Consider the following 72,089-nt stretch of genomic DNA (forward strand, 5'->3'; position numbering starts at 1 on the left):
TATATATCATGTTTATACGCATTAGAATAAATTAAAAATTATATAAAATATTAGACTATTTTACATTTAGGTAATAAGCTGTTTCAAATACGCATACAGATGGATACAAGATAATAACATCACATAATATTTATTAGGCTTTAAATCGAAAAAGCAGATATAGCCATTTCAAATCACATACTAGTGGCGGCATGGCCGAGTAGTTAACGCGTCGGACTAGTAATCTAATGATCGCTAGCCGTATGGGTTCAAACCCCGTCAGGGCAAGTCGTTGTTTCCTTGAGTAAGAAACTTTACACTCATTGCTCAGTACTGGTTGGTTCCAGGAACGGATTTAAAAGTGTTTATAAGCTTATAGCTTCCTACACAACTAAACTATCGAACTAAAATAAATTCTGTATAAACCAAATCACATACTATACAAACATATACAAGGCAATTACTAATTCTTAAAGAATTATAAGTATTTCATGAAAATATCTGTATTTTTTCAATAAGATTTCTTCATAATTCCAAGTCTGAAGTTTACTTTACATATGAATTTACTAACAAAATGATTAATAGTAGTTTGAACAGAGTCTAAAGGTATAACTGTCATGAACTTGCTAATTACAAAAGCACTTTAATATGTTTTTCGTAAATCAATGTTGTTATAACATCTTTATTACCGATATATTTAATCTATACTTTCCTCCGTTCGAAACTTTCCATCTACATTTAACAAAGATACTATTCTTTTAATATTCTCACGTGCTGAGTAACCTCGGACAATTTGTTGTTCGTCCAAGCGAACTTACTTAAAAAAACATTTGGAGAAAAAACTTGTACTGGAGAAAAAACAACTTGTACTGTATCCATTACACCACTGTAGTGCAAATATCGATATTTTACTCAAGCAAAACGCCATAAATAACAAAACGCAGTACTGTTTTTTAATGTGAGCAATCAGATTTATTGTTGCGAATTGCAGCAAAGGGCAGTTTGGCTCACAGTGAGTACAAGTTGCTGACGATATTGCCTGAATGAAATGAATGTGACCCGAGCTCTTCATATATGGCGAATTCATAATTATGCAATTTTTTTCTTATCGACAAGTTAATCAAATAATGCTACTATGAAGTTATGATATATAATTATTGATCAGTAAGCTATTAAATATCATGGCAGAATGTCACCTATCATTGTATACGTTCATCTTCAACGGCAACGCGAACATTGTAGAACAAGAATATTCCCAAGTATATACTTAGCAACATTTTACGACCCAGGATAAACCTTGTTTTTCTTGTTCTTCACGATTTATTCGGTACAGTATCCAACACGTGTTACCAAATTGAAAATCGAGAAATTTATTTGCATAATTATAATTGAGTTATATAGTTTAATCTTACTGAAAACGCTCCAAAAATATGTCAATGGTTGGCTTAAAATAAAATCTGTTAACTTACTAGGATGTTATGAAACGAAGCCAATTTCAGAAGCTTTCCTTTGACGAACGCTTTTTAATTGAATACGTGGCAGTATGAATAATCCAAAATAATAACAAATATTTCATAAGATCTTTGAAAGACACTTGAATGTTATATTGGTATTTAATTGTGCTACTCATCGTGAAACACAAATGTTTAGATAGATACACTGCCTCTTTCGTATTTTTACATGTGACTTCGGACGTTTGAATAAAAGAAAAGGGATATTTAAAGGTTAGACAGATTTAAAAAAAAAATGCTGCAATGGTCCCATTATTTTTGATTTCATTTTTATTATCCGTAATCTTCGGCTTTAAATCATATCTAATTCAGTAATAGTAGTAATATACATATATATTTAGCATATTTGATTAATTGTCTTTATACTAGAAACTCAATTATTAATCACTGATGTTGCTGAAATCGCAGGAACGGAAATTGCATTAATAATCGTATACCAAACATTTTATTTTTAGAAATAATTTATGGTGATAACAACGCATTTCGCCGTACACAAATATATGTTCATTATTAATTCCTTTTAATGTAGATATTCATAGTTGTGTAGAGCATGTATAATTCCTGCCATGTACTTGACTGTTTATTTTATTTGACTTTTCATGAACCTGAAAGTTATTAACAATAAAGATATATTTATATTTCGTTTGATTTGAGCTTTTCAATACATGATGTTGATATATCGAAATCCCACAAGTGTTTGTGTAAAAATTAAATTTTTCAAATCAAAATCTGGTTCAAATATAATAAGTATTTCATGTATTTAAAAGTGCATTTCGAAAAGTATATCTATAAGAGAATCCGGCGTATATCGTCCTTTTTCTGTGTCAATGTATTTAATTTCTGTGTCAATGTATTCAACTGTTCTTGTTTTTCAGACTCAAATTACTTTCCATGATAGAATTATAGACTATCGCATTCAATCAAATACATAGTCAAACATTTTCGCGCGATTTTGTTTATTCCGATACACCGGCGTCATATGATTTATTACCATTGTCTACAATTTCCTTTTTTATTCTTAGACACTATAAAATGACACATCTAAACATAATATTTGCGTATCATGTCGTATCAATCGTTTAGCCCTATCAATATATATTTTATTTCAAGTAGTTTCCAGGTTGACTGAATATGATTTTTGTGTAAAAGAACTATAAAGATAAGTGTTTTGTTTAAAATTTATTACAAATTTGTGTATTTTGACCCTTACCATAAAATATTTATATGTGCATGTATCTAAGATATCATTGTCTACAATATATATGTAAAACAACAAATTTAATAACATGGAAAAAGTGAAACACGCCCCTAACATATGTTTAATAATTTCAAAAATTATGTTTCACATAAGCTTGCCAGTTTTCAAATAAGTGCATAGTTTTTCTTTCATTTACTTATTTCCGAATGAGTCTGCAATGCAGCAATTTGCTCGACCTCTTAAGTTTTAACGTATATTTAACGTATAAGATATCTCAAGATCTGAATAATCATGGTAAACGGACGTATAATTTGGTTAAAATAGAATTATATTAGTTTGACTAAAGTCATGCGACAAGTTACCGCGTTAAATTAACCTGGTAATCAAATGTTATCTGTAGATTGTCTGACGACAAAGAGATAGACAATGTAAAATATGCATAAAAATGGGTAAATCAGTGTTGAGATGACGTTAACGTTCACTATAACAAATAATCTTATTTTTTATGAGTACCAGTTGTACGATTTTTTTTTAGTTGCACTATTCTTGGAAAATAACTAACTAGACGACTGGATATCCTCCTCACATTGAGTATTCAAGTGTTCCTGAAGAGATTTGAATCTACATTGATGAGAGACCAGCACACTAGACTATTTGACTACGGGGCCCCCAAACGTATGTACAGGTCATTTTCTTATTTTATATCTTTTTTACTATGAAAATCTTTCTAATACTCCATTCACAGTACATTTTAGTAGACATGGCATTAATTATCTTCTCTTATCTCGGAATCTCAATATGACTTTAGCAGCTTGCAGTAAAATGCAAGGTGAGATTCTTATGTCACTCAGCATGAATATACGATGCAGTAAGGAATTGATGTTCATTAAATACTGATAAAATTTATTTTTGCATTTTTGATTTATTGCTTTCAATTGGCATGAAATACAAATCTTTAATAGGATCTTCTTTCGAAATACAAATGTTCAGGTAAGTTGGTAATAGTGTCAGAAAAGTGTTGAATATCAAGATGGTGACTATTTGTTCTTTAGCTAAATTTTTGCCGACACATTGTTTTGCTGATTTTTTTATACATTTTACAAGTTATAACGTAAATAACATCTGAAGATATACATGTACATAAAAAAAATCACGTTTTATAGGAATTTTGTTAGGTTTAAAATATTAGATTTAACAATAATACTACAGTAAGTACAGCAAGGTCGGTGGCATGATGTTTCCGTGTAAATCACGGATTTAACATTTAAATCAGAGTGAACAAGTCTGTTTTGTAAATTTCCTGTCTCTTATTAGAAACAATTGTTTTGTATACATGTTCGTTTGGAGAAACTTCAAACAGATAATTTACCTAAATTAGGTAAAAATGGGTAATATGTCCAAAAAAAAAAGGGGTAGTATTGTCAAGTGGTTCTGATTTGTCTTTTGATTTAAATGTATTATCCCTATATAAAGCTGAAACCCTGGCAATTGTGCAACTGATAATAGGTTTGATAATATTTGGCACGGAAATTAATTTGTAGTTTATCAAAGCCTTTTTCATATGTTGATCATTATTTTATATGATTTGTCAGTACCGTTTAACCTGGAATACTTTACCTTACAAAATATAAAATGAGAAAAAATTAATGTATCAATGTATGAAGTTCAATTTAAAAAGTTGCAAAAGTAAATTCAACAGCGTTGAAAGATTTTGAACCTTATATTTACGTGTATGTCTCACAATTGCATTGCAAAATAAATAAGTTTATATTTATATTATACCTTTTCTGTTCTAATTGGATTCATGAAATTAAAAACACGGTCTTGAATTTAAATTCTTAAAATACAACTGAATGTTTAAAATGTGAATTAGGCGTTCTATGATGATTATTCTTAATTATATCTAAATACTTTGAATACGATTGTAAGTACTGATCCCGCGGCCTTTGTTTAAACATTGGCATTGGTATCAAGGCCAAGAGCATTCCTTAAATAACTTTGTCCAAGCTATCTAACTGACATTTAATAAACGATGACTAAGTAGACATGACGTTATTATATAACAAAATATATTGTTGCAAAGAAAAATTGTATGCACTAGTGATCTATAAGTTTTCATTTACGGTAACCAGTAGTTCAAAGCACGCTCTTTACAAATAAAAGATAAAGACAAGCGACCAAGCTCTTCAAGATCATCAGCATTGGTAGTCTGAGGACAAACACCAGGGACCATTTTAGAAAACAAGAGATGTAATATCTCAATGTTATCAAAGTTATTCCCCCTAGATCCGTTTATAAGTATTGGGGCTACAAAAAAGTAAAATGGAGGCCATTTTGTCTTAATGTCTAGTACTAGTTCCACTAAACGAAACAAAAAATTTTTATATGTTTTAAGATTAAAAATTTCTAAACATTTCATATAACCAGAAAAAAAGGAAATTTACAAAAAGATAAAGAAAAAAAACAATAATTCAATATCTCACCCAAAAACCCATAAAATAATTTGTCAAATTTTTTTCTCTTTAAAATATACTATTTATTTTTTTTACATTTTTTTTAAAACCCCTTTCGTGAATAACAAATGCATAATTAAGCTGGCGTAGACAATGTGATCTAAAGCACTTACATCTAGTATTGATGACAATATTAATCAACTTAAGCCTTTCAAAACATATTGTTTGAAAATAATATTAGTTTCTATTTTGAATACGAAATCATTACTTGCAAGCATATGTTCAATGCTTTATTTGCTTTATTAGAAACAACAAATTAAAGTAAAAAGATGAAATTTGCAGTTTCTCTTGTACTTTTGTTGTGATTAATGCTTCCGAGGGATCACTTTGTTTCCAGATTTTGGTATTTGCTAGTCTTTTCATAACACATAATAGAATCAACATCTCTTTCTTAGCCTAACATATTTATCAGTAGAAAAACACCAGTAAGCATTGGCATCATTGATCCTGCAAAAAAACCAAAAACCCTAACCGCGAGAAATTACGGTGCAAGTTTGTACAGCTGCCAGGCATCATTAAACAATTAAGTTTGTAAGTAAATAATTCTAGGAAAGGGAAGATCCCTGGAGAGCATTAGAAACAAAACATGCTTTAAATATTTCAATACCTATAGCACAACAGAAATACTAAATTTTTACCCTGAAACACAACTCAAGAAAATCTTAACAAAGGTGATATGGAAGGACTAATTTAAAATAAGTTGTGAAAGCTTCACATGAATAGGGGAGATACATAGATGACTGTCCCAACCTTAAATCTTACCAATAGGATTTATTATTAGTTAAATGTGTTTAAATGTGTTGTAACTGAAAGGGAATAGCTTTAATTTGCTTCCAGTATAGAACCAAGCAAGCCGCCGGAATTTCCGTCCAGTCTGACAAGGCTCTAAACTGTGCCTTAAGTAAATTACAATCTCATTTTGATATCTCCGAAACGAATAATAGTCAGTTGATCAATAGATGAAAAATATTATCTAACCAATTTCGTGTGATATCCAACGGGTAGAACGCTATCTGTTGCGACAGTCGTTCTTAATCTGAATACATATTTCCTTATCATGCGACTAAGCGTATATATTGTCATAATTCTGTGTCAATGTATATAACTGGTATATGAAAACTCAAATTACTTTCAAAGATGGATCTGTTGACTACTGCATACACGCAAAACATAGTCAACATTATCGCTGATTTAATTTATTCCGATAAACCGGCGTCATGAGATTTATCACCATTTTCTACAATTTTCTTTTATGCTCCAAGACATTATAAACTCTTAAATGATACATCTAAAACTTACGCATATGCATTATGTCACATCAATCATTTTATTCTGTCAATAAACATTTCTGTTCATTCAATTAGTTTAGAGTTGTAAGTCAAAAAACGTTATAAGGGACATTTCATTTTATATAGAGATCACGAATTCGTACAGTGCGACTCCTATATTTCGATTAATCTCAGGTTAATTTGTATAATTAGGGTAAATGTAATTTTGACCATTTCATATATTAAACATTAAGTTTTGCTGATTAGTATCGCATTTATGTGTTGTTTGATTTTTTTCCAAACATTTCCATATATTTGTGACTTTTGCAAAATGAGACATTTGATAATTCTTGTGAAGTATTGTACATTTTGTTTTCATTATAGAAGAAGGGCAATAGAACCAATGCGTATGTGCAATCATTTTTAATTTTTTACAAAGTAATTTTATCATTCCATTTACTTTGATTTTTGTAGTAAAAGAAAAGTTTTTACGTTAATTTTTGTCTAAAAAGATCAAAAGTGTTAAGTTTCAAAAGTAAAATATTTGCAGAAAGGAATTTATTAAACAATTGTGTATTTCCGTGTTAAAGTTCATGTAACACGGTGCTCATTTAAACCATACAACAAGATTTAATGTAAAATCATGCGTATGTAATGTTATCTATAGATAGACAATATATTAATTATGCATGAAAATTTATTAGTCAATTTAGATATGACGTCAATATAAATAAAAAATAAGCTACCATTCCCCCGAGAATACATTAACCGAAAAAGCTTTTTCTTTTTTTCTTTTTTATGTCAATTTCATCAAATATCAATGCCTGTTTATTTGATAAAATCAAGAGCGTTATCGAAAATGCACTCTTGAATTTATTAATTGATGTACTTATTTAAAAGTACATGTACACTAGTACTTTTGAAGGTATGAGCAGTCATATGCTTCTGAAAACTTTTGAACCAAGTACAACATTTAAGCACCGTATAGAAATGTTTGAGATCATATTATATACCTTATATACATGTAGAATGATGCAACCAAAATTAAATGACATTCAGTTATTATACCCCCACAAACAAAGTTCATGTGGTATATATATAGGAGTCAGCTTGTCGGTCGATCAGTCCGAATCATGGTTTCCGGACAACAACAAGAGTTTGGCATGAGGTATTGTAACCAAACTTGGTATATAGCAACCTTATGTTGATATTTCATTTGGTCCCCCTGAGGCCAAGGTCAATGCCACTGTTACTAAAAGTAGACAAAAAAACCGTTTACGGACGATAACTAGAGTTAGGAATGAGATATTGTAATCAAACTTGGTGTATACCAAGCTTATATGATGATTCCATTTGGTATTGCATTTGGACCTTCTCGGATCAAGGTCACCGTAACTTAAAATAAAAAAAAGGTTTCAGAAATGAGATATTATAATCAAACTTGATGTATAGCGAGCTTATATGAAGACCCCGGTTGGTTTTGCATTCCGACCCCCTAAGGTCAAGGTCACCGTTCTTTAAAAAGGAAAAAATATTTTCAGGCACAGTTTATACTTCATTTACTATAGGATGAGTCCAAATATTTTCCACACCTCTTATTTTTTAAAATGTCAAAGTTGCTGTAGGGGGTATTAATCATCTTCAGTAACAGCTCTATTTATACTAAATAAGACTGTTAAAATTTAAATAGTTATAGGAGCACATCTTCATAACGGTCTGGGCTTTTTCTTGTTTAGGCATATAACATCATTGTAGACAACACATGAACATATTATGGGTGAACATTTTAGAAACGTAAAACAATTAATAGAAGATTAAAAATATTATTTAAAATTAAGTTAATCGTTTTCTTAAGCACAAAACCACTGCATTTTGAGAATGTTTTAATTCTAAAACGAAACAAATTATTTAAACTTTCTAATATTTTAAAGATCATTTTTTAAGAAGTACAAAATCAATTACTATTGAACCAGCCAAAAATTAATATAAGAGAAGTAAAAGGTAAGAAATAATCAGAACGTTTTCCTTTGATAGCATCGATCATAATATGCTACAAAGATAGTAATTAGGACTAATTTTATGTGGAGTTAGAAATATCATGTACCGTTGACCGTTTTGATTCTTTAACACTTTAGCAAATTGTATGTTCTGAATTCCTCATTGCCCGCTTTACTTAATATGGTGAGCAACGAATTCGTTAGACAGGGGTTGTTGCTTTGTTCCTCGGGCGAGGCAAACATACAGACAATCAAAATTCTCATGGTTAACTACATATATCAATTTAAATTAATTTGCTTGATTTAATCATTCTTAACCTGTTTCCATTTATTTATTTACTTATTAATTAACTTATTTATTCATTTTTTGTTGTTCATTTTTATTGCTCTCTTATGTGTTGAATATCCATGCTTACAAATTTATACAACTACATAAATTTGCACATTGTTTATCAAAATATATCGAGATACATCATGTTGAAATTTGAAATAATTCCTGGCAAAGCTACTAGTAATCTTTGAAAGAAACACCATATGTATAGTTTATAAACTTTAACATAATGCTATAAAATTCTGGAAACAAAGTGATCCCTCGGAAGCATTAATGACAACAAAATAACATAAGAATTGCAGACTCGGTTTGATTGAGTCTGTACATGAGGGATAATGAATAATTGCAACATCTCTCACGCCCCCTAGCACCGGCTTGAGCGGTACTCAATTCTCAACACTTTATAGTGTTGGCATCAATGATCCCGAAGGACCAGAAAATATAACAACATAAACCTGGATGTAGAGTACATTTATTTCTCGAGTAATTTTGATTAGAACCAATGATCTAAACTTCCGGAATCACCGGGACCTGCTACTTGACAATATTTATTGACTACATTTTCATATTATTATTAAGTTATCAAACATAAATGTTGGTTATTATTCAGATATTCTTTCATGTTTGATTCCAATACTTACACAAAATAAATGCATTTAATTATTTATTGCCCTTTTATTAATATCCATTCTATTTTTGGATCTTTTCAAACATAAACTCTTTAAAATGGTGCCAATTTTGAACTTCTTCAATTCTGTCTTTATAATAAGTATATGTTTTTTTATCAAAACTACGCAAAAAGACACTTTAAAATATCACAAAGTATATCAAATATCTTATTTGGATTACGTGAGACAAAAGACTACGTTGAAACCGTAGTGATATTTTCGGATTAATGAACTTCTTGCTTTCTATAAAATAATGTCAGTAAAACGTCCAATTGAATAGTGAATGAAAGTTTTTAAAGGGTAAATGAACAGGATTTTAAGAATCCGAATAGATTTTGATTACATGACTAGATGCTCAAAATTGATGGTTTGCCAGTCTGACATGAGAGCTATGGATGTTATGATATGATGGCAATTTCTAAAGCTTTCCTTTGATGAACGCTTTTATTTTAATTTAAAACGTGACAGCTTGAGTAACCCAAAGTAATAACAAATATTTCATTAATTCTTTGATAGACACTCGAATGCCATATTGGTATCTAATAATGCTAGTTATCATGAAACAGAAATGTTTATATAGACACGTGGCCTTTTTGTATTTTGACATGTGACTCTGGTAAGACAGAATCTTTTAAAAAGAAATGCTACAATGATCCCATTATTTCTGATTTCGTTTTTGTTAAGCGTACTCTTTGACTTTTAATTATATATATACTTAAGTTATAGTAATAATATACATTTACCATCAGCATATTTGATTTATTGTCTTTATACTAAGAACTCTTTTAATCATGACCCATGTTGTTAAAGTCGTATGAACTGAAATTGCAGTTATAATCGTATATCACATATTTTATTTTCAGAAATCATTCATGATGATTACGACGTTTTTTTGCCGAACACAAGTATGTGTTCATTATTGATTTCATCTTAATGTAGATGTTCGTGCTGAGCATGTTAAATTTCTGCAGTGTATCTCACTGTTTCTGTTATTTGAAATTTTTATTAACCTGAAAGCAATAAACACTGCAAATATATCATATTCCGTTTGATGTGGGCTTGACAATATATGATGATGTTGATATATCGAGATCCCACAAGTGTGTGTGTGTGTGTAAAAAAAATTCTACAAATCTATATTTGGTCCGAATATTATAAGCATTTCATGTAAAATTACATTTCTAAAAGTATATCTATTACAAAGAATCTTGTTTAAAATGTCGAAATAATTCGCCTTGAATAATTTAAACCGCTTTATACTTGATGTCGTTTTTCTGCGTAATTGTCATGATTTTCTTCTTCTATTGAAAATTAATTCTGCAAAACGGCTTTATTGAAACATGACATTAATCACAGATCTTAGATACAGGAAATTCTTGTTGAGATCGTTTTGAAAATTATGTTTGTGCATTTTTCTGAAAAGTCTTATGAAATGTTGCATATTGATGTTGTTGAACGCATTTTCTTTGATATTTCTTTTTTTTTTAAAAAGCCCCACAGTAGTTTCGTATTTTCACCATGAAACCTTCGAGCGTTATACATAGTAGTTTGTCTGTTAAGCATGCACACCGAATGACAACGCACAATGTATTAACTTAATGCTAACATCACAAACCAAAGCCATTCACATTGTGATTGTAGCATTGGTAAAGTATTTTCTTTTATCGTCATCCATTGTTATGATCACTGGGCGCATGCCAGACAGTAAGGCGAAACAACGATGTGATGGTGTAGAGTCGAATCAACGATGATAAAAAGTCGAAAGTGTAATGGTGAAAATTCGAAATAATGAAACAATGATGGTGTAAAGACATATTATGATAAAAGGTCAAAAGTGTAATGGCGAAAATCGGAAAAAAATAAAACAACGCAACCAAGATGGTGAAAGGACGAAAAAACGATGGTGGAAACAAGATATTATATCGAGTTTTCACCATCGTGGTTTCTTTGTTTCGGCTTAATGGGGGCTTAATGAGTCATCGCAATTTTCAATGTCGGTAATCGATATCAGTGCGTTACGTTTCTAAATTCGGAACAAATAAACTGTAATTTGCACAAACTGTAGGACAATGTACAGATGAGGCAACTTGAATGTAACTAACAATCTTTGGAGGAACTATAAATTTCTATAGGCATTTCATTGTTCAAAGTGACAAATTCTGAAGAAAGAAATAACATTGTCAACTGCCTGCCTTATTTGGATTGAATTTTCGTTCATGTAAGTGATTATATTATTTTATTTTGTATTACACAAAGTTATCAACTTTTTAAGTATGCACAACATACTCGTATAACCCTTTATTTTTTAACAAACTTAGAAGTAGTCATATCTATAAAAAGGGAGCTATATCGACAGCAATAACTTCATAAGTACAAACCTTAAGATGAAAAAATTCAGACTCGGTCGGGTTGAATATTGTTATGACAGATAATGGAAATTTTTTGACAGAAAAGGAACAATTTTAACACCCCCTTTTACACCGACATCACCCGGGGCTTTGGGTCATGAGAAACCCCTCAATTTTTGGAAAAGGGGACCATTTGGCCAATAAAAAGGAAAAATAAGAAAAAAAAAAACTAATTTTAAATTCAAATTTTAAGAAAAGGGGTTTTCATAAATTTTTAAGGACGTATTCGTCTTTAGACCCCCTTTTTGGGTTCCCCTTTTTTAAATTTTGCAGGGCAATTTTAATTTTTTCAAGAAATGATCCACCGTATTTTTTTCCTTTTTAAACTGTGTCAATGAAATTTAAATTTGGGGAAATATTTAGCAAAAAAATTCCCTTTTCCCCAAAAGTTTAAAAATTTTATTGACTACTGCTTTAAACGCAAAAGCACGAGTAAATAAATTTTTCCGAGCGAAAATTTTAATTTCCGGGGAAAAACCGGCGCATTTTTTAATCACCGTTAAAAATTTCCCTTTCCTCTAAAGACCCAAAACCCCCGGAAAAATTGCAAACTGAAAAAGGGGTTAAAGAAACCATTCGCTTTCACAAAATTTTAAATTTAATTTTTTCCCCGAGCAAAAAATTAATTTTTATTTCAAGTATTTTTCCCTTTTGAATGAATTGAAAAAAAATTTGGGGTAAAAATTTCCAAAGTAGGTTTTTGGGTCCCCCAAATTTTTTTTACCATCAATTTTAATAGTTTCACAAATTTTTAAATAACCCAGGGTAAACAGACGAGTTTTCCCTTTGGGTTAAAATAAAATTTTTTTTAGTATGAACTATTAAGGTCACAAAAGCGAGGGGGGAAAACCCAGGGCCAAAATTAAACAGGTTTTTGGGGAAACCCCAAATTTCTTAAAATTTTTGGGCTGACTTTTGAAGTTAAAAAATTAAAATTGGGGCCAAATCAATGATTAGATGAACGCTAAATTTTTTAAAACAAGTCACCGAAATTTTTTTAAATAAAGTAAAAATGTAAATAAAAAAAAAAACGGGGCCCTTTCCCTGAAACGTTTTTTGGTTTTTTTGGGCGTCCTCAAAAATTTTCAAATAAAACACAATCGAAAGAAAAATTTTTAAACGGGCATTGGAAATTAAAATTAAATTTGCTATTTTGTAAAATTGGGATAGTTGAAACATTTCAGGGGAGAATTTTTAAACCCCAAACTCGCCGCTAGCTTACATTTCCCCTCCTAAACATGAATAATCCAATTTCCGAAAAGGGATTCAAACTACTTCGATAAAGGAACAAAAAAACCCCTTGCCCAAATTTTCCCCTACGGATCCCAAAAAATCAGGGCAAAGGGCCTTTTTCCCTTACAAATGGAAATTTTCCCCTAATATTTCCTTACGGGTACATTTTTTAAGTAGAACATGGTGTTTAATTTCTTCTGGTTTCTCGGCATTTCAGTATGACTAAAGCGGCTTGCAGCAAAATTACAAGGGTAGATTCTTATGTCACTCAGTATGTAGTAAGGAATTTATGCTCATTAAATTTCGATAAAAATTTAATATACGATTGGTGATTCATTGCATTCTATTGGCATGAAATACAAACCTTTGATAGGATCCCCTTTCGGAATACAATTCAAATGTTCAGGTAAGTTGGTAATAGTGTCATTTACAAGTTTATGACTATTTGTTCTTTAACTTCATTTTTACCGATCTTGGTGACATATTGTTTTGTTGTTGTTTTTTTTTAATATATTATTACAGGTTATAACGTAAATAACATCTGAAGATATACATGAACATGACAAAATCACTTTTTATACGAATTTTGTTAGGTTTAAAATTTTAGATTTAACAATATTACGTCAGTGAGTACAACAAGGTCGGTGTCATTAAGGTTCTGTATCAATCAAGGATTTAATATCTTAATCAGAATGAACAAAACTCTTTTGTAAATTTCCTGTCTCTGATAAAAAACATTTTTTTTTTGTATCGGGAAAATTAAATTTCCCCGGGACATTTTTTTTTTGGGAAAAATTTTTAAAAAAGATATTTTAACCTCCCTTTTAGAAAAAAAATTTTTCCCCAAACAAAGTGGGGTAGAAAATTGTAAAGTGGTTCTGTTTTTTTTTTGGGAATTTAAAAATTATTACCCCTATTTTAAAGCGGGAAAACCCCGGGGGCAATTTTTTGAAACTGAAAAAAGGTTACGGATAATTTTTTGGCACGGAAAAAAATTTTGTAGTTTTAAAAAAAGCTTTTTTTCATTTTTAAAATCATTTTTGATATGATTCGTCAGTCCCTTTTAAGGGAAAATTTTTTTCTTACAGAATTAAAAGAAAAAATTTTAAAGGAAAAATTTCAATGTTTTGGGTAAACATTAGTTTTTTTTATGAAAAAAAGTTTTAAATTTTTAAAAAGAAATTTTTTTTGGAAGGTTTAAATTAAACCAGTTCGAAAAGGGGTTGGGAAAAATTTCAAAAAAAAACCCTTCTTAAAATGTGGTCCCAAAAAACAAAATAATAATAAAGAAATGCCCACCCCTATAGAGTTTTTTTTGGTAAAAATTGTTTTGGGGAAAATCCTTTTTAAATTTTTTTTTCCAAAGGGAAGAAAAATTTTTAAAAAGGTGCCATAATCTGTCCTCAAAGCTTTTTATTAGATTTTAAAAACTTGAAATTAAATTTAAAAAACGTGTTTTTTCCCCCAAAAAAATTCCCATAATTTTAAAATTTTTAAAATTTAATTTTTTTTCCCAAATTGGATTCAAGAAAATTTGAAAAATTGGGCCCAATTTAAATTTTTAAACTACATTTGAATTTTAAAATGTAACAAAGGGGCCGTGACAATTTTTTTAAATGTTTAAATTTTATTTTTTGTCATTTTAGTTATGGGTTTAATTTTAAATTTATATAAAATTTACTTGAAAAAATAAATTTGTAAATCGGGGATCTTTGCAAAACCTTTTTGGCCTTATAATTAAATTTTAAAGGGCCCAAAAGGTGAAATTCAATAAAAAAATTTTAAATCCGGTTTTCCCAAAGGTGACGTTCAAAAAAAACGACAAACCAAAGTGGATTAAAACCGTTTATTTTACCCCAAAAACAAACTTTTAGAGGGCCACAGGGGATCCATTATTTTTCATTTTATGAAAACCAGAAATTTTAAAAACACTTTTTTTTCAAAAAAAAAGGGTAAAGAAAAAGCGACCGGGGCCTCTTTCAAAAAAAATTAGCATTGGAAAGTTCTGGGGGCAAACACCAGGGAGCTTTTTTAAAAAACAAGAGATGTAGTTTTTTAAATTTGCCCTTCAAAGTCATACCCCAAGACTTAAAAGTTTCCTTTAATATTTAAGCGGGGACGACTACAAGAAAGAGAAAAGGATAAAAATTTTATATTTTCCTAAAGCCCACCAAATTTTTAAAGAGTTTCAATTTTCTAAATTAACCATAAAAAAACCAGTAAAAATTTTTCCACCCCCAAAATATTTTAATTGAACAATATTTTAAAAATATGTTATAAAATTCCAAACCATAAATTTAAATTTGTCAATTTTTATTTTTTCAAATATAAAATAATTTCAAGTTATTTACATTTTTTTTTCAAACCAAGAGTTTGTAGAATATTCAAAGGAGCTGAAAATGGGTTTAGACAAAGGGGAGTTCTCTAAGCACCAAATCTGGTATTATGGACAAATTAATTAAAATATTTAACCCTTTTTAAAAATTTTTTCTTAAAAAAAATTTATTAAAATTTTTTTTTAAATAAAAAATTTAAAAACTTAAAAAATTTATATATTAAAACGCTTATTTACTTTTTTGGGAAACAAAAAAAAAAAAAATAAAAAAGCTTAATTTGATAAAAAATTTAAAAAAAAAATCAACTAAAACTTTTTAAAAATTACCCTATAAAAGGGTATTTTTTTTTGGTAGAAAATGTTCAAACACCGGGAAAGGGCTTGGGGGAAAATTTTGGTTTCCTCAAAAAGAAGAAACACAAAAACCCCGAAAAATTTTTCGGGGGGGGGTTTTCGAATGGGTCAAAACCAAAATTAAAAGGTTTTGAAAAGAAAACTGGGGAAAGGGGGGAACCCCCGGAAAATTGAAAAACAAAACTTTGCTTTAAATTTTTTTTTTTTCAATAACCCCTATAGCAAAAAGAAAACAAAAAATTTTTTAACCCCTAAAAACCCCCAAACTCAAGAAAAATTTTAACCCAAAGGGGGAAAATTGGGGGAAAAACAAATTTTTAAAAATGAGTTGTAAAAACGTTCATACTGTTTTTGGGAACCCCTGGCCAAAAATTTTCCCCAATTTTTTAAAATTTTGAACTGAAAACTGAAGGGGAAATTACTTTTTGGCTTTCAGTATAAAAACAACCGCGGGCCCCATTTTTTTGGTCCAGTCTGACCAGGCTCAAAACCCGGGTCCCTTAAGTAACAAACCAATCTCATTTTGAAAAATCTCCGAAACGAAAAAATAGTCAGCAAATTAATGGGGGGAAAAATTTTAAACCCAAATTTTTCTTGGGGTTTAATCCAACTTTAAAATGGGCTAAAAAGGGCTATCGGGTTGGGCGACAGTCCGTTTTTAAAAACCCTGAATCCCAATTTTTCCCCTTATCATGCGCAAAGCGAATATATTGCCCAAAAAATTCTGGGGTCAATTTTATAAAACTGGTTTTAATTAAAAACTAAAATTTACTTTAAAAGAAAGATCTTTTGGGAACTACTGCAAACAAAAAAAATTAGTCCCCCCAATTAAAAATCGCTGTTAAATTTTTTTTCCGAAAAAGGGGGCGTAAATTAAAGATTTTTCACAAAATTTTTCAAAATTTTTTAATTTTTTTATGTTTCCAAGACTTTAAAAATTTTAAAAAATGATCCATTTAAAATTACGTATATGAAATTAATGTCACATCAACCCATTTTTTTTTCTGCAATAAAACTTTTTCTGTTCTTCAATTAGTATAGGGGTTTCAAGTCAAAAAAGGGTGAAAAATAGAAAATTTTATTTTAACATAAAATAAAAATTCACTTTCGACCCCAATTTTACGTTTTTATTCTAAAAGTGAATTTTTAAAAATTTTGGAAAAACGTAATTTGTGCCCAATTTCCCAATAAAATTTTAAAAATTTCAATTTTGGGGCCGGGTTTAGTATCACCAGTTATTATTCTTATTTATGTGGGGGTTTTTTTTTTTTAAAAACAACCAAAAATATTTGTCCCTTTTGGGCCAAATGAAAACATTTGTTTAATTTCCCTTGTAAATATTGTAAAATTAAAATTTACGACACAAATTGTTTTCATTATAGAAGAAGGGCAGCAGAACAATTGCATATTGGAATATCATTTCACATCATTTACAAAGTAATTATATCTCATTCCATTCGGCTTCGATTTATTGTAGTAAATTAATGTTGTTATGCTTTAACCCCCTTTTTCAAAGATCAATTGGGGGTTTTTTGTTCTCAAAAGGGAAAAAATTTTCAAAAAAGCAGATTAGTTTAAAAAAAGTTTCATTTCCCTTTTAAGACTTTTTGGTTTAAAACTGTGCTCAAATTTTAAAACCCAAAAAAACAATATTTAATGTAATAATACGTAAACTAATGTTTTAATATAGGTTGTTTTACGACAAAATAGCAGGGTAAACAAAAATTAAAGGCCCTGGAAATTAGGGTTTATCAATAACGATATGACGTAATAAAAAACAAATGAAGCCCCAAAATTCCCCCGACATTTAAACCCAAAAAAACTTTTTTTAAAATTTTCCTTATTTATATCAAAAATTTCATCAAAAATCAAAGCCTAATTTTTTTTTATTTTAAAAACCCGAAGCGTTATCGAAAAAAAGCACTACTGAATTTTCGAAAATTTAAAGTTTTCTTTTTTTAAAATTTTACTTTAATTCTTTTGAATGGTTTTTAACCCGTCTTAAAACTTTTTCAGACTTTTAAAACCCAAAAAAAAATTCACGCACCCGGGACAGGAAAAAATTTTGGAGATCTTATTTAATGTTTGTTAAATCATGTGAATGATGTAAACCAAAAAAATAAAAGAAAAATAAAAATTGGGGAAAAAGAAATATTTTAATTTTAAAAATTGCCCCCAAATTTCAAAGGGAAGCACAAAGTCATAAAGGCCTAAGTCCCGGGGTTTTTTTTTTTAAAGGATATAACGTCATTTTAAACCAGACCATGAAACATTTATTGGTGGGAAAATTTTTAAAAATCTAAAAAAAATTAAATAGAAGAGTAAAGATAAAAACCCAAAAATTAAGGTAATTGTTTATTTTTGCATAAATTTTGCTGCAAATTTTTAAATGTTTTTTAAATTTTAAAACCCAAAGGGGAGATACATTTTAAAACCCAAACATTTAAATTCCCTTTGATTAATTTTTAACTTGATGGGTAAATTTTTTAAAAAAGTACAAAAACATTTTTTAAAAATTTGGGCTAGCCAAAAAATTTAAATTTTAAAGAAAAAATAGTTTTGAAAATTTAAACAGAAACTTTTCTTTTGATAGATCGAAAAATAAAATGCTAAAAAAGAAATTTAATTATGAACTAAAAATTTTTGTGGACGGAGAAACTAAACCCTGTACCCTTGAAAGTTTTCCTTTTTTTCTTTTTGAATTTAAACAAAAAGCACAAATTTTTATATTCTGAAAAATTCCCTTTATTGGCCCCTTTTTTGGGTTAATAAAGCCCAAGCAACGTCGGGGAAGGGGGGTAAAAACAAAAGGGGGTTTGGTTTTTAAACCTATGGGGGGAAAGGGGAATGGGCAGGGCAGGGAAAAAACTCAAAAGGTTTCAAAAAAATTTCCAAATTTAACGCCCATTTCCCCTTTTTGAAAACTTGTTTAAAAGATAAATTTTACTACATAAAAAAACTACATAATTTTGTCAAATTTTTTTTAATTTGGGTTGATTTAATCATTCTTTTTGTATGTAAAATTTTTTTAAAGGGGTGGCTTTTAAAACACTTCCCCTTTTTTCTCAAAATTTTGTTGAAAAAATTCCCTTTTTTAGAAATTAATAAAAAGTCAAAAAAAATTTGAAAATTTTTTTTTTAATCCAAATTTTTTCAAATAAAACCATGTTAAAAAATTTTAAAAAAATATGGCAAAGCTAAAAGTAAATTTTTGGAAAAAATAATTATAAACATTAAGGAACCCTCAGATGAAAAGATAAAAACCTTTGGGTAAGAGTAAAATTTTTTTAAACCCAAATCTTTTTGATTAAGCCAGTGACCCTTAATCCGGAACCAACCCGGGGCCTTTCCCCCTAGAACCTTCCAAAAAGCTTTAAATTTTGTGTTTGATATCTGATCCCAAATAACTAAATTTATTTACTGATTTCCAAAAAACTAACACAAACTAAAAACCCGGGAAATTTTTTATCCAATCCCCTGAAAATAAACCCCTTTTAAAAAAAGGCGGGAAAGTTTTTAAAATCCTTTTCTGTTCGTTTAAAATTTAAATTTTGTGTTTTTTATTAAAATGAGGGAAAGAAACATCTAAAAAATTTCCCAAAAATTTTAAAAGAATTCCCATTGGACGAAAGCCTTTTTTGATATTGTAGTGAAATTTTTTGGGGTTAAAGAATTTTTTACTTTCCCATCAAATAAAGCCCGTGGAAGTTCCCAAATTTTAAAAGTAACAAAGGGTTTTTTTAGGGTATTGAACAGTTTTTGATTAAAAGAACAAAAATTTTAATAAAGGCTAAAAAATTTAATTTTTTTGCCAGTTTTGCATGGGAAAAAAAAATTAATTTTTTAATATATTTTTATTGTAGCTTATATTCCCGGCAAAAAATTTTAATACAGGTTGTTTGAAAAAAAATAATGAAACCCCTTTTTACCCGAGCATTAAATTAAACCTAAAAAATTTTAAAATTTGAAAAAATTTCGTCTTTTGTGTCCCTTTCTTAAAAAGTGTCCCTTCAGTTCCCCTGTGGCGAAAAAATAACCATGAGCTACATAAGTAGAACAGAAACTCACCCATTATGCGGCTTATTTTCCAAATTTTAAAATTTTTAAATTTTATAATCGCTATTGGGAATAAGGAAATATCAAATTTCCCGGAAAATAAATGGGGGTTTTACACCTTTATTAAAAAATAGACATGGGGATTCCCTTTAAAAAAATTTGGTGGGTTAATTTTGTACATTTTTCACAAAAGTCATATATTGGGTGTCGAGGAAATTTAAATTTTACAAGAAAATGGAAACAATGACCCGCAAAATGTCAAAAGCACAGGAAAAGTCTTTTCCTTTCATCCCTACATTTTTCTCAAAATTGTTTTTGGGAAAAATTTTAAATATGGCTTTAAAAAATATCTAAAATTTATTTAAATTTTCATTCCCCGGTCAGGGCGTTTAAAAATTTTAAAAAACCTTACCCCAGGAAATTTTTTCTGATCAAAATTTTGTTGAAAATTTTGGGGTTTGGGAAATTTTTTAATCTTTTTCTCAAATATTTTTAATAAATTTTGGTTTAAAATTTTTTGGGTTCCCATCCGTGGTGATTTTTAAACTTTCCGGGGGGTTTATTTAAAGAAAACCAAACGTGGAAAAGATTTTTTTTTTAAAATTAAACGTGGGTTTAATGAAAATTGGGGGAAAAAATTTTTTCAAGAAAACTACAAATCATCTAAATACAAATACTTTGGGGTTTATAAGATAACGAATAATGGTCCCTTTTTTTATTGAGACACCTCATATGTTGTAAAACTTAAAAATTTTTATAATTTTCCCTTAAAAATGGAAAATTTCAAAAAAGATAGATAAGACCCTTGGGAAATGTTATTAAAAACATATTTAAGTAAAATTCTAAGAAAAAGGGTGGAAGGCCGGGTTTTCAAAATTAAAAACAAAAATTGAGAAAGAAGAAAAGATTTAAAAGATAGAAAAAAAAATAAAAAAAAAAGAAAAAAAACGTAAAAGTTCGATTATTTTCTGAAATAAGAACATACTAAGACGTTATATTAAAATTTTGGGTTTAATTTATGGTCATTAAAGGTTTTTTTTTTATATATTTTTTCTGTATAAAAGGGAAAACTTGTGATTTTTGCAGGGGAGGTAAAAAACTTGGTTTTTGGGAAAGAATTTTCTTGTTTTCATTTTAAAAAATTTCCCAAAACAAGAAAAAAAAGATTGCCTCCCGGGGTAAAGATTTTTTTTTTTTTTTTTTTGCAATTGGGAAAAAACATTCTTTTCAAAAAAAACATTTTAAAAAAGAAATTTAGGGTAGATTACCCGTGTAAATTTGTTTTTAATTTATTCTGTAAAAAATATGAAAGAAAGGGTTTAAAACAAGTTTTTAAAAAAAAGAAACTTTTTGTAAAAAATTTCCAAATGATTAAATTTGTCTCCAAATTTTGGGGGTCAACCGGGGTTAAAAACAAATTTAAAGTTTTTTTCCTTTTTAATTTGGAACGAAAAAAAACTACAGTTCTGTGAACAAACCATAGGGACATTTACCCTAAAATAAAGCTAATAATGAGAGATGGGCTGTACATTTCTAGAGAGATATCGTACTGAAAAGTGACAAGTAACAACAGAAGAAATTGAAATTGTCTCAAAATGAACAATAGAACGTCAAAACGCCTGTCCTATTGGGAATAAATTGTGTTTTTTTTATTCTGTTGTTGTTTTTGTTGATTTTCTTTTTAATATTTGAACTCTGTTATCACATTTGTATTTATTTTTTCTTAATTTAAGACAACTAATCATGAAATGAAATATCTTACATAAAATGACATAATTCGTTGGTCAAGCAAATGAAGTTATTTTTACCAACATATGTAAATATTTATATATTCAACGGCATGCAATTATAATCGTTTATATTTTAATATAAATAACACAGTAACAAGTGGTAAAAATATAATCCATCTCATGAATGAAAACAAAAGTAAAAAGGAGATGATTGCAGACTCGGGTTTTATTGAAGCATTTTATGGTTCAATGTCTCTCATGCCCCTTTGCAAATATTAGAATACTGAGTTTACGAACAACTGCCACAAGAAGACTACACTTTCTGAGCTGCAAATGCAGATATACTTTTCGAGACTGAATTCAAAAGTAACCTTGCGTGGCATCCCATAGCATGAGACTTACCATTTTTGTACATTCATGTTGACAAATTTTTATAAAAGAAATCTCTGCCCAAGTTTAAAAAAAGTATTTCACAGAACTATCAATACGTCACAATTGACTCTAAATGCAAACATGATAAGTCCATTTAAATTCAAACAAAAATTGCAGATTAACAATTGAATTAAGTGTTATCGAAACATTACAATTGTAATTATAATTGAAAATAAAAAACAAACTTAAATTTTAAAGATAAATATATATTTCAATTTTTTACCAGATAACTATTTTTAACCAACACAAAAACGTCATTGTTATACAATAACATACTCTACTCATGTATTGGTTTGCATTTATTAATTGTTAAATTTTTCGTTATACGTAAATGATCAATGAGATTATTACCATTCACAAACTTCAGTTTCATAACCCTGACTATCCATTAATCAAATGAATTTAAAAGAAACTGTCTTGAACTGAGATAGAAATAAATACGTGGTATAAAATGGAAATATAAAATGTCTCATTTATTAATTAAGTTATATCATATTCTGGTATTAGTTCATTGTACGTGAACGGTTGTAGAGCATATCAGTTTATATCATTCCTCGGTTCATTTGAATTTCGATAAACTATATGATTAAGGTAATTGTCTTTCCTCTGATGTCTAATCTCGAAAATGAACATTTTTGTACGAAGTTTGTATCACGTTGCTCAATGATATTTTTCAAATAAACGCTGCAGAACAAGGAAACAAAAAATATAACGCTAGATTGCATTAGTGCCCTGTTTACCTTTGCTTTTTTAAAGTTAATTATTTGTAAAATATTATAGACTTTTAAGACACACCAATGTTATCATTATTTGCTGATGTTGTAATTGTTACTTATTAAAATAATAGATATCTATAATATTATATTCCTTTGAAAACTAGCCATGTTTTGACTTGTATTAAGTAGTTTTGTAACACATGTTATCAAGATGGTTAGAACTGGTTGAAGAAAATTCCATTTTAAAGTTTAATCGATAGATAATTTGTGTGCCAATTTGACTTTAAATTAGATCTAGAAAATAAATTGTTTCCGGCAAAGATTAGTTAAATTTGCAGAAAATGTCCCAAGTCTCATAACTTCTGCACTTATGCCAGAATAAAATGCATTATATGCGTGTGTAAAAATAATAGACGTAAGACTCCCTGTCACGCTTCCGACAGATAGAATTATAAAAGTGTGAACTTTGAATTAGTTTGTAATCCGAGTGTTCATACATTATTTCATTTCATTAAATGTTTTTTCAACATGCATTTCTCCAACACAGGTTTTATTCTTTTCCAAGAATTCAGCTTAACGTCAGAACACTGTGTTGAATGTTATACATTCTTATCTCTAATACAAAACATAAAGGAAGATAGAGTATGCTAAAATTCTTGATGCTCTTTAATAAAATGTTATCGAATTGTTTAATGTACGAGTAAACAATTTATTTTATAAAAAGACATAAAAACACGTATGCGTTTGCATCAATAAAATCAATATCATTATACACGGAAAAAGTGCAAATATAAAATATTAAAGGAACATTGCAAATGATGTTTGATTGAATCTGCTCATAAGATATTATTTAAAAGTGCAACATTTCTCAAGCCTCCTAGCAGCGTCAAATTTCAAATTTTTAAACATCTGGAACGGAATAATGAAACATAAATTTAACAAAAGGTATACCAACATTGCAGAATCGATTACGTTATGTCTGATCCCGGAACAGAACAAATCATATCAAACTTCTTGACGGTCGTTTTTCGTGTTTTCTTGTTTTGTTTTGTTGTTGTTTTTGTTTGTTTTTGTTTTTGTATTGTTTTTATTTATTTCCACTTATGCTAAGTTAATCTTCTAATCATTTCTTGTACTCACCTATATAAAACAACTTCCTATACTTTTGTGGTGAAGAAATCTGTTTTCATGTTTTTTAGCATCCTCCCTGTTTATTTGTCTTAAGCCATTTTAAGAACACGAAACCTTACATTACTATAACTATGTCTATGAAATATATTTCCCCAGTGGATAACAACTCACATAAAGTCGTCTATAGACTTCGTTCGTTCATACATTTCCATCTTATAAATATATTTATTTCACATTTAAAATTGATGCCAAACATCAGGTATTTTAAATTATACTACATGTACCTATATCTCCGTAAAAGGATGTTTACAGAACCACACTTCCTTCGTCAAAATTCATTAAACATGATATTGTTGTCAAATAATAAATGTCAGGCGTCTAAGAGCTTACATCAAACAATAATGATTGAATACGGTATCGGAAGAGCAAATGCGGAATACTTTTCCGGTTAGGTACCAGTAAATAATTAACCTGCAGTCTGAAACATATACAAGAAATTGTTGACTTCGACCGGAAACAATATTTTGGTACAATTGGCACGGATTACTTTTATCTTGTTTATCATTACTTCTAAAAATGTTGTAATAAATGTACAGTATTTTGTTTCACATTTTACGTGCATTCTTGTAAACCTACGCACACGTAATATGTTACGAATACAAGAAGATATGCTTCATGTGTATATTGAAAAATAACAACATATCCTAAATATACTACGTAAAAGATAATTCATTGTTTATGTCTGTTAATTTTCCATAAATGTTGTGTCTTTCAGTGTTTTTAGAGCAAATGATCGCAGTAGATTTTATCGTAAAAAATGAATTCATCAATTCAGCTTTAAACGATACGATAAACGATAGATGACGCAAATGATCGCTGTGGATTTTTCTATTGATGGCCATCAATGCATAAATTCAGCTAAAGACATTTTTTCTTTGGCAAAATGGCGTCATTTGATTTATTTTAACAATATTTGTCTTTAAACATTCTAAGATAATACAAACATATTACTGGCATGTCATCATACTTAAACTTGTATTGTGTGGGTCAATGAACCCGTTTTGAAAATATTCAATGATGTCAGAAGACAATGGGATTCGTTTCCATGATCAGTAGATTATGATAGTTACATCAAATAATCTGAAATAACATCAGTGTTTACACCTCTAAAAAACATTCTGTCGATATATACGCCCCGTGCAAATCTAAATAAAGCGGAAACGGAACATTTTAATATAGATATGAGCAAAATAAATGTTTCTCTCAACACATCATTTGTAGTTATTTGCATTTCAACTTATGCTGTCAAGTCCTGTTAAACTTTGATGATAATAAGTTTTAACCTCATTTAGAAGCCTGCACTCATTTTTTTGACATGATGGGGTTGAAAATTTTTGCGATTGTCATATTTGATGTCAATTAAGTGTTAAGTATTTTTCTGTTTTAAATCTTTCATGCTTTCATTTTTAACATCAGCTGAGCTCCTTTGAGACAATCCGAATCGCGTTTGTTTTTTCGTTCTATGCAACCATTAAGTTTAAATATTGAACAGATCTTGTCGATAGGATAGTGCAGCGATATGGACCGACGAAACGCGAAACGAATCGCCAAATTAGTACACCATAATAATAATTAACATTTTGATGTAAATTGTATGTATTACTTAATAAATGACCTGAACACATACAGGTGTGTAATTACTTTAACGCTTTTTCATTTTTTCAGACTTTGATTTTCAAGTTTGGTGTCCCATGTTTTTCCTGATTCAATTAATAATTAATGACTAAAATGTGTGCACCTCTGTCCTTCTACCTTCTTTTTGTTTCATGCCCTGCTGGATGCTTTACCGATGGTCTTGTGTGACTGGGTAGTGCGTTTAATGAATGTTGCATATCCTTATTGATCTTTCATATTCTATAAAATAAATGAAAATAAATGAAGTCATTGTCACCATGTTATGATCTGCGGAAATGAAGCATGCATGAAAACAGAAGTAAGGCTGGGCAAATAGGCACACATCAAGAAAGTCGGGTGTTCTTCCCAATATTTGAAAGGGATAGCATTCAAATGTAGCTGCTTATTCTTCATGTAAGTATCAATTCCAACACCCTTTGTTCAAGTGATTTTACAGGCCCTCTTTGGCCACTTGTACATGATACAAACATTCTAGTGCAGTCTTCTGTCTCTGTTCTTTCATCCTGTGTTGACTCTTGTCCCCTCTGCTGATGTCAAAGTTGAAACAGACGGCAATTAGGGCAAAAGGAGCTTATTAATAGCAAGACTAATTAAAAGGCAACTTATATTTCGTTATCTTGTTAACATGTAGCAGCTTACAAATAGTCTTTTCTATATTATGCCTCTGGTTTCTTCATCCACTCAAGACTTGGCTCTTATTTACTGCCCTCTTACAGGAACAGCGTATGTTGGCCAACTAAATTTTACGCCTTCAATTCGACAATGGCTTACGCGGGATCACTTTGTTTCCATATTGTTTTTTTACCATGATTGAGTTTTACTGTAAAGCGCTTTACGGTTTTATATAAGTGACGGAGTGAGCCTAACAGTCGATAAATTTTAAACTTGCGCCTTTCAGTACCGTCAATGACATCATACCGAGCCTGCAACATTTTCAAATTTATTGTTTGAGGCGTTCGTTAGGTACTCCGTTTTCTCTATTTTTATACGTTAGGATTGCAATTACCATTATCTCCATGATCTAATTGGAAGACGCACATTTAAGCATTGATTTAATCATTTTAACGATTTGTTAAAATCTTTGCCTTAGCAGTCACATTTTTGATATTTTTTCATAATGAAATGCAGCAAAAATGGCAGATCTTGTTTTTTTTATTTAAGAAGCATATTAAATGTTGAATCCAAATGTGTCAAACAATCCATAACCAGTGTATGATAAATTCTGTTTGAAAAACTCTGTTCCAAAACAAATGTTTTGAAAAATGTAACCACAAACGTATTTTCCCTAGTACTTTAAAAAAAAAAACAGAAACATTAAGGGCTTTGCGTAAAGCAAGATTTAAAGTTTTGGCAAATCTCCAAGCTCTATGTCACCACCAGAAACGATGATTGCTACAGTCTTGCTGGATGCATTATCAGCAATGATAATTACATGTTACCGATAACATGACAACACTTTAAGAGAGCTTAGTTAGAAGGAAAATTGGAACCATCCACAGTAAAAAAAGAATAATATAGAAGGGTCTACAAACATCACAGTCATGAACACAGCTAAAATGCTGAGCTATCTTTAAGGATAGAAAATATAACATCTTTTTAGTGGGTTAGGCTTATAACATTCCAATATAAGTTGGTTTTTTATGTTTTTTTGTTTGTTTTTTTATTTGTTGAGAATAATGCTTGTGATTATTGCTTCCGAGTGATCACACTTTTCAAGATATTTACAAAGCTTCATACATGTAAAATGCAATTCAAAACACTTCTGACAAAATGATAGGGGGCGTGAACGGTAACTTGCACTTCCAAGTACCGTCCATGAACAGGCTCAATTAAACCGGGCACGCAACATTTTACCATTTTGCCGTGTTAGGCTTTCTTTAGGGATTTTGTTTTCTTTTTTTCACGATGACATTTCATTACATACGTAAGCAACTTTTTGTGAAGGTAAAGGTATTTTTTGTTATCCCAGCTGATGTTAGTAAGTCCTAAAACAATATTTTACGTACTTTATAAAGTTATATTAACATATTAAATAGATCATCATACTCACATCAGCATTAGCCTTTAGATACTTTTCTCTTTTAAACTCATATCCTGTTTTGCCTTGATATACGTCAGAAACTTAGCAGTCTTAAAGTCTGTTTAATGCTGATAAGAAAAATATGTCTCGACAATCTTTGAACAAAATGAAAACAAATGTCAAAACATTGTTGATGTAGAGGAATCCCAGTTGAGGTTATTTAACATTCTTCTTCGTTTATTTGTCTAAATATAACATTTCATATTAATATTACTGTGTCTACCAAATATATTTCCCCTGTGGTATATGCAAACGCATATAAATTCGTCTATAGTCCACGCTCGTACATATATTGTCATCTCATAAATATATTTCTTTCACTTGCAGAACTTGTGTCTTGCATCAATTATTTTAAGCTTTCTAGTACCTTCTATTTAGAATCTTTATGACCAGTCTATTGACAAATGGCAAAAGCTTTCGAACACCTAAATTTCATTTGCTAACATTATTTTGTTTGTTCTTTTTATAACAATAATACATCTTTTTAATTATAAAAATGCCCCCGTAAACACCTTATGTTTAAGCGATGTCCAGTGTTTTTTCGAAATACTGTCAAATATAATTCGGTACAAGAGAAATAAATTTTAGCAACTCTGTAAAACATTAAGCTGTACTGCAAACGGAACAGATAACTTTAAAATACTTAGCAAAAAGTACAGCATGTCTTTTTTCTATTAAAAAAGGTTAAAGAAAAAATGACATTGTATTTGTTCGCACGATTTAAGTATCTTTACATATAAAACCTACACATACATTCTGACATATATTTCATTCAAAGAATTTGATCACATATCCTGACATACTATAGTTAATATCACTCATTGTTTAAAACGTATATTTTCCTCACATGGTGTAACGTGCTGTTTTATTTAATACAAATTAACTGTACGGACAGCTAAACAAGCAGAACACATTCAGGCGCGTTTGTTGATTGAAATAGATTTCCGATGCGAATTATCGTAATTGTTTGTTTTTTTGTTTAAGTACAATTTCACGAGGATATACTTTTTGGTCGTTGAGTCCAGCATTTTTAAGTGTTAAAAATTGTGTAATGTACAGACTCAAACAAACGAGTTTACAATTTTTTATGTAATTTTGCTGTTTTTAATGCTTCCAAGGGATAACCTTTCCAAGATAGATATCCATAAGGAAAGGATAGGGTCATTTGAAAATAATTTCATAAGAAAATAAAATAAATTAGTACTTTTGTGCATTTTCCATTTTCTGTTTTGTCTCTAAAGTACTCAAAAATTCATTTTTTAAAAGAAGAAAATAAACAAATTATGCTTAGTGCGAATCCTAATCAAACGTAAGCGAAACATTTTCTTGAAATATAATGAGTAAATCCTGGGTTAAAATCTTTGTTGTATCCGTCTGCTCCTCCTCATTTGCTTGCCATTCTAGGTTTATGAAACGCATTTTTTCAAGTTATCGTATTTACAGATTAATAATCACGTGGAACATAAAGGGTGTGATTTGATTTAGATTGTATGTAACTCGGCTTAATTGATTAGAATGGACAGCAAGTCAAATCGGTCCCATGTCAATCTGACCTCTGTCCCTAATTTATGGATATGGCTCATACCTATCTTTTTTAGATTTACTATGTCCATTTTTTTTAAATATTTCTGTCTTCAATTTCAGGATGGACATACCATATCTTCATCTTCGCAGCAGACCAATTTCGATTTTCTCCAGTAAATATAGTTTTGTGTCGTCTACACTAACGTATTGTTAAGTTGAGTAAGTTCAAATAACATACATATATCAAATTTTTTAAAATATACTAATCGGAAAATATTATCTTCGACCAATTTCTTATACGTTTGTTTGAAAACAGGGCCGTATTATAGATTCCACCAACACCCCCTACCCGGCGGACGGGCAGTCGGCGTCCAATTTTTGTCCGGAGCATATCTCCTACACTCATAGAGGAATATTAATGAAACTTCATAGAAATGTTCACCACTATAAGAAGCCGCATGAACCAGGCCTCTAGGTCAAAGGTCAAGGTCACACTTAGAGGTCATTGAAAAAGGCTTGTCCGGTGCAAAACTTTTACATACATAGAAGGATTTCAATTACACTTGGCACAAATGTTCACTATTATGAGGTGAAAAATTAAGGTCCCTGCGGTCAAGGTCAAGGTCACATATAGGGTCAAAGTTCAGATAAAAATATGAAAATGTGTATTGGGACCACTTAGTAATCATTTATTAAGGGATTGAAACACAAATCGTCATTACCCGTTTGCAAAACGGGTCGTTTTATAGTTTCCCCCCTTGATGGGCGTCTGGGCGGACGGTCGGCTGGGCGGGAGTCGTCCAATTATTGTCCGGAGAATATCTCCTACACCCATGGAGGAACTTTAATGAAACTTCATAGAAATGTTCAACACTATAAGAAGCCGTGTCGCGCGCATAAACCAGGCCTCTAGGTCAAGGTCACACTTTTGAGAAAGGCTTGTCCGGAGCAAAATTTCTACATTCATAGAGGGATTTCAATATAACTTGGCACAAATGTTCACTATTGTAAGGCGGAGCGTCGCGTGCAAAATTTAGGTCCCTGCGGCCAAGGTCAATGTCATTTGTAGGGGTCAAAATTCAGATAAAAATATGAAAATGTGTATTTGGACCACTAAGTCATCATTTATTGAGGGATTGAAACACAAATCGTCATTATCATGACTACTGGTGTGAAACATGTAATTTAGATTAATATATGCAAGGTCAAGGTCATTAAAGATGATTTCAGAAGTCACAAAAGGTGATAAAATATAGACATTTTGTCCAGAGCATATATCTTACACATATGAAACTTCATAAAAATGTTTACCACTATGAGAAGATTTAATGTCAAGGTCACACTTAGAGGTCATAGAAAAATGCTTGCCTGGAGCAAAATTGCTACATGCATAGATTGATTTCAATATAACTTAGCACAAATGTCCATTATTGTGAGGCGGAGTGTCGCGTGCAAAATTTAGGCCCAAGCGGCTAAGGTCAAGGTCACACATAAGGGTTAAAGTTCAGATAAAAGAATCACTAGAGATCATAATATATCCAGATATTGCCCAAAGTATATCTCCTATATACATATCTATAATGCCCACATCTCTGTCAAAAGCTTCTGCGGTGGGCGTATATTGCGACAATGTTGCCCTTCTTGTTTTTATTTCTTTTTCCTTTGTTTTAAATGCTTAAAAGTATATTTCTTACACGACTAATTTACGAAATTTACTGTGAAAACAATTCATTACAACATAGTTTGCATTATCCAAAAAACCGCAAACAGTCAACAAGAAACTGAATATTTCAACGTTTAAATGGAAATGACAAGAAAAGATATAAAGAATGGATAGCAGATGATTATATATCAATTAAAGAAAACAAGTGCGTATGACATTAAGACGGTATTATTGTGAATCATGAATTGTATGACATATTTCTGTTTGTTTTTAAGTGTTGTAACATGTGTATATTAATGCTGTGCCACTAATTATGTCTACTCTTGTAACATAAAAGAGGGAAACAACGGAATCCCTAGCCTGGGATTCAGGCGTTGATATTTTTTTATTTATTCATAACTTACGCGCTATTTCATACTCGATCGTCATAGATAACACAACATCTCTGGTTTTGATAGCATCAACGCCTGGGGAAACCTGCGGGGTTTCCCATGTAATTATCGACTAAAGATAATCCTATTAATAGACCGATTAGCACGTGACCAACAAATAACATGATTAAATCGAAATCGAGGCGAAGATGATAAATGTTGAAAATTTGACGCAATTTACCATTATAAATTGAGTCCAGCACAATTATCTGATGCTCACACACTTTATCTTCTTTAATTAATCACACCTGTTGATCAAATTCACTTATCATGCAATAAACTTTGTCAATGAGTGTTAGTTTTTAATCGGAAATGGTGTTTTGAAAGCGAGGCTGCGTAACTGTTCGTTGAGCTTCGGATCACTTCGTGGAAATTCCGTTTCTATTTTTAGAAACTAGTTTGTTGTTGCATGAATTATCGTTCTTTAATAACACCCGTAATTTTCGGGGTGTATACTAGGTGGCGCTTCGATCGAAAATTGTATTTCCCCAGGCTGTCGATTTGCCGAACAGAAGCACATCGACAGACTGGAACCCAGGCTACGGAATCCCTTAAGAATGCCCAAAACGACAATATTGAAAACGTTGCAGAAGCGGTTTGATTGCGCCTGTTCATGGACGGTACTCAAAAGTGCAATACTGAAAAGTGCAAGATACTGACCATCCCTAGCTACGACTTAAGCATAAAATATAATAAACAAGATCAACAAGGAAAGTCGGCGTTCAATGAACGCAAAATTCAACATTTAAGCACGGAAATGGTAAAATTTTGAATTTAGAAGCATCCACTGCAAGTAAAAAGAAAGCGTGTGCCCTGTACGAAATCCAGTGTAGCTGACTTTTATATACATCACATCTGAGGCAATTCTTTAATTATTTTTGAAATATATATGTATAAAAGATCAGCATGTAAGGGCGGCATTTAATGAACTCATCCGCAAACACAAGACTATCGGCAAGTAGCCCAGCAAGACACCACACAAGGTAGGGCACTGGACGATAAGACACATTATCGTGACAGAATTTGAATTAAACTTACAATTTTCAAATATTTCTTAGAAAAATCCGTGTGTGCTATTTTCGTTTGTTAATTGGAATTAAAAATGTATAAGCAGTTGCATGTAGGTATACAGGAAAATAACTTTTCTGTGTGTTTATAAACTATATGTCTTTATCTCTGAAACGAACATCAATCAGTCTAGTATGTAACAATTGTCTTGCAATGAAATCGTACATGCACACTGCAGTATCATTAGTCAGAAGTCTAACAGAATCTTTAATCTAATTTGCCAATTAACTTTATCTCTTACACTATTTCGTGACGCTTTTCGTGTGTCACTGAAGAAGGATATTGATTATTGTTTTGCACGTAATATGTTTCGTCTCTGGTGTATTAACAGCAATCTGAAATAAAATGAAGAGTGAATTCATATAAAATGAAATGACATTCTTAACCAAAACTCTTGCGTAGTAATACATGTAATAATTTCAAAATGTCAGAAAGATACGTAACGTTGTTAAATATCAACAATTTGATCAACGGATGTTCCGGCTGATCTGGAATAGTATCTGTTGCCGACAGCTGGAAAGAAGAATTTCCATATTTCATTCTATGATTTTAAACTTAATAATATAAGTCTCATGGGCTATTCTTAAAATTTTGAAACTTTAATGAAATGTTTTCAGGAAAGAGCACAATAAAAGTGTCAACTTAAATTAAGGAGTTTTCAACAAACGTTAGCTTAGAGATTGATATCTTCTAAAAGGGATAAGTATGGGTAAGATTCCTGCGTATTTTACACATAATATAAATGAGAACGCAATGATCGTGTAAAAAGTGTCCTTTAGACCGCAAAGAGATTAGATATACTAAAATAAGCGAAAAAAATAGCTAAAGGAGCATACAAACGTCAAAATTGGAGATTTTGTAGAATCGGGCTGAGCTTAATGCACTGATAAAATAGATAAAAACAGAATCCCTAAAAGTCATTAAACTTTGCCGAAATATCTGAAGTTTGCTATTTGTTAATAAATTTCATTTTTAATTCATAAAATGAATGTTATGAACTTGACTAATTAATATTCCTGATTTTCATAAAATGTTTCAATTTATACTTATAAATAACTGTTTTCATTTATTCTCATTTACAAACTTTAAGTCTTAGCAAAGTAAAAAATCAATACATGTGTTTTAAGAATTATGAAATTCTCTACATTATTTGGCGACATTCAATTTAATGCTTTGCTGTAGAATTTTTAAAAAAACATTATTGAGAAAAATGTTATTTGTTTCGATTAGATTGACTGTAAAGTCTAAATGATCTTAACGTTTGTTTTGTACCTTTATGAGTTTTAGCCTTGACAGGCACTAAACATAATATAAACAAACGTCAAACTTTCAGATAATACTGAGATGGAGACAGCCTCTCTTGAGCTTTTCACAATTCACATTCGCCTGTTAATTATGCTTAACATAACATTTCTGAACCAACTGGCTGCATGGAAATTTATTCTTGGAAAATATCATTTTTAATACACGACTGTACGAGCATTTTTTACAATTTCCAGTAAACCATATCCAGTAAAGAGAAACTAAATATTCACAAGTTAAAACGATTAAATACAGCGGGAAAACCTATAGGTATTATTAAGTTTGGTGCGTTCTGAGTGCCCTACTTGTGTGACTGGATTGTGTCAGGGGTTGCTTTGTTGATCTTTATTCTCAGTTTGTACAACATGATGTTTATAACATATGAATACAATCGGAATGATCGGCTATTATGACAGACGAAAGAAGTTGCAATTGCATGACATGATGTTTTTAACATATGAATACAATACGATGTCATGTAAATTAAAACCTAATATTATGGCATGAGACATCCTTGCATCGTGACTGACGGGTTACCTTTAAGGTTTGACGCATCAGAGTTGCAGCCACCGTTTATCCCAACACGAACCAGCAACAAGAATGAGTGGCAAGGAGCCCAGGCGGACCCCAAACAATAAACTGGACAGGGCACAAGGCAGAGCTCTGATGGCTTATCACTAAATTGATGTTTAATTTGTAACTGATAAGGAATTCAAAGAAACCAAATAATTAATAAATGATTGAATAATAAGCCCACAAAATTAGAGGGCACAGGGGAAGGAGACAGGAGAGCCGAGGAAGGGGGGGGGGGGTAAATGTGTGTACTTCACATTTTATGTAAATGACGAATAGACAGGTCTCTAGTTAGAAACAGGTAAATAAAATTTTTAATATATCACATAACAAGATATATGAGACGATTGAGTTTATGAAAAAGCACTATGTCCACAAAATTGATCACAAATTGATCACAACTCTGTTATAGATATCACAGCTGCCAGTGAACAACCAAGTCTAATGTGTACAGAGAAACGTGCGTCCGTAACATGCAAAATTACAGAGGTTTAAGTATATTCCAATGGATAAATGAATCACGGGATACATCCGGGCATGCCACTATAAACATACTATTACCAAATGTACAATATTGCATTATGAATTGTATCACGCTATTCATTTAGTAACCAATACAATGTTATCATTGATATATTCATTACAACAAGGTAATTACTAAATATCTTTTAAGCTAAACAGCATGCTGAAACTATTAAGGAAATAAAACAAGTATTTTGTACTTGAAGGAAAAAGTTGGAAACAACCAGATAAAAATTGTAACACATTATACATGTAAAGGTTGCGGCTATTTTCAATTCGAATGCATAACGACATCTGTAAAAATGGTAGGATGAGAGATAAACTTTTATAATCTACATAGATTTATATTTCTACAAACGTAAGTAGTACATGTATAATAAATATATGTGACTTGCACAATTTTATAAACTTTAATTTTATTCAGTTTCGCACATTGTTTTGTCGTTTAGGGTACACATGTACTTTTACTTGGGGTCCATATGTAGCTTTTCATGGAAAGACACTGACGTGTCACATTAATAACTGCCAGACGAACACATCTGCCTTGTTTCAAAATTCAAAATTTCACCAGTTCATAATAAATGTTGAATTCCGCTTTTGCAGGTGCTAGGGGTCTCGGACGATAGCTTGTAATTACCACTACCGTCCATGAACACGAGTTTACAATATATTCAATTTTGCTGTGTTGTGCTTTCTTGTTCTCTATTCTTAAGTTTATTATGAAAGTTAAACTCAACTATAAAAGATTTTTGCACCGGTGATATGGTTATTTGCATATATAACACGGGTCGCGACGCCTCACATAACTATACATTAAGAATCAATATTGTGCACAGATATATAACAATGGTAGGATACTACGTCATCGCGCACCTGCTGAATGCTCCCACTTGGACCATTTTTTCGTCGATTCGAAGGTAAAATACAATTTTATTATAAGAAAACGTATGAGTATTAAAAAATCATGTAGCGCACCAAAGAATGGCTATAGTACTTGAGATAATTGTAAAAAAAGTTTCTAGATTTATTGCCTGGTTTAGGCCTGAAAACGGGATAAGTGTTTTTTCTCTGAATGCTCCCACTCGGACTTTTCCCACAACCTTTAAGATATCAGGTTGAAAACCTTCTTAAAATCATTTTTAACGTACAGGAGCATAAACCGAGTCATGTTTACATTTTTCTAGATTGGTTGTAAATATTTCTATTCAAAAATCAGTTTTTCTTATTTACTTTTATAAAAATGTAAAATGCTCCCACTCGGACTCGATTTCAGAAATGCTCCCACTCGGACCCAAATATATATAAATTTTCAAAGCACAATTCTGTGATAAACTTTTTATCTTTTGTTTCAATATATTTATATATTTCAAGCTCATATATTCATTTAGTCTGTTAGAATTAAATGAAACATTTTTTGTGGAAAATTAGATAACTAATTTTTAAATATCTATAGTTGTGACATATTGTTTCGTTAACAATCTTATAGGTAAATCATCATGAAGGATCAATATGAAGGATCAATGATCGACCTAAAATTATAAACAAACTAGGTTCTGTTGAAAGCAATTCATCGTCAAATTGAATCGTCAAAATTATAAACAAACTGATTATATATTTTAAGAATCAATTAACGTTCTTGTTTTGCAGATATTTAGTTATGTTTGTTTGCGACCAGTGCGGAAAAAGATACAAAACACCTGGCGGTGTAAGGAAGCACGTTGCAGGTCACCTGGAACAGCCACTTACACTTGTGGAGAATGTGGAAGGTTATTTCATTGCCGGAAAGACCATGAACAACATATGCTGCGCCATGGCGAAGCAAAAACCTTTGTTTGTCAAACATGTGGTACGTCATAATTCTTATTATCTATTTAAAAGTTTTATTTTGCTTAAGAAATTAGTATTTGTATACATATGTATTATAGTCTCTCTTTATTCGTAGAAAACGCTAAATATGAATAAAACAATATTCTTTAGCATTTAATAATTAAAATTCTTCCACACAAAAACAACAAACGCGCACTTTTTAACATGGATTTTAAAAATTACAATATTGGTTTGTTTATTCAGGAAAAATCGTTCAAAACCAAGAATGACTTGGATAGCCACAGGAGGCGGGAACGTACTGGGCAGACCCATGAATGCGATGTTTGTGGGAAACGATTCACATCTTCACGTGATCTAGAGGAGCATTCACGGAAACACAGTGGTGACTTCCCTGAAATATGTAGTGTATGTAGCAAGAGATACCGCCATAGGGCTAGTCTAAGGAGACATTTGAAAACACATTCAAATTAATAAGCACGTTGTTATTTTATGATGATGTCTCCAAGCGATACTGTTGAAAGGGGTATATTGAAATGTCGTTGTCCGTCCGTATCATGCATATTTTCTCTTTTCTTTAAAATTGTCAGGAGTTCTCACGTGTATTTGAATTAGGGAATGAAAATAATGACCAACCATTTTTTGTGCCCCCACTTTAAAGTCATGAAACTTTACAGGAATGTTGATCAGCATGTGTAGTTGTGCACCTGGGTATTTGCGTCTGGATATTTTTAGTATTTTCAGAGTTATTGCCCTTGACTTAGTAAAATTTTGCAATTTTCAACTTGTGTCGCATGTAACTCAAAAAGTATTTGACCTAGGTTCATGAAACTTTACAGGAATGTTGATCAGCATGTGTAGTTGTGCACCTGGGTATTTTCGTCTTGATATTTTTAGTATTTTCAGAGTTATTGCCCTTGACTTAGTAAATTTTGCAATTTTCAACTTGTGTCGCATGTAACTCAAAAAGTATTTGACCTAGAGTCATGAAACTTTACAGGAATGTTGATCAGCATGTGTTGTTGTGCACCTGGGTATTTTTTGTCTTGATATTTTTAGTATTTTCAGAGTTATTGCACTTGACTTAGTAAATTTTGCAATTTTCAACTTGTGTCGCATGTAATTCAAAAAAGTATTTGACCTAGAGTCATGAAACTTTACAGGAATGTTGATCAGCATGTACATTTGTGCACCAGGTATCTTCGTTTTGATTTATTTAGTATTTTTAGAGTTATTGCCCTTGACTTAGAATTTTTTTTTGCAATTTTCAACTTGTGTCGCAAGTTACTCAAAAAGGATTTGACATAGAGTCATTAAACCTTATGGGCAGGTTGCTCAGCATATTTAGATTTGCACCTGGGGTTTCGCTTGTGGATTTATCCAGTATTTGTAGAGTTATTTCCCTTGACTTAGTAAAAGGATTGACAGAACAGTGGCGCGGTGGGGGCACCCGTGTCCTATGGACACATTTCTAGTTATTGATGTTTTTTCTTGCTTTATTGAACTAATGTCCTATACTCGTATAACTAGAAAACAGTTATTTTATAAAGTCGAAATATAAGCACATGTTACCTCCTTTTTAATGAGTTACACACAAATAGTTTTCATAAAAATGTGAGCACAAGTATAATATTATGAATAACTGTAATGATATACATAAAGTTACCATCACATGAAATGTATTGTACATCGGGAGATTTGTTTGTTCTACCAAATTATTGGATAACTGTGATTTTAACCGATTTTTATGATTCTGTCTATTATCCATCGCCGAAAAGTCGGGGGATTTATTAAGGAGTATTTCTTCGTCCGTTCTTAAGTACAAGTAGCAGAGCATAAAAACCAGAAGTGTTCACGTAATGTTTTTTGTTGTTTTTTATGAGAGACGTAATGATTGTCTATAATGTTTGCATAATTTTTGTCTAGGCTATATTTTAAAACGTTTCATTACATTTCAAGGTAAATGGCTGCATAACTCGGAATTTATATGGGTTACTTCCCCTTTGTAATGTGTTTCCTCTTTAACGGCGGGGGATTTTACTGTCTGTGACAGCTTCTGGTATAATTGTTATTATTTTACTGTGATTTGATTACCAAGATATGGTAAATACTGTGATAAACAAATAACTGTGATTATTGTTTTCTGATTAATTTTATTTTGTTATTTAAAGTAATAAAACGTACAGGATATGGTAAAAGTTGTGATAAAAATAACTGTGATTATTGTTTTTTCGATTTATTTTCTTTTGTTATTTTAAGTAATAAAAATCGAAAAACATACCAAGATATGGTAAAAGTGTTGATACAAATCACTGTGATTATTGTTTTCATATTTTTTATAATGTTTTATGTGCCATGGAATGGCAGCAAATTGATTTTTATGATAAAATATGTACATGATATTCTTAAATAAACTTTTCCAATCAATTGATAGATGTTGACTACTTCATGTTCTTAAATTTACAATTTCGATGTTTTAACAAACTCATATCACAAATCAACAAACAAGTAAATCATTGCGTTTTAAATTATGAAGAAATACTTAATTCGGCAAATGTTGTCCATGCAGTATTTTAAAGCAACAAATACAATTTTCCGTGTATGTATCTCTTTATTAATTATGACATTCATGAGATCCTATATTCCTAGTTTTTTTGTTGGTAATAATTTGGAATCGTCCCTTCGGGCCGCGATACCAACGCACGCCAAGTGAACCTTTTTGAAGAGCATTCCTGTTGGTAGAAACTGTGCCATGGCGCCTTGTCCCGGCCCGACGGCGTCGTTCTTCCGAATCAAAGAAGTGATCTCTGTAATAATAAAGAAAGAGTTAATGCCGCGATACATATTAAGTATAGTCAAAAAATGCATGCATCGCAAACGTGTTTTAATGATCTACGATGACGTAGCACGAGAATAATTACTCTGCCATCGAAATCTATTATTCTGTTTTTGTTAAAAGTGATAAATATTATTTCTATTCTAAATATATGCATAACGTATCGTTGAATGTGAAAATACTTAATATTCAAACGAAATACTTTAATTGCAAGCACAAAAATCTATTGTATTATGTCTTGCCTTTGTGTCATTAATATACGCCATCAAGTTCTCAACTTTTTCGTTTTATTGAAACGTAACACGTGAAAGCATGGTTTTTCATATTATAACGATGATTTTACAATAAAAAAAATCAAACGTGTGAGTTATTGACATGAGTAAATACATTAAAAAAACCTAAACAAATTAAGTAAATGAGGAAACAAAATTTTGGTTACATAGTAGACATAACACAAAGAATAATTAATAAGTATCATGTCCTTGAAAACCAGGCAGAAGAATATGAATTTATAAGCAAATATTTCATCATTTCATATTATTATTGACTAACTTTAGTTTAATGTGACGGATATGAAACCTGTCGCTGTCCAAAGACTCTGTAGTGTTATCATTCAATGGCAGGTCCTCCAAATTCATATCACTTGACACCGGATCGTAAGCCTTCACTTTCGTCGACGTCCCGGTACACAAAAGGTTCTGAAATATGATGAAAATCTAAATATATTACAAAAATCTTCACGATTTTTCTGGTGCTCAATACATTGTACAAAGGTGGTATATTGCGCTGGTAAAAAGTAAGATATCAATGATATTCAATACATAAAATCTTATATCAATGTTTTTCATACCTTGATGTGTCAAGTCGGGCTTGTAACTGTTCTGTAGTTTTCCCAATATACTTGGAGAATTCGTCACATGATAATTACTCCGTGGCCAGCTCGATCTTGGTGAGTCATCTCAGAGAAGAAGGTTTCTCCCATCATTGAACTAAATGCTCGACTGTTATATGTTCCACTCTTACACAACGAATAAAGAAGAAGTTTAGCGTCTATATTTGCCAACAATGCTTCAAATAATTGTGTCGGCCAGCCTTTTACATACTGTCCGGGAGGTGGAAATTCTCCAAAATTAATGAGACCGAGAAGTCTTCGACGAAGCTTAAACCTCATTGACATTCTCTCTCTGTTGCGGAAATCCCAGCTTCATCTTCAGCACGCCACCAGTCTAGGATATCGGCACATAATGAGGCAGCACGAAAATCACCATTTTCTTGCATTGCGTTTTGAACAGCTTGGCTAAAGTGAGTATTTGCCATACTCATCGACATCGGATCAACTATTTCTTCCACCATAGCTGGCGTCAACAATGACTTGCCTTGCCGAGCAACTTTTAACCATGGCTCATTTGTAAAACCTTCAATGCCACCTTTACAGGTTTTTCGTCTGGTTCTTGTAAGAAGGTGTGTGGAGTCGATTGATCTCACCTCCAGTTGATGACGTGTTAAACTATATTCTGGTACGTAGAAAAAGAAATCTGGTTTTTTTCAAAACCAGTGACATCAATGCCGTCTGTAGGTGAGTTCTTCTGCCATTGTTCTAAGCGATCTGGCCATATGTACTCGGCAAATGATATGTTAAGGACATTTTTTTGGGACTGATTTCAACGCCGATGCGGCAAGGATAGAAAGCGGTTTCACGTCCTTTGGTTTATTTCGTGAGGCTTTGATATGCGTATTTTCTTTTATTTCACCATTTAGACTAAGGTGTTTTGTGAGTTCAGATAATTTGACAGCTTTTGTCGCATACTCCTTAATGATAATGTTTTTACACTGCTTCAGATATCGAACAACAACTCGTAAATCTACATCCCGTGCAATTTTTTAAAGTGTTGTCACATGACAACATTTTCTGAACAGTTTCAGCGTTTTCCGAGTCCCATTTTTTTGTTTTGTTGGCATTCTTGTCCGTTTGAAGCATTCCTAGAATCCGGTCGTAATCCTGTCCATGTAAATTTATCCTATCAGTCTCTTCATTGTTTGTATTTTCAGATATTTCCGTTTGTTCCTTGCAGAGGTTTTCAATCATTTCAAACGCATGTTTCTTCGGTGTTTTTCATTGTCATTTAAATCGTCTACTTGATCAATAACATCTATCAATGCATTGGCCCAAATTTCTTCATCTGTGTTGCAATTTACGATTTCTTCAACTACAAAATGGTCATAAGTGCACGACAACAATTCTGCATTGTTTCCACCGGCTTCAACAACCTCTGTTGGTAGAACGTCTAGTAAAGAAGTGTCTTCTTCTAAAATCTCTTTGTCGTTTGTATTTGTCCTTTTTGGTTTCTTTGTCCATCCTTTTGTTGGTGTCTTTGGTAACCTTGGAAGTGCGCTGACGACTTCTAAAGAACCATTCACTTTGTGCCATTGTGGTTTGATTTTAATACTTTTAAGTTCTTTTTCAATTGATGACTTTGACATCTTTTGCACCTCAACCCAGACGTCTTTCTGCAATTGAAGAACAGTTAGAGGTTTTCCAGTGCATGTCCTTACACCAATGTTATGCCATTGTCCGTCAAAACTACATGCTGGTACATGAATACCTACTGATTTACATTCATCCAATACTTTTTCCATAATTTTCCGAACTGTTTCTGTAGTTAAACTATAACCTTTAGGAAACCAGCAAACCGGGGACCAACGGACTTTTTCCACAGCCCAAGCACGATCTAAATCGCAGCACAGAAAGACCATAGCTTCTGTAGCCTTTTGTCGTAAAATTTCAAAGGATTCGTTTGATTCCAGCTCTAAGTTTTGTAAGAGATCTTTTGTATCGGCAACAGTATGTCTCTGCTGACTACATGCTTTCTCCTGTAGGTTTTGATTGATCAAGCAGTTCTCACTAGCTACGATCGATGGATATTCTCCAATCATTTGTATAGAAGCTATTTTCTTTTTGATGTCATTTTTTAGCACTTTTGCTGCTTCTTTTATCTTTGTCGGTCTTTTTCTTTCGGTTACATATATATCTTTTGCAATTTCAATGGCCCTTTCAAATATTGCAGTATCTTTCTCTATTTTGAAAACTGATGTAATTTCCTGAGTCCAACAAACATAGTACAGAAACTCTACCCCTAGAGCTTCGATTTCGGAGAGACATTGTAGGTAGTATCGAACAGGGAAACTGGAATGGACCTTACCGACAGGACATTTAATTTCTACACCCGCAATTATTTCTTTTGTTTCCGAAATATATAAGCTTCCGTCAGGAGAAACAACCATAATCATTGTATCTTTATCTTTTATACAAACACAACCTTCTTCATGAAACTCTAGTGTTGGCGCAATGACAGGAAGTATTCGTCCAACAAGTGTTGCTACTCCATTAATTTCATTATTAGTTCCATGTTCCATTGCACGTTTCTGCTCAATTGATGGTTCAGGCTCAGGAATTCCACACACGACTTTATCAAAATGTTGTCTTTGCCTTTTCAAACCGTCAAGACCAATACTTTGGTAAATTGTACTGCCTGTTATAAAAGCTGTATTTCGAATTTCATGCCATCTCTGTGACCTTTGCTTTATCTTCCTAGTATCTTCACTTTGATTTGTTTGTGTGTGATCCTCAACAAGAGGTACAAATTTATCATGCAACTCTAAACATACAGATGAAGACGTCACGTAAAACACATCACTTTCTTGCAAATAAACAAGGACCTGGCGAATATGGCCCAATATGTCTCTTGTCAACTCTAAAAATTTATCAATGTCATGTAAAAACGCATCTATGATACTTATGACATACACAAATTTACTTTGACGCCAATCTTTCCCCCCTCTTTCGACGAATTGTGATCTAGCGTATTCTTTCTTGTTTCGTACTTCCTGCACTGTCACTACGTCCAAAGAGACGATCGTATATGATGTCTTTAAGAAGCATATCAATTTTAACTTTACATCTTCTGGTAAACATCGAATATCTACGTCCTCTTCATTTGACGAAATTCTCTGTATTTCATCTTCACATGATTGCATCCTTGACTTCATATCAGTAACCCGTGTACTCAATGAAGGTCCATCTTCATAGCCTAGTAAATCAATGTCCCCAGAATCTTTGCCGAGTCCTTGTTTTAGCTTTTTTCCATCAAAGGTTAAACATAGTGAACTGTTTTTCCATGATGACGCCATAAATTCCATCACATCTTTAAATATTCCTGGTTTTCTCCCACCTTGAATAATTTCATCATAAGGACTGAAAGCTCGAAGATTTCTTACTGCCGGCACTATAAAGTTGATGTTGGATTTCTCTGGTTCACACTTTCCCCTCGTGGCAAGCCCTTCGATTATTTGTGATTCGTTCTTAAAGCCAGACATATAGTTTAAGAACCCGACTCCAAACAACTTCCAACCCAGCTTCCAAAGGTTTTTGTTTCGTTGTTATAGCGCATTGATGAAGCTGTTTCATGTTTATACCATTGAATAACGTCTGTCCACAATAGAAAAGCAATGTTGTCTGGCTTTTGTACTCCAGAATTCAGCTGTCTGAAGTAATCTAGGAAGACATTACCCAAACCAACAGATGCTAGGCATTCCAGGACTGAAGGCATCAGCTTGATCATTTCTTCTATGTCGCCTGTGAAAAAAAGTAAAATAAATATCATATATATGTTGTAAAAGAATCATGTGAGAACAAAACAAACACACAATTTGTATTTAACAGTCATAAATAACATATTTACAATTCTAATTTAAAAGCAATTTAATTTAAGTCGATCGAAAATTCTTTTATAATTTTCAATTACTTAAACTTATTTTAATAGCCATTAAGCAATCTACATTATTTTTTTATAAATTAGTTTCCTTGTACCTTTGCATACGTTGGGCTCAACAGACTCATCAGATAATCCATGTTCATAACCATAATCATTTATATTACCATGCATCTCATTCTCCAACGTTAAGCTTGCGTCAGGTGATGCTGTAAGTATATTATATGTTTGAATGTTTTGTAGGTATTATACATTGGTTACGGCTGAAATAATGTTGATTCAGTTGAAATTACATTCATTTATTCTAAGTGACAATCATTTTTGACGTTCGTAAATCTTCACTTATTCTTAATAAAGTTATGACGCTACAGGAACATGTGTTACATTGCCGACAAACGGTAAAATATCTATTTGACTGGCAAAAGTCAAACAGTCTACTTATATCGCAGTGTGCTTCTCCAGCAGAAGTAAAAACTGTGACATTTTTTAATAATAAGGTATGTTGAAAGATCTTGTATGTTGTAATTAAGGATGTAACAACACTTAAGTAAAATATTATATATGTATATAATAATTCTTCTAAAACTATTTCCAAACATCAAAACATTTGTTAATTATGTACTGCAAATGTTCAAACGCATTATAAATAATCATTAAAATATACGCATCATTTCTTGTTTAGACTTTATCGAAAATAAATTTCTAATTACCTCCTTTTTTACATGAACTGTAATTACAGTGATATCTTTACAATAATGCTTTTTGGAACTTACAATGTTGATAAATCTTCATTTGAGCATCATATTTATGATATAAAACCATAAAAATATTGAGTCACAGGAACTTTTGATGAAAAATGCTAAATAATGATTAGGTTTGTAACAAAGTATAACATAATAAAATACAATGATATTAACATGATTGAAGGATACTTACAGCTTTTAAATATTAGCATTTCCGATGGTATCTGCGGATCAAATGGCGTATCTTCTTCAGTACATTGATGATGACCTAAAGAAAGAAAGACATCAGTAGTGTTATTTATAATATAATACAATATATTTATTTAGCCAATTTCAACAATAGTCAAGAAATATAATCGGAATATTTGCATTTATTGCACATGTCTTAAATGTAGTTTATAGATTGATGACATTTTCATCGTTGTTTGTATATGACTTGGAAATGCTGAGAACAAACCAGAAGTACCTTTTAAAAGAACATGTATGTGCAATAAATCAATAAAGCTGGGGCTTATTTGAGCTTTCAGCAAATTCGTATGTTTATAAGAATGATATAAGGCTTTCGGGAGGTTGCTTTTGGCCGGGTTAAACAGCATGATATGGGAGATCATAAATTACCAATAACTGTATCTTTCCCAAACCGAAACTAAAATTACTTACCAAAATCTAATTTCCTGAACTTTTTATTTCGTGGAGGTTTTGATGGTGTAAATGATTTAATTCTTGGTGATTTCAGTGACGTTTGTTGATACTTTCTTTTCTTGAATGATATTGTTGATTGTTTTATTGGTATTCTACAGTTGCTGTCTTTATTTAAACCAAGTGAACGTCTATAAGATTTTTCTGTTTTAAAGCTTTTCTTCCTACACAAATTTAAAACTGACTTTTTCTTTCTCATCTGAAAGAAAAACAGAAGATTATTTTCAAAAGTACATTTTAAAAATAAAATATTCATGCTTTAAATAGTTGACTATAACCGTTTTGTGTCAAGTACATAGTACTAAGAGTATCTTCCATGTGTTTCGTTTAAATATGTAGCCAGCAATTTTTCTGAGTCCGAGTGGGAGCATTTCTGAAATCGAGTCCGATTGGGAGCATTTTACATTTTTATAAAAATAAATAAGAAAAACTGATTTTTGAATAGAAATATTTACAACCAATCTAGAAAAATGTGTAAACATGACTCGGTTTATGCTCCTGTACGTTAAAAATGATTTTAAGAACGTTTTCAACCTGATATCTTAAAGGTTGTGGGAAAAGTCCGAGTGGGAGCATTCAGAAAAAAACACTTATCCCGTTTTCAGGCCTAAACCAGGCAATAAATCTATAAACATTTTTTACAATTATCTCAAATACTATAGCCATTCTTTGGTGCGCTACATGATTTTTTAATACTCATACGTTTTCTTATAATAAAATTGTATTTTACCTTCGAATCGACGAAAAAATGGTCCAAGTGGGAGCATTCAGCAGGTGCGCGATGACGTAGTATCCTACCATTGCATAAATCGCTGGTAAAAATGTACTAATTTAAACTATTAATTAAATGCATGTCCGTGAAGTACGCGGGCTAACGGGCTAGCAGTCTAGCGGGCTAACAGTATGAACTGAGCGGGCTAGCAGTCTAGCGGGCTAACAGTGTGAATTGGCCGGGCAAGCAGTCTAGCGGGCTAACAGTGTGAACTGGGCGGGCTAGCAGTATAGCGGGCTAACAGTGTGAACTGGGCGGGCTGGCGGGCCAGCGGGCTAAAATCTAAAACTTTAATTATTGAACATAAAAATGTTATGATACAGTACCTGGCAGTGTGAAGTGGGCGGGCTAACAGTCTAGCGGGCTAGCAGTGTGAACTGGGCGGGCTGGCGGGCCAGCAGGCTAAAATCTAAAACTTTATTGATTCAACATGAAAACGTTATGATACATTGCCTGGCAGTGTGAAGTGGGCGGGCTAACAGTGTAGCGGGCTAGCAGTGTGAACTTGGCGGGCTGGCGGGCCAGCGGGCTAAAATCTAAAACTTTATTGATTGAACATTAAAACCTCATGATACATTTCCTAGCAGTGTGAATTGGACGGGCTGACAGTGTAGCGGGCTAGCAGTGTGAACTGGGCAGGCTGGCGGGCCAACGGGCTAAAATCTAAAACTTTATTGATTCAACATAAACATGTTATGATACATTACCTGGCAGTGTGAAGTGGGCGGGCTAACAGTGTAGCGGGCTAGCAGTGTGAACTGGGCGGGCTGGCGGGCCAGCGGGCTAAAATCTAAAACTTTATTGATTGAACATAAAAATGTTATGATACATTACCTGGCAGTGTGAAGTGGGCGGGCTAACAGTGTAGCGGGTTAGCAGTGTGAACTGGGCGGGCTGGCGGGCCAGCGGGCTAAAATCTAAAACTTTATTGATTGAACATGAAAACGTTATGATACATTACCTGGCAGTGTGAAGTGGGCGGGCTAGCAGTGTAGCGGGCTAGCAGTGTGAACTTGGCGGGCTGGCGGGCCAGCGGGCTAAAATCTAAAACTTTATTGATTGAACATTAAAAACCTCATGAAACATTTCCTAGCAGTGTGAATTGGACGGGCTGACAGTGTAGCGGGCTAGCAGTGTGAACTTGGCGGGCTGGCGGGCCAACGGGCTAAAATCTAAAACTTTATTGATTGATCATAAACACGTTATGATACATTACCTGGCAGTGTGAAGTGAGCGGGCTAACAGTGTAGCGGGTTAGCAGTGTGAACTAGGCGGGCTGGCGGGCCAGCGGGCTAAAATCTAAAACTTTATTTGTTGAACATAAAAACGTTATGATACATTACCTGGCAGTGTGAAGTGGGCGGGCTAACAGTGCAGCGGGATAGCAGTGTGAACTGGGCGGGCTGGCGGGCTGGCGGGCCAGCGGGCTAAAATCTAAAACTTTATTGATTCAACATTAAAACCTCATGATACATTTCCTAGCAGTGTGAATTGGACGGGCTGACAGTGTAGCGGGCTAGCAGTGTGAACTGGGCGGGCTGGCGGGCCAGCGGGCTAAAATCTAAAACTTTATTGATTCAACATTAAAACCTCATGATACATTACCTGGCAGTGTGAAGTGGGCGGGCTAACAGTGTAGCGGGCTAGCATAGTGAACTGGGCGGGCTGGCGGGCCAGCGGGCTAAAATCTAAAACTTTATTGATTCAACATTAAAACCTCATGATACATTTCCTAGCAGTGTGAATTGGACGGGCTGACAGTGTAGCGGGCTAGCAGTGTGAACTGGGCGGGCTGGCGGGCCAGCGGGCTAAAATCTAAAACTTTATTGATTGAACATAAAAACGTTATGATACATTACCTGGCAGGGTGAAGTGGGCGGGCTAACAGTGCACCGGGCTAGAAGTGTGAACTGGGCGGGCTGGCGGGCCAGCGGGCTAAATATAAAACTTTATTGATTCAACATTAAAACCTCTTGATACATTTCCTAGCAGTGTGAATTGGACGGGCTGACAGTGTAGCGGGCTAGCAGTGTGAACTGGGCGGGCTGGCGGGCCAGCGGGCTAAAATCTAAAACTTTATTGATTCAACATTAAAACCTCATGATACATTTCCTAGCAGTGTGAATTGGACGGGCTGACAGTGTAGCGGGCTAGCAGTGTGAACTGGGCGGGCTGGCGGGCCAACGGGCTAAAATCTAAAACTTTATTGATTGAACATAAAAATGTTATGATACATTACCTGGCAGTGTGAAGTGGGCGGGCTAACAGTGTAGCGGGCTAGCAGTGTGAACTGGGCGGGCTGGCGGGCCAGCGGGCTAAAATCTAAAACTTTATTGATTCAACATTAAAACCTCATGATACATTACCTGGCAGTGTGAAGTGGGCGGGCTAACAGTGTAGCGGGCTAGCAGTGTGAACTGGGCGGGCTGGCGGGCCAGCGGGCTAAAATCTAAAACTTTATTGATTCAACATTAAAACCTCATGATACATTACCTGGCAGTGTGAAGTGGGCGGGCTAACAGTGTAAAGGGCTAGCAGTGTGAACTGGGCGGGCTGGCGGGCCAACGGGCTAAAATCTAAAACTTTATTGATTGAACATAAAAACGTTATGATACATTACCTGGCAGTGTGAAGTGGGCGGGCTAACAGTGTAGCGGGCTAGCAGTGTGAACTGGGCGGGCTGGCGGGCAAGCGGGCTAAAATCTAAAACTTTATTGATTCAACATTAAAACCTCATGAAACATTTCCTAGCAGTGTGAATTGGACGGGCTGACAGTGTAGCGGGCTAGCAGTGTGAACTGGGCGGGCTGGCGGGCCAGCGGGCTTAAATCTAAAACTTTATTGATTCAACATTAAAACCTCATGATACATTTCCTAGCAGTGTGAATTGGACGGGCTAACAGTGTGGCGGGCTAGCAGTGTGAACTGGGCGGGCTGGCGGGCCAGCGGGCTAAACTTTAAAACTTAATTGAATCAACATAAAAACCTTACTATACATTTCCTAGCTGTATAAGCTCGGTGAGCTAACAGTGTAATGTGCTAGCAGTCTAGTGGTCTAAATTCCATACTTAATTATTTTAACACTAAAGCGTTATGATGGATTTGTTAGCAGTGTGAACTCGGCGGGCTAACAATGATTGTTTCATATAGTATACACGATCCTTGAGAGTACACTAAATGGTTTTAAATCCGTATTGATATTTAAGTGATGCATGGTATACAGAAAAAACGATCTTAACTGAAACAGAAAAAAAAAAACACTGCAACATAAGATTTTAGTAGTAGGGCAGTCAAATGTAGAACCTCATGTAGTGAAGCAGAAGATGCACCAGAGGTACATACATAGGTGTTTACTTCGTGCAATGACAGAAGCTTGTCCATAAACATAAGGACATCTAGGAATCTGGCGATTTATTTAGGAGCGGATCTGTGGTCTGGTGGTTATATACATACATTTGTATATATAATCAAGGGGTTTGAGTTCGACCCCCGCTCCTCCCTAACATTACCAACAGTCTTTCGGATGGGACTTTAAAGCGAGGTCCCGTGTATCGGTGCATTACACCTGACACATAAAAGATCCAGGTATGCTTCTGAAATGGGCCATCTTCTGTACTTTCTGCACTATATTACGAATGTCAAATTGTGAAAAACCACAAAGCGACGGCATACTTATACCGACAGATGTACCATCAGAGTTTCCTCACTATGTCTTATTGCAGCTCTGAGTTCGAGGCTACCATAGTGATTACATGTATTTTCATGTAAGGACGTTAACCAACTAGCTTGCGGAATGTGGGTGGTTATACCAAGAACTGGTGTCCGCCTGAGCCTGAAAGTTGTCCGAAATGGCACCTGGGGTCTGAATCGTACAAAATGGAGAAGAGGTTAACAATCCGTCCAGATGATCAAAAATGATGTTTGCATTTTTGGAATGAGTTGCATTTTGTAAAGGAAATCCCACAATTTTAGGATCTTATCCTCAACCATTAGGCCTACTGATTTACGGCAGATTATATCCTAGTGATATAGATTCAGAAATTGCGGAAAATGCCGCAAAACTGGGAATCAATGACAGCAGTATGTTGATTGAGATATTTCATTGTCGGTATATTTGTCACATTTTTATTTCATAATTATGTTCGGATGAACCAACAACTATCATTTCACTACTGTCCATGAACAAAACTAAAACAAAATTTTGATATGTGGTGTTGCCATGACAACGAGAAGTTATCTAGAGTTCTCTCTATTTCTTTGTCCGTTCAAAGCAGAAAATTGGATTATGTTATTACTTTTAAACAGATTGAATATATATCACCAGTCTATGACTATTCGGTTTATATAGTACATTTGTTAATTTACAATATCAGGAGGTGAGCTGTGGTGGGTATGGAAACCAAAGGGTGTATCCACACTCGACGTGTTTTGCCAGTGCATGTTAGGCACCGGAGACCGTGGGCGATACTAAACTGCTGACGAATTAGCTGACGATATAGAATGGAATGTATAGGAAACTGCTGACAAGGATTATCGAAAACTGCTGACCAGTTAGATAAAGAAGGGAAAACAATGAAGGTGTCAAATTGCCGTTGGTGATATTATAGGCGAGGTCGAGAAATACTTGATAAGATGTTTTTCAAGATGACAATATTACAAATGATAAATATTTATTATAAAAATTTCAATTGATATATTTCTCAATTTCTGTTGATATAATATTTTATTTTAGTACCTTAATGAATTTTCTTCTATGTGTTATATATTGGTTAAAATTTTAAAAATGTAGTCAAAATATGATGTATGAAAAATCATAATTTTTTTCAAGTATGTATAAAGCTATGCATCATAGGTTAAAATATATACATGTACATATACGTAATGTACATTTTAACAACATATAATTATTATGTCGTATCACGGATTTATATATATATATATATATAAATCCGTGGTCGTATTTAGTACAAATATGAAATAAAGTGATTTCTGTCTGTCTTATTTGTTGTTCGCATAATTGTATAAGTAATATTGAAGAAAAATTAATAATGACCTAATTGTTATAGTTAATTAGCTTTTATTACATTATAAACACAATGTTTCTACAGATATCCATTAAACTGATAATTCATTTTTATATTTTTGAAAATTATCTAACGTTTTATCATGTATTGATTTTCATGTTTGTTCATTCGTTTGAACTAATGTATTATACATAAACTTTGTTGGCTTGTGTATGTATTTAGAAATATTTTTATGTTGCATGTTGTCAGTAAGAATGCATAAGCTCGTGAAAAATTTCGAAATTTTCGAAAGGTTTATTAACCTTTATATATATATACTGTTCCTTGACATTTCTTAATATTTTTTGAAAAATAACTTTTGCATAATATTTGAGATTGTTATAAGTATAGGTTATTGTTTATTTTTTTAATTTTATGGAACTTATTGCAAGCCACGCGAAGCGCAGCATAAGTTCTATCAAATTGAAAATATAATACGATAACAAACTCGCATTTTCTTGTATTTTCTTGTAAACGCCCGTATTGAAAAAATGAAAATCAGAATTTTGATCACAGAGAAGCAACTGTTGCTATCGGCGCAGAAACTTTTTATTAATAAAAAGACGACAAAAACTCTTATGGTTGATATTTTATTTTTAACCCTTAATGACGTTTTCGGGAGTTTTCATATAGACATATAGGCAAAATTAAAACTGTTCAATAGACAATTCCTAAATAGCATTTTGTGTTTTGTTATCTTTTCTCACAGTTGATTTACCTTATTAGATGGTTGGTAAATAATTTATTTCCGGTTGAGAGAAACGAATTAGGAAATAAATATATTTATCATAGGTTAAAGTAAATCATCTAGTTTTAGTGAGTATCACCCTTTAAGGTTGTAGTATTTATGGTATTCAGTTTTTGCACGGATTTTCCGTGCGTGTAAAGTATTGATAATCGTTGTTAAAATGTTTCCTCATTCGATGTCTTTGCATTGTGCAATAAACATATACATTACGTTTCCCAGCCCACCCACCCGTTTTTATGCATAAAGGATTTTTTATGTTTATTTTGAAAGAAAATGATGTGTTCATAGTTAACTGTAAGCATTTGTTAAAGGTTCATCACGATGTAGAAACGTTTTATTTATTCGTTGTTTAGAAAGGGCAATCTTGAATATATCAGTGTTTCTATTACAGTTTTTAGGGCATGTTAAATGTTCATTTCCTGACGATGTTAATTTATTGGTTTTTTACTTTCTGGAAAGAATATCAGGACGCTAATATTAAAGTTTATCAGTAAAAAAATTTATGAAAGCATTTCTGTGGCTTACTGGGCCTTTAATTATTTTTCAGGTTTTTATTTTACAAATATGCTGTAGATTTTTTGATTTCTATACTACTTTGTTTAAATGCTCCCATAAACATTTGTTTTTCTCTGCAGCAATCGTTTTGTTGAAAGCTCAATTATTATGATATATCTTTTAAGTTTTAAGTGATACAAAATCTTTCTTTATGATTTACTTGTCATAAACATATGAATTTTACAACCTTATGCTACTTTATTGTTCAAAATATGGATTATACTGCATACTGATAAATGATAATAATGTATATACATGTATGCTTGTTTGATAAGTTGTTCATGAAATTATTTAGTTGAATTTGATATACAAAATTTGTGTTCGATATGATATTGTATAACACAATCAGAAAATTGTGCATTAAAATATGATAACAGAAACATTTTAAGCAAAAAAGAATTTGGGGTCACCGTTCTCGTTTTTGAGTTATATCAATAGGCGCCAACAAGAGCCGGTTGATCAGGTTCCACAATGTTCGGTGCCTGGACACTAGAATCATACTCAGTGGTTGGGCAGTAAACAGTGTAGATTCTTGGCAGACGGCGCGAATGCGCACCGACTGATGTGGATCTACGATGTTCGCAAACGACGCAAAGGCTGAGTATACTCGGTCAAAGCACTTAAATTAAGTGTTAATGTCTGTAGTTTGTTTCAGCCTGCCGGGATTAGGAGTTTTAAAAATGTCTAGATTTTGCTATTAAAACAAAAGATGCCAGTTCCATAACCATCCCTGGTTTAAATTTAATACGGAATATTTGACAGGAGTGACCCCAGAACAATCTCTGCCCCTACACCGAGAGTCCGGTATATTAACCAGTTCGCCACAAAGTGGCTCGAGTACAAAGGTTTTTGTTTTAATCCTTTTTGTAAGTCCATAACTGTGCTTGTTTCTTTGCCATGATGAAAAAACGCAAACTTCAGTTAATGAATCATGAACACGCCAGCCCTCCCACTTCACACTTCTTAGAAATGTATCATGAGGTTGTCATATTGTCACACTTCTAAGAAATATATATCATGAGGTTTTCATGTTGATACAATTAAGTATTAAAGTTTAGCCCGCTGGCCCGCCAGCCCGCCCAGTTCACACTGCTAGTCCGCTACAGTGTTAGCCCGCCCACTTCAAACTGCCAGGTAATGTATCATAGCGTTTGTATGTTCAATCAATAAAGTTTAAAATTTTAGCCCGTTGGCCCGCCAGCCCGCCCAGTTCACACTGCGAGCCCTTTACACTGTTAGCCCGCTACTTCACACTGCAAGGTAATGTATCATGAGGTTTTAATGTTGAATCAATAAAGTTTTAGATTTTAGCCCGCTGGCCCGCCAGCCCGCCCAGTTCACACTGTTAGCCCGCTACACTGTCAGCCCGTCCAATTCACACTGCTAGGAAATGTATCATGAGGTTTTAATGTTGAATCAATAAAGTTTTAGATTTTAGCCCGCTGGCCCGCCAGCCAGCGCAGTTCACACTGCTAGCCTGCTACACTGTTAGCCCGTCAAGTTCACACTGCTAGCCCGCTACACTGTCAGCCCGTCCAATTCACACTGCTAGGAAATGTATCATGAGGTTTTAATGTTCAATCAATAAAGTTTTAGATTTTAGCCCGCTGGCCCGCCAGCCCGCCAAGTTCACACTGCTAGCCCGCTACACTGTTAACCCGCTCACTTCACACTGTCAGGTAATGTATCATAACGTTTTTATGCTCAATCAATAAAGTTTTAGATTTTAGCCCGCTGGCCCGCCAGCCCGCCCAGTTCACACTGCTAGCCCGCTACACTGTTAGCCCGCTCACTTCACACTGCCAGGTAATGTATCATAACGTTTTTATGATCAATCAATAAAGTTTTAGATTTTAGCCCGTTGGCCCGCCAGCCCGCCCAGTTCACACTGCTAGCCCGCTACACTGTCAGCCCGTCCAATTCACACTGCTAGGAAATGTATCATGAGGTTTTAATGTTCAATCAATAAAGTTTTAGATTTTAGCCCGCTGGCCCGCCAGCCCGCCAAGTTCACACTGCTAGCCCGCTACACTGCTAGCCCGCCCACTTCACACTGCCAGGTAATGTATCATAACGTTTTCATGTTGAATCAATAAAGTTTTAGATTTTAGCTCGCTGGCCCGCCAGCCCGCCCAGTTCACACTGCTAGCCCGCTACACTGTTAGCCTGCCCACTTCACACTGCCAGGTAATGTATCATAACATTTTTATGTTCAATAAATAAAGTTTTAGATTTTAGCCCGCTGGCCCGCAAGCCCGCCCAGTTCACACTGTTAGCCCGTTATACTGCTAGCCCGCCCAGTTCACACTGTTAGCCCGCTAGACTGCTAGCCCGCCCAGTTCACACTGTTAGCCCGCTAGACTGCTAGCCCGCTCAGTTCATACTGTTAGCCCGCTAGACTGCTAGCCCGTTAGCCCGCGTACTTCACGGACATATTAAATGCATGTTTTTCTTCCTGTAATGCGATAAAGCATTCAGGAGCAGACAAATATTTGGCTTGGTAATATTTCGATCCTACGAAATTGGACACAAGATTGCACAAAATATATTGAAAAGGTATCAATATTTACATGTATGAGTGTAGGGATTCATTTTATCAACAAGTTGTATGCGTACAATACATGAGAACATGGTAAAGGCAACGTTAATAGAACGCAGCCTCCCCTGTCACAATCCAGAGAACAATCGACCACCGGCTAGTTAAAGACGGTATTTTGCGGAATATGATGGCATCGTAATGGACGCCAAAAATTTATTATCAGTTTTCATATTGAATATCTTTAAAACTTGTACAGAAAAGGCCACTTGACTAAAGAAAATATCTTCAGATAGTGACCTTTACTGTACAAAGAAGATTATAGTTCCATAAGAGTATTTATTTTATTTTGAAAGGATAACTGTCACATCTTAAGCTGTCTTAAAGTCTGTTTTTTGACGATAAGAGAAATTGGTTTGACAGTCTCTGAGGATATTGTACGAATTTTAAATACTGCTGAGTTCGAGGAAATTCCTGGTGAGCTGTTCGTCGTTTTTTTTGTTTGTTTGAAAAAGTGTTAAATTGCTGCAAAGATGTTGTTTGTGTTATTGTTGTTGTTACAAATATTTCTGTTGGCATCTTTCATAGTTTTTTTTCCAGGATGGATCAGATCTGAGCAGTGTTCTTGTTATGTTTTAAATTAAAATGAAATAAAAAAGTAAACAACAACGGCAAGAATAAGCAATGTTTACAAATGGAAACCTCGATGGCATTCATTCTCATAAGACCACCGTACAAAAACTTGCCATCAAATAAAACACAAAATGATGACAGTAATTACCAATCCAACGGAATAAAAACCGGTGTTTCTATTCAGGGTTGTCCGATGCTCCAATATATGTGCAAGTAGCTCTTTTTTTACTTTATATTCCCTAAAATGTACAATAGAAACACACCCTTTTATGAAAAACCTGAATGTATGCTTTACCATTTCAAATGAACGGGCTCCTCAATACATCAAAAACACATTACAAGGTGAATTAACTCTAAACAAAAAACACAAAAGTATATTAAAATTTGATACTTGTTTATTTTGCGAATGGGAGAAAACGGCCATGGCTCAATGAAAACTAAATTATTATCTTACATACGAAAGAGCGAAGAAAGCCCTTGGAAGTGATGCTGACTTCGTTCCTTTTAACTTAATTTAATACAGTACAAAAAAGGCTGGTGGCGAATACTAAAACACGCCAGATGGCTGAATCATGACTAAATGAAATTCAGCCATATCGCCACCACAGAGAAAGACAAATTGAAATTCCACCCAATAACATTTAATTCTTGAGCCATGGGCCATCTTCTCCCACCAAAGGTGAAACACTTGCATTGTCTTTCAAGAAGGCCTGAAAAGCCTGTTGTAACCTGTACAAAAATAATTTTCCACGTGGGATAAATGAACCCCATCATCTCTAAACAGCCCAGTACTGGAATCAGTGATTTCGGGGTAACGAATGTAACCACCACCTAATGCAATAACTTTAGTGGCTATGTAACTATTAAGGAGTATGCGAGCTTTCTCCATTGCTTGATGTGATAATTCGTTGCGCCATTTCTGCCTTGGCAAAATTTGAGACCATACAAAAGTTACATTAGACATTTCATGTTTAAGGATTTGAATTGAAAAAAAATCTCAGTAGTTATACCGGTACTTGAGCAATATCATTGCCACCACAATGTAAAATCAAAATATGTGGTCGGTCCTCAAATTTCAATAAATGATGAATACAATTATAAACCTGATACCACCTCAATCATGCCGCCCTTGTCCTGCCAGAATAACGAGGCATTGTGACGTTATAAATCCAATTGCGATCCCCCTATATAATATTCTGGCCATGAACATCACATCATATTAAATGGCCAACTAGTCAATAATTGCATAATATATTCCATATACAGCTGACTTATATCGAAAATGTGTCATATATAGAGATTCTATACTTAGTGCGCTTTGATAAATAAATTTCTTATACCAAAATCAAAATCTTGAAAGAAGGAGATTCTTCGGAAGCACAAACATTATATGAAAATTGCAGACTCGGTTTGACTTAGTCTGTTTATAAGAGAAAGTGTAAAAATGCAACATCTTTCTGCAATAAATGATTAAGGGGGCATGACGTCAACCAACTAAATGTGACATACACTAAATTTAAATCCAGCTACGCCTTTGTCACGTGTAATATTTCTAGTATTACTACATTGAATAAGTAGGAGGCCATTGATATAAAGATCACACATTATCAATTAATTATTATACGACTTAAAGCTTAGATTTTTGTCTACAACATATATGAGAACTATAAGACCCATTCAAAATACCATGATGACTTGTGCAAACAATATCTTAACTTGTCGAAGTATCATGATGACTTGTGCAAACGACATGTTAACTTGTCAAAATTTCATGATGACATGTGCAAACAGCATGTTAACTTGTCGAATTATCGTAATGACATGCTCATGATACTTTAAGAAGTTAACATGTGTTATACACAAGTCATCACGATACTTTGACAAGTTAACATGTCGTTTTCACAAGTCATCATGATACTTTGACAAGTTAACATGTTGTCTGCACAAGTCATTATGATACTTTGACAAGTTAACATGTTCTTTGCACATGTCATCACGATAAAGCGACAAGTTAACATGCTGTTTGCATATGTCATCATGAAGTTTTGACAAGTTAACATTATTTGCACAAGTCATCACGATACTTTGAGCTTTTACTTTCAAGTTTATAGGTAATGTGATGTTTTAAAATCGATTTTCAAACTAAATCGATATTGACAAACTTATTCCAGTTTTAGTAATAGATGAAGGTTAATCGCCCACGCTTGACCATTTTCCGAATTAAATCAGTTGCTATTTCTTGCGGCATAATGGTTTTAATTCATATACGGGTCATCCATAGGTTATATAAATTATTTCTTGAGCAAGAAGCTTATTACAACGTCAATGCTAAAACCTATCAAGGCTTCTTATAAAATTTACTTGATTTGACCGTCACACATGACATTAGATTAAGCAATAACCACTAATGGAGGCTTTAGAGGAAAATCTCTATTTGATTTACGTGTTTCCATATTACTGTTTCTACAATAGAAAGAAAATAATACGATTTTTCTTGGGATCAAGTTTTATTATTGATTGTAAATAATTGTAAAAGTAATAAGACTTATTCATTGGAAAAGATCAACAAAACAGACATTAATGAAAGAGCATCCCATTTTCTATTGATTGAACAAATTTAGAGAGCGACTTTAACATTTAAAATATCTTGTTCTCTATATGACTGCCGTAAACAGCATATTCAATACTTGGACAGACGAAGACTTCTAAATTTAAGGGCTACTTAAATAAAAAAGTAGAAATTAAAGTGTGATCCAATTAAGATATAAATCAATTTAGTAAACAGTTTGAAGTATCACCTTTGTGTTAATCATTGATGCAAAAGTTTAATTGACTATATATGAAAAGCTTTAAGTTGTTAAAAAGAAAAAAATCAAAATGAAATATATTAAATATTTCTGTTTTTAATAAACATTAATGTTTAAATAACAATTACTTAAACATAGCAATTACTTAAACAAAAAAGACGAACACAACTGTCTTGTATCGAAGAAAGAAGGCATTCCTAAAATAACGACAAAGTTAAGAATATCTTCTTTCAGTTTTCAATTGTATTACCATAACAAAACTTGTATTTGGTATCATATTGATAATTGCCTGTGTCAATTGACAAAACATGTTTCTAAGATGCATTTTCTTCGGCAAATAAAAAAACTGTTTTATTGCATTTAGCTAGGTTATGTGAAAATTATCGAAAGTGTAAGCCCTTTAGAAGTCTGTTTTTTTTTTTCTTGTTATGAAATATTTTACTCGACAGGTCTTAATCATCGTAATACGATCGTAAGATACTTAAAATAATTCTGACTTTAAGTAATGTACATTTACTTTAGCGTGTGCCTTTCCCAGTTTATGAAAAACAACTGCATAAATATATGTCAGATATGAGAAATAATAATTACTTGAATATATTTGGAATAGCATTTTAGTTCTTATTGAAAATTACATTCATTTTAAAATAAAAAATAGCAACACGCAAAAGGTACTTACGTAGATAAAAAAAACTTTTGTTGATTTTAATCCAATGGTGTAGTGCCAATATTACGAAACTGTTTTTCATTTGTTACTATTTAAGTATAGGAACTTGTTCTACGGATATGATACACATGACGTCAAAGATGGTTTGGAAAGTATGTTAAACAGTGGCATAGGACTATTAGAATGAACAATCTAAGCACGTGGTCAAGAGTAAAGTAAATTGAAAAACGATTCTGTATATAAATTTTGAAATAGCATGTGTATCTAAAAGATCAATGTACATGCCGAAAGTGCAATGCTCTTGTCTGATATAACAAGTTTCCAATATAGCTTAGTAAAATTGAATAAATGGGCCTTTTAATATCAATGGAAAACCACACATGAGTCAAAGTCGTAGTACGTAATTACATAAATTGTGAAATGATGTAGTGTTTTGAAATGAGGTGAGTTCTACCGTAAAGTTTACCAGGCAAACAATTTAATAGATAAAATCAATATCATGTGAAGATAAATGACAATTATGCTTATCATTTGTGCGTTACAAACTTTGGGAAGAACATATGCCTATTTGAGTCCAACTATAAGCATATGTAAGCTGCTTGTGAAATAGATACATTGCCATCTTACGAAGAAAAAATGTCAATATATTAGTGTAAATTATTTATTTCGAAGTAGCAGTCTTAATGACATGTATTTAAAATAGCTGATGACACCAGTTTTTAATGACATCAATTTTATTCGATTTTCCTATCCGTATTAACAACATTTACATGACAAATATGAAAAGAAAGTCGTGTGTTTTATTACTTTCCCAAAACGTTGATATTTAAATAATAATTATTAAAAGGTTTGATTACCAAATCTGTTTCATAATTTTGATATCATATGTGTTATTATACTTGACTCGTAAATATTTCGTTAGGTCGGAATCAATACCAAACATTAAATTTATTTTTTTGCAAAAACATAATCATCATTTTATAATGGCTTTGGTAAACGACATTATCAAGACTTGAAGACACGAGCACTCTAAACATTTAGTTAAAATAGTAGGACATTAATTCGTTTAATAAGCATTTTTGTAAGTATTACCTTTGAGTTCGTCATTTATAATATAGTGTACTTATGCAGATTATGTCGCTGTTTTATACGTTATTGACACTTAATCAATAAACACCGCAAAACTAAACTATGAATTATTTCCTATAATTTTGTTTCTTCAAATAACGATTTTTGAAGTAAAAGAAAATAAAATGTGTGTTATTTTTTTTTTTTTTTGGTTTTAATAGTTTTTAGATTAACTTCAAATGATTATCATTCCATGAGTTAAACTTCACTGCACTACCTAATTATATTCAGAAAGCTTATCTACATTTAAAAGAGTCTGTTATGTAGACCTAGTTACGTCAATGAACAAAATTAGTTTTCCAAATACGGAATACAGAAATAATTACATGTATAAACCCTTTCAAGGCAACCAATAACTGGAATTTAAAATTTTTATTACCGCTAAATTTATGTAAGAACGTTACAATTTTCGCGAGGGGTTAGAGTCGGTGATTTCTAATCCAGTTACCTCTTTGGCGTGGGTTCGATCCCCGGGAGATGCTTTGGTAGTTTAGCGCGAAGGAAGGTAGTCTAGTACTGGTGTAACTCTCCAGGAACGATGGTTAGGAAACTACCCGCCTAAATGACTGAAATACTGTTGGGAAAAGGCGTAAAATGAAACAAACAAACAATAGAATATTTTTAGCCTATTCGGGTCTACAATTCTTATTTAAGTGGCTAATATTGAAATATGTTATTTTAATTTCATATTTATTAAAGTGCAAATACTCAGTATAACCATATAAGCTGTAATTAAAATTCTCAATATTCACATAATTAATCAAAATTTAAGACATTCTTGTAGTTTTCTGAATTTGTTTTGGTAATAAAACAATATATCACATTAACTAAGAATATCAAATTTAGGATATAATTTGTTTTATCATGAGACCGGTACGTGATAGAATGTAGATGAATAAACGATAAGCACAAGTTTATCGTTAATTCTAAATGACAATATATTACTGTTTCAATTACCCTTTCAAATTACTACTCGGTCTATTCGAATATGATTTCTTTTCAATTACAAAAAGGTTTTACATTTTCCTCAAGCACGAACAAAAAAGATTTGCCGATCTTATCATCGTTGATGTTTTTTATTTACCATTAAAATTCCTTCTTAAAAAGAATTATCGATGAAACATAAGTTGAAAAGTGGCAAAACACGTAAAAATATTTCTTTCTGGATATTTCCCATTGTCTTGCAATTTTGCATTGTTATCATGATTATACAACTATTCCAAGCTTTATTTTGATACCTTTATACATGTAGTTTCGGAATCATTTGCTTAATTAGCATTTGTAACAAACATTAGAGCTTGCAGCGATTGCAACGATATGGATGGTACGTTGATATTTTTTGTTAATCAATAATCGGTCCATATTTTTAAAAAAAAATCGGTAATTTTGACTAAATATTTACTAGAAATATATCTCTAGAAATTATGAAAATACACACCTAACATAACGGAGAAGGTGTCCATGTCTAAAACTTTTCAGTCAAGTTATTGACATCATATAACGAGTTAGTAAGTAAACTTTGGCCAGGGTTTTATCACAACTACCATCATTAATTGAAGTAAGCATGATAAGTGCACTGAAACAGTGTTAACGCTCGTCAATTAATGACAATAACTATCAATAATAACCAATTTCTGTAAAAATTCAAAGTTTAAACTCTTTAAACTATTGCTTTTAGTATAATGCCCTTGAATTACAAGTTTGCCTTGTAATGATAATCAAATGTTCGAAGTTTCATGTTAAGTAGATAATCATGCATGATAAACAATTTTATCGCAATTGAATAGCAGAAAAATGTAGTCGATGGCCAAGGTTGTAGCATTACAAGAGACTACGAACAAACATAACTATTTGCCACTGAAATCACACTTTCAAGAGTAATTATGTTTCATTCAATGCTCAGAAGTGTTTGCTATTACATTAGGGTTCTGATTGATTCGCGTGCTAAAAACTTGTTCTGTATTACTGTTGGTAAACAGTCATTAATATTCAACAAATATTTCTCTGCTTTTATCGACAAATTTAAAGCAAATGTCATGTAAAGCGTAAATTATGAAGCCTAGAAGCAATTTAATTATTGATTAATATGTATCATTTATTCATTGTAAAATAAAAAGAGCTGCTTGGTAGTACATTTGAAATTATTTAGTATTAATATTATTTAGTACCCTAATATAACAAAAATATAAACTGTGGGGTTTAGACAGTGACTTGTAATAAAAACTGACGTCATTGAACAAACTCAAACAACCCGAGTGCTCCAGTTTCAATGGCGACAAGTTGTAGTAATAATCATCATCATTAACATTTTATCATTTGTATATGGGGCACACTGGTGACTAGTCTATCTAGTCAATTCTATTTTGTTATACAAAATCATGTTGTTCTCAAAAGCTATATTTGTATGATACAAACAAATAAAGCCACCCAGGATTATATTAATCACCTCAATCATCATTACCATAATAATTATTATCATCAAAATAAATTATTATAATCATGATCACCTCCGCCATAAACAAAGAAGTCACCACCTTATCATCATCATATAATCTATATCAGAACTATCACAACCTTCTTTAACATCATCACTAAAATTATCTTTATGTTCATTAAAGTCAAAATAACGCAGTATCTTAAAACAAATAAAGTGATATACTCAAATGATATTGAATGATGAAAATGATGAACATAATTATAAAGAATGCATTTTTTTTCAAAATTTATCAAATGAAACAATTAGCGTTTAAGAGATGCTTACAAAATAAATAGTGATGACTATATTTTAAGCGTTTAGCAACTGAAGAAATCAGCACTGGAAGAAATGCAGTAATGTGTCGTAAAGGTAGCAATATGTACACAAAGTAGTATTTTGACTTATCTATCTAATACTAATTATCTTAGTAATAGAGATTATTTGTACTTGTAAAGTAGACACATGTTGCATTGAGTTAATGTTTCTATAGTTTTAATTGATGTTTGCCACGTAACATTGTTGGGCTTGCTTTCTTAAGCTGGTGCTTACAAGTATGTATATTTGGTATAATATTGGACAAAAATATTTATGACAAAACAGTGCCATTTTTGCGTTTCCGTAAAGTCGTCTTTAATGTAATTCATGGACACAATTTGACACGAAGTGTGAAATGTTTTTGTTTACAATCATTTTACTTGCAATAGTTTTACTATAGATGGAGTAGATCTATATGAGTATATTTTTGTTATTATTTTCATGTATTTTTGATATGTACTTATATGTCATTTTCCAAAGTCTTCCATTGTTTTCCTAGATATTGTCACTGTGAAATCAATAGATATAATTATTTGACATTGCATTTATCTTCAGAGAAGCTTGTATTTAAATATATCTAATAGATGCTACATGTACAAAGATAGGCTTTCCAGTATAACATTTTGCAACACAAATGACTTCATAACGCTTCAAATTAGCTTCGTTCAATAAATGACTTTAATTTCGTTTCAAAGATCTTCGCAGCTTGTCGTCATTCAGTCATCTGTCAATGGTTTGTTAGGTTATTAATTGTTCATGAATGGCTATATTTGTAATTCATTATTTGACTATTGAAATAATTGGATTCTCAGAAGTTAATAACTATTTCATAAGAGAAATAAAATGTCATTTCTCTTAATAAAAAATTCCTGAAAACGTTTGATATGTTCAATATGTCCAGTGTTCATAATTTATTGAGAGTTTACATTCGAATCATTACGCCTTCAGATTTGTATTGCTTTTAATGAAATCCTAAAAGAAAATTTATAATGGTACGAGTACATACAGGTATTTTAATTAAACATATCTAGTGATTTAACCTAAGACCTAAGTATGAAATATCCGCAGATACAAACTACAAATTTTCAATCCATGCAGGAAATTTTCTTACCCCATAAGGTTAAGTGTTATTCCTAGATCGCGAATAATCATACTTTTATTTAACTATAGAATATATTCTTCATGATAGTTTACTATTTATTTTACTCATCTGAAGTAATAAGATCAAGATAAATATTAAAATATAAAACAAGTTCGTCTGCATTTGTACATATAAACAAAAGAGAAATTCAATTCTCAAATTATATATTCAATAAACTATTAGGTATACGCGAACAAAAAGATAAACGTTAAATTAGTAGTCCTGCTTAAAGGCCGTGAATGGAAACACATCATTTGTTTTACGTTATGTTATTCCCAATGTACTCGTAAACGCAAACATGCATAATTGTTTGCGAGGGATTTTCAGATATGAATGCAACTGGGTAAATTTTCAGAAGTGCTAAACAAACAGTGCCATGTAATAATTATCTCAATCATTCTCCTACCAAATACTCACCAACATGTGATATACAAAGTTTTAGTGTTTTAATCCAATTTGTAAATCTTTCGAGGTATACCGTTCAGACCCTGGAAAATAGCCGAACCGAGATTGTTTCGCATTTGATGTTTTCTTCCAGCAAGATGTCTTTGAGCATCGAAAATAGGGAAAAGTCACAAGGGGCAAGATCTGTCGAATAAGGATGGTTAGGAAGCTCGACAACCTTTTCCTGTTTCAGATATTCTCGTACAATGGCCGCTTTCGCGACAAAGCCTTGTCATGCAACAACCTGACACCGTGGAGACCAGTTACTGGTCGACGCTATAGAAATATTTCTTAAAGTTATGAAAGACTTGCCTTTGTAAAACTTGGCATTTACAGATTTACCTTTTGGTACGGCAATTTTAATAGCAGAACCTTGATTGGTGAAGAAAAATTACATTCATGGTTTTTTTACTCTCATGGTGCGTTTTTCTATGCAAGGGTTTTGACTCTTTTGGTTGCCCATATTTTATCTTTCGCTTGGGGCTCATGAAAGTGAACCCACGTCTCATCTTCAGTGATGATATTTGCGAAAAATCGATTGTTGTATTCAGGGAACTGTTTCAACGTTTGTTTGGAGATTCTTACCCGAGAAAGTGTATGCTCTTTTGTAAGGAGATGATATATCTTGCACTTATCCTTCTCATTTTTAAACCACGTCTGCAAATTTGTGAGCGGCTTCTACAGAGATACTAACGAATTTAGCTACTTGTATATATCTAGTTGTAAATATTACATCAGTAGCAATCAAATCCTTTATTTTTTCAACCAATTTTGGTGAAGTTGTAGTTTTCGGACGGCGTGCATGAGGTGCAACTTTTACTGAATCCAAACTACTTTTAAATTTCTTATTCCACCGGGTGACAGATGAAAAAGAAAGTTTATTGTTCCCATAAGCACGACATATTTTATAAAATGTGTCTTTCGCCTGTTTACCAATAATACAGCGGTTCTTTATATAGGACCGTAATTTGTCAGTGAAATGAGACCTTTCCTTTAGTATACAGGAGTAGAAAGCATAAATCGAGCTTTTGTCAAAGCTACACTGAACTGATTTACACAGTCATGTATTGTATCAATTGAGAGCTTACACAGCCATCTATGCGATACATGTACATAGTTCGTGCAAAACCTGGTTAAAAGCGAGATATTGGCCTAGTTGCATTCATATTTGAACACCCCTCGTATTATAAGACTTTCAGTTTCTCTTAATCAGTTCATTCTCAAATTATATGATATATGATATCATACTACTTTCCAGCCTCATAACAAACCTCACATTTTGAAACCCAACAATTTCTATACAATATTTATTTGACAAAAACGTAATAGAATATAGAGAAATATTTCTTAATCATTATTAAATTATAATTGATATGTAATATCATTTGATAGATAATTACATTTTACTGACAAATGAATAAAAGAAGATTGGAGATGCCTCTATATGTATAATTCAGATATAATTCCGTACTATACACTAAACTACAATTCAAGTGTAAGGGTGACCACCAGTTTGAATGATAGTCATAGAAGATGTATCATAAATTTTGTATTACGTGCCATACTGATTGTTCAGAAAACTGAATTGTCCAGAATCAATTTATTTTATGAGTGTGTAAATGTATGCATCCACAACTAACAAAAATTGTACACTTCAACACTCGTGTGGGACTTTTTTCACGTTTAAATCAGGTGGAAATCATATCCACAGTCAACAAAATCGTCAGCATTTTATCATCATCATCATCATCATCGTCATATCATCAGAATCACAATTATCACAATCTCCGTCATTATCGTCATTACTTAAATTATCATCACGTTATTCATCGTCAAAATCGACATTGACTCAATCATGATTTACATCATCAAACCCATTATCATCATGCAATATATTAAAATAATCAGCAGAATTATTCACATTATCATCATTAAATCATGATCACCTCCATCACCATCAAATTCAAAATAATCTACTATATCATCATTATCATTGCTAAATAATTCTATTTCTGATTAAATTTTCATTTAATAGTTACTGTAGAAAACGTAAAATTATTTATTTCACTATGTTTTAAAAATGTGATAGGAATTATTTTCTTTTCAAACTTATATTTTCAAGTATTTCATAGAAATAAATATGTTTATGATGACTGGCTTAAATATGAGGCCCTTAGTTTTGAATTGATGGGAATGATGATGAAGATGAATGATGATCATGTTGGATTAATGAAAATGATTGTGATAATGAGGTTCTGATGATGATTAGGATGTATTTAAAGTGGTGATAATGGTGATGTTGTTGGTAACGAGTATTACCACATGTTGATGTTCTAATGTAAATTATGAAGATGATGAAATACTGATAATTGCGTACTTATGATGATGTTGATGTACCTAAAAAGGTTAAAAGATTATGAGGATGATGATTATACTTTATGTAAATATGATGATGATGAAATACTGATGATGACGTACTTATGATGATGTTGATGTACTTAAAAAGGTTAAAAGATTATGAGGATGATAATTATACTTTATCATTGACATAATATACATATATGGAGCTTTATATAAATTGGGAGCTAAATTCGTTTCACTTTCGAGGAATAAAGCTCTCCTGGTTTCTATATTTGTTGATAGCTTGATGCGTCGTTGTAGCAACGCTATATGTCGCAACGCCGCTATATGTCGCAACTAACGCTATATGTCGCAACTAACGCTAAATGTCGCAACGCTGACGCTATATGTCGCAATCAACGCTATATGTCGCAATCGCCTACCGCTAAATGTCGCAACGTTGCCGCTATATGTCGCACAAAAATCGATTGCCGCTAAATGTCGCAACCCCTTGACGCTAAATGTCGCACTTGGTAGGAAAGTAACAGATGGAACTGAAACAAAAAGTAAGTGTTAAAACATTTAAAGTTTATACCATTTACACATGAAAACATATCCTAGTAACCAAACAAAAGTTGTATTTCGCGGTTTATGGCAAAAACCTTATATGTCAATAGAAACTGTTTTTGATAAAAGGGTTGGATTTGGTTCTCAACCACGGACCAGGTGTGAGATCAAACTTTCTCTTTGAGGATGTCTTTCTCACAAAATGCATCAACAAAATCATTTGGATATATACATGTATATTTGTTAATATACTATTTGACATAACTGAGCAAACCGCTTGTTAATGCTAAGGGGGAACTATATCTTAATATATATTTTATATTATACCTGTTCATAATCTGACTAGATAGACTTTACTACATGTAAGTATCAAATAATACCCAATTGATCTGTTGATCGATATTCGTAACTATGCGGTGTATTGATTTAGGTTTATGACAGAATTGTTATATCATAACTTTTTATATTTATCTCAATATTTCTTTGGGAACATTAATGAATCAATATACTATGGAATTGCCAAATGTTGACTGCCTACTGCTTACTAATGTCTAATGTCAACTGCTTACTGTCAACTGCTTACGGCTTACTACTTTTTATTCACTGCTTATAGCATTAAAATAAAAATGGACGACCTATTACAACTGTATTGGTCAAAAAATTATTCAGTTGCCGAAAAAGTTGCCGTTCTGAAGGTCATGCACAATATAGTGCAGTGGTATATAGGCCACTTCCAACAGCCTTGCTGTTGGGTAAACCCTTTAGCGATGTGGTTGAGGTGTCTGCCTACGGACCAAGAGGTCTGTTGTTCCAAACCCGGTATAACCCTTGGTATTTTTCTGCCTCCTTATTTACTTAAATGGTGTCAGAAGTGTTTGATGGACTCATGCGGTAAGCAGGGAGTGACATTCAGGAGAGCTAGCTCTGAAAAGTAAAGAGTGGAGGATTGTAGTGGTTGTAGGTATAAAGGCCACTTTCATCAGCCTTGCTGTTAGATTAACCCTTTAACGACGTGGTTGAGGTGTCCGTCTACGGACCAAGAGGTCTGTGGTTCAAAACCCGGTTGGACCCTTGATATTTTTCTGCCTCCTAATTTACTTTTATAGTTTACAGGTATATATATATATTCTTAGAACAACATTTAAAGGAATTCACTGATAAATTAATAAATGCATGGACTATAACATGAAATTCCATAAACGACAGCCAACTGTTGACTGCTTACTGTCTACTTCTGACTAACTACTGCCTACTGTTAACTGCCTACTGCTTACTGTCAACTGCTTACTGTCAATTGCATACTGTCAACTGCTTACATCCCCACTAGAAAACAACAACAACAACAACAATTAGATAAATAAATAAATAGAAAAATGAATAAAAATAAATAAATAGAGGTATTCTTTTATCCGTTTCCATATAGAGGTTATAGGCTGACCAATGAAGAAATACAGAAACTAAAAATCAAGCCAAAAAGAAATTGTTTTATCATATACTTATAAGTGAAATATTGAGAAATACTGATGAAATAAAATGCATATTTTCAATTTTAGTATTTTCACTGTAAAAGTTTTTTTTCACTGTAGTGAAATATATTTTCCGTATTTTCACTGCTGTCTTGCCGGACTACTTTCTTCTAAATTCAGACAATACACATAATTTAAGGAGAATTCTTTCAAATTCTAATGTCAAAAAAAAAGAAAAAAAGAAAAGAGAAATCTATATGATAAACAGACAATTCAAGTTTTTTTTCTATAAATACAGGATTTATTATCATCTTGTTGTATGGAAATTATCATATTTCATTCATGGCTACCGCCACTCATAAAATAATTATTGTCTTGTCACTAGCTGAAAATAATCCTGTATTCATAGAAAACACTTGAATATCATCCATGAATTATGTCATAATATGTCCAAAAGCAACCAGACATAAGATCGTATGTATTACATATCTAGATGTATATTAATAATGATAATTCAATAAGCATGAACCGAATGTTCATTTTTCTTGTGTGCGACAAATTAAGAATAATTCAAATATCGATTGAATTATACATCCAATTTGACGTTATATAATCATCAAAGGGTGATAATAAGACAACAACTTAATATATGTAAACGTGAACATAATATTACCATTCACAAACGCATTCGTTTTCTGATGAAAACGTGACTTAAACAAACCCTGTTTCGATGAAAGCGATGCTACGCAAACTTAGAGCTGGAAACGAGGCGACAGTAAGAAAACGTCACAAACGTATCTATGAAACAGAAAATGAGGCTTAAGAAAAAAACGTCCCAAACACAACCGTGTAACGACGAAAACGAGGCAACAATAAGAAAACGTCACAAATGTAACCATGTCAGTTTTAAGACGAGGCTACAATATCAAAACGTCAAAAACGTGAGCATGTTTCAATAACAATAAAAACGAGGCTACAATAAGAAAACGTCACAAACGTATATATGTAACATTGAAAATGAAACTACGGGAAGATGTTACAAACGTAACTATGTTACGATAATAACAAGAAAACAACAATAAAACTTCACAAACGGCATGTTACAATGCAAACGAGACTACAATTACAAAACGTAACAAATGTACTAGAATCTATTAGACTTTAACAAAACGCGTAACAAACATATCTAAGTAACGATGAAAACGAAACTTATAAGAAAAATATAATCTAATACATTCGCTTTAGTATAGTTGGCTCAGAAAGTAGTCCCAAAACCGCACTGACATACTCGTATGTTAACATTTTGGAAATGAATAATTTTGCGATTTATATCGCCAGAATAAGGCAACTGCCTCCAAACTGACAGAGGTCCAAACAGGAATGTTTCTACCACATATTAAAATTATCACTTTCAAGTTTTTTGTTTGCATCTTCGTGATGACATCATCTGCATACTTGGACATGACAAAAGTTCCAATAAAAATGATGATAAAATTTATCATATCTTTACAACGTGCTTCTATTTGTGCATTTTATCTATGGTCTTATATTTAAAGTCAAAGTGTTAAAAAATTGTTACGTTTTGACAAGATTCTTGTCATTCAGCATATTGCAGATGTGATATATGTGAGGAACGAACAACTCTGCTTCGAAATAATTTAGAAACATCAAAAATGAAACCATGGTTAAAATGAGACTACGATACATTAAGATAACAAATGTATCAGTGTTACGAGGAAAAAGAGGATAAAACATATAAGGGAGAATATGAGATAATAATTTAATGTCATAAACGTGTTCGTGTTCATGTAAATCAGGAAATAGAGTAACAATTCACAAACGTGTCCTTGTTTCGATCAAAACGAGGATATACATGTAATTACAAAATGTCACAAACGTAACCATATTGCGATACAAACAAGGCCACGTAAAGGAAACGTGACAAACGTAACTATGAAAACGAGGCTACATTAAAGAAACGTCACAAACGAATCCATGTAATAGTGAAAACGTGCTTTACAGGGAGAAAACGTCATATACGTTACCATGTTACGATGAGAACGAGGCAACAGAAGGTAAACGTCACAAACGTAACCATAACGAGGCTACATTAAAGAAACGTCACAAACGTAACCATGTAACAATGAAAACGAGGCTACAGTAAAGAAACGTCACAAACGTAACCATGTAACAATGAAAACGAGGCTACAGTAAAGAAACGTCACAAACGTAACCATGTAACAGTGAAAACGAGGCTATTGTAAAGAAACGTCACAAACGTAACCATGTAACAATGAAAACGAGGCTACAATAAAGAAACGTCACAAACGTAACCATGTAACAATGAAAACGAGGCTACAGTAAAAAAATGTCATAAAACGTAACCATATAACAATGGAAACGAGGCTACAGTAACAAACGTCACAAACGTAACCATGTAACAATGAAAAAGAGGCTACAGTAAGGAAACGTCACAAACGTATCCGCGTTACAGTGAAAACGAGGCAACAGTAAGGAAACATCACAAACGTATTGGCGTTACAGGGAAAACGAGGCTACAGTAAGGAAACATCACAAACGTATCCGCGTTACAGTGAAAATGAAGCAGCAGTAAGGAAACGTCACAAACGTATCCGCGTTACAGTGAAAACAAGGCAACAGTAAGGAAACGTGACAAACGTATCCGCGTTACAGTTAAAACGAGGCTACAGTAAGGAAACGTGACAAACGTATCAGCGTTACAGTGAAAACAAGGCAACAGTAAGGAAACGTCACAAACATATCCGCGTTACAGTGTAAACGGAAAAGTTACTAACGTATTCGCGTTTCAGTTAAACGCAGG

At 32.5% G+C, this 72,089-nt stretch overlaps 2 protein-coding genes and 1 long non-coding RNA gene across 3 annotated transcripts; 1 reads left to right on the forward strand and 2 right to left on the reverse strand.

Moving 5' to 3' along the window:
• Positions 1-7,602: 7,602 nt before the first annotated feature.
• On the forward strand, positions 7,603-37,016 carry LOC132738296 (zinc finger protein 777-like). The gene is made up of 3 exons (XM_060725763.1): positions 7,603-7,637; positions 36,366-36,564; positions 36,789-37,016. Exons 1-3 carry the CDS (start codon positions 7,603-7,605, stop codon positions 37,014-37,016), a joined length of 462 nt encoding a protein of 153 aa, XP_060581746.1.
• A 3,529-nt stretch (positions 37,017-40,545) lies between these two features.
• LOC132738297 (uncharacterized) lies at positions 40,546-46,399 on the reverse strand. The gene is made up of 6 exons (XM_060725764.1): positions 46,320-46,399; positions 45,551-45,788; positions 45,084-45,158; positions 44,246-44,356; positions 41,472-44,011; positions 40,546-40,892 (listed from the first exon to the last, which is right to left on the reverse strand). Exons 5-6 carry the CDS (start codon positions 43,750-43,752, stop codon positions 40,546-40,548), a joined length of 2,628 nt encoding a protein of 875 aa, XP_060581747.1. The 5' UTR covers positions 43,753-44,011; positions 44,246-44,356; positions 45,084-45,158; positions 45,551-45,788; positions 46,320-46,399.
• A 21,183-nt stretch (positions 46,400-67,582) lies between these two features.
• Positions 67,583-70,003, reverse strand: LOC132738293 (uncharacterized). Its single transcript, XR_009626852.1, has 3 exons — positions 69,921-70,003; positions 69,007-69,104; positions 67,583-67,768 (listed from the first exon to the last, which is right to left on the reverse strand). It is a non-coding gene; the product is annotated as an uncharacterized LOC132738293 (long non-coding RNA).
• Positions 70,004-72,089: the final 2,086 nt, after the last annotated feature.

The sequence above is a fragment of the Ruditapes philippinarum genome, unplaced genomic scaffold (assembly GCF_026571515.1).
Source record: "Ruditapes philippinarum isolate M1 unplaced genomic scaffold, ASM2657151v2 ctg609_1_1_1_1, whole genome shotgun sequence".
Classification (NCBI taxonomy): Eukaryota; Metazoa; Mollusca; class Bivalvia; order Venerida; family Veneridae; genus Ruditapes; species Ruditapes philippinarum.

Excerpts from the sequence above, each read along its gene's own strand:
- LOC132738297 (XM_060725764.1), bottom strand. The coding sequence starts at position 43,752 with ATGTCTGGCTTTAAGAACGAATCACAAATAATCGAAGGGCTTGCCACG. Across the intron at positions 40,893-41,471 it reads AAAACACCGAAGAAACATGC|AATATAGTTTAACACGTCAT; the intron begins GTTTGAAATGAT and ends TCTACGTACCAG.
- LOC132738296 (XM_060725763.1), top strand. The coding sequence starts at position 7,603 with ATGGTTTCCGGACAACAACAAGAGTTTGGCATGAG. Across the intron at positions 7,638-36,365 it reads CAACAAGAGTTTGGCATGAG|ATATTTAGTTATGTTTGTTT; the intron begins GTATTGTAACCA and ends CTTGTTTTGCAG. Across the intron at positions 36,565-36,788 it reads CTTTGTTTGTCAAACATGTG|GAAAAATCGTTCAAAACCAA; the intron begins GTACGTCATAAT and ends TTGTTTATTCAG.